The sequence below is a fragment of the Gossypium arboreum genome, chromosome 7 (genome assembly GCF_025698485.1).
Source record: "Gossypium arboreum isolate Shixiya-1 chromosome 7, ASM2569848v2, whole genome shotgun sequence".
NCBI lineage: Eukaryota > Viridiplantae > Streptophyta > Magnoliopsida > Malvales > Malvaceae > Gossypium > Gossypium arboreum.
This window is the reverse complement of record NC_069076.1, coordinates 75,334,323-75,406,411: the sequence shown is the minus strand read 5'-3', so window position 1 is coordinate 75,406,411 and position 72,089 is coordinate 75,334,323. Positions and strand designations below refer to the sequence as shown.

The window sequence follows — 72,089 nt, the reverse complement described above, 5'->3', positions numbered from 1 at the left end:
TAACCATCGACGTTGTCTCAAATTCAAATCTTTCTGAGTCACCAAGTATTGCAGGCTCTTGTGATCAAAATAAACATGACATTTCTCACCGAACAAATAATGGCTCCATATCTTTAATGCAAACATAATAGCTGCCAATTCTAAATGTGTGTCGGATAATTTCTTTCATGTAGCTTCAACTGTCTCAAGGCATAAGTTATAACTTTGGCTTCCTACATTAAAATACAACCCAAACCATTCAAATATGCATCACTATAAATAATAAATTCTTTACCCGATTCTGGCTGAACTAGCACTGAAGCTTCGGTCAAAAGGGCTTTCAATTGATCAAAGCTTTTCTGGCACTTCTCTAACCACTCAAACTTAACATCTTTCCGAAATAGCTTTGTCATCAGAGCTGCAATCATAGAGAAACCTTTCATGAATCGTCTATAATAACCAGCATGTCTCAGAAAGCTTCGAACTTCAGAAATATTCTTCGAAGGTTTCCAATCAAGTATGGCTGAAATTTTGCTCGGATCAACCCGTATAATTGATACTGATACCACATGACCCAGAAAACTGACTTCACTTAACCAGAACTCACATTTATTGAATTTCGCATACAATTACTTATCTCGCAAGGTCAGCAACACAAGTCTCAAATGTTCGGCATGTTCAGCTTCATTACGAGAGTAGATCAAAATGTCATCTATAAACACAACCACAAACCGGTCCAGATACGGTCTGAAGGTTCGATTCATCAAATCTATAAAAATAGCAGGTGCATTAGTGAGTCTGAAAGGCATAACCAAAAACTCATAGTGTCTGTACCTCGTTTGAAAGCAGTCTTTGGCACATCAGAGTCTTTTACTCGCAACTGATAGTAGCATGATCTCAAATCTATCTTCGAAAATACTGTAGCTCCTTTCAGCTAATCAAACAGATCGTCAATTCGTGGCAACGGATACTTATTCTTTATAGTCACCTTATTGACCTGTCTATAATTCATGCTTAATTGTATGAATTTGGATTTTTATGAGATAAGGACTAAATTGTAAAGAAATTAAAATATTAGTGGTAAAAGTGTAAAGTTACTATAATGTGCATTTTGGGGCTAAATTGAATAGATTGATGATTAAATGAGTTAAATTTGATATTATATAGATTAAAAAAAGCGAAATTCGGATTTAGATCGTGAGAAAAACAAGGTGTTGGATTAATTGATCAATTTCATCATTTTTGCATTTGAGGTAAGTTCGTATGTAATAAGCATTATTATAATTGTGTTTTAAATGCTTTAATATTGAATAAATTGTGAATACAACCTTGCGAACATATTCAACAAAGATTCAGTAAAAGTGAAATCCCGATTAAAGCTTAAGAATAGATTAGGATTCAAATGACATGTCATTGGGGGTTATGTGATTTGGGTGTTGGTTCGTACATTCTACTAGTGGTTGAGTTATCCGGCATGTGTCACGGATTCTCGTCAGCTTGTGTGAGTAGCATCGCGTAGCTTTGTCATAACTGTCAGCTTGTGTAAGCAGACCCGTTGATAGCTCGACATTGAGCATTATAACTGATGTGAGATTGAGATAGCTTTGGCTATGTATTTAGCACTTAGGTTACGAGATTCCCGAGTATCCGATAGTATTCCAAATGGTTCAATGGGTACATTAGAGATACGGATGACTATGAGATTGTTACGAGATGGTACAGGTATGTACATGAACCGTAGTATCATTGAATTGAAGAAATTGTGAAAATTCATATCTAACCTTATGAATGAATTATGTGATAGGTTTGTGTATCAATATAAATTATATCATGATATGTTAAATTGCTTAAATTGTGTATGTATGGTAAGAAGAGTTTATTATTAAATGAGCTTACTAAGCTTTATAACTTACTCTATTTATTTTTTCGTATTTTATAGAGATATCGAAGCTAGCTCGGATTTGGGAATTGTCGGAGACCTCATCACACTATCAAGGTATCACTTTGGTACTTTTGAATCTATGTATTTTGGTTATATGGCATGTATAAGAGCTTTGGTCATTTTGGTATATGTCAGTAATGAATTTAGCCATTTGAGTTGGCTTATAAATGTTAAGTATTTGGTTTTGTATATAACAGTGAAAGTTGTCTTATTTTGGCATATTTGGTGATATATATATGTGCATATGGCTATTGTTATGTGTTTGATAATGGACATGTGATGCTTGTTGATAATTTTCAATTAGGAATATTAAATGGTTGATATTTGAATTTGGTATGTTTGTGAATTTTAGGTAAAATGCATATTCGAAAGTGACCATATTAATGATTTAAGAATGTGAATTTTTGGTATGAGATTAAATGGTATATTGTGGTATTTTTGTGCCTTGTAGTAGTTGTTATTGAAATTGTATGAATTATGCTTAGTTGAGGTTGGTTGAATGCTTATTTATGCTATATTATGTGCCAATTGGTTTGGTGTAGGTGTGTGCTATTTGGGTGAGCAAAATGGCTTGGTAAATAGCCTATTTTTGTCCACACGGACAGAGACACAGGCGTGTTCTCAGCCGTGTGTGACACATGGTCAGGTGACACGGCCGTGTGTTCCCTGGTGTTTAATTAGAAGTCAAGTCAGTATGCTCCACACGGCCCAGCACACGGGCGTGTGACTTGGCCGTATGGCATAAGTTAGTATACCCTACAGGTTTGGCATAGCCTAGCACACGGCCTGGCACACGGGCGTGTGTGGCCATTTTGAAAGGTACACGTGCTAGTCACACGGGCGTGTAGTTGGCCGTGTGACCTAAGTTAGGGAGTTACACGGGGTCAGACACGGGCTGGGACACGACAATGTGATTCCATTTCAAATGTCCACACAGCCTATGGCACAGGCATGTCTTTGGTCGTGTGAGACACACGGTCGAGCCACACATGTGTGTGTCCTCTGTATTTTGAAAAAATTTTAAGTTTTCTAAAAGATTCTTAAGTTATCGGTTTAGTCCCGAACTACTTCTAAAGCATGTTTTGGGCCTCGTAGGCTCGTATTAGGGACTTGATGAATGATTATGAATGACTTGTATTTGAATTTGATAATTGTATTAGAAATGTATGTTTGAGTGTATAATAAGTTCGGTAATGCTCTGTAACCCTATTCCAGCGTTGAATAGGGTGAGAGGTGTTACATTTACTGGCATCAGAGCTATGGTTTAGTTGATTCTAAAACTAACGTATCGTATGTGAGAGTCTAGCTATACATGCCATATATAACCTGTGATAGTGTGATATCTTCTGATGGTTTAAATCGTGTTTTCATACAGTAAATGAATCCCAATCAAGTTGTAGCTAATGATGTTGAATGTAATGCGCCATCCTCCATTCACGGAGTAGCGCAATCAGAGTTGAGACTCGAATCGGGTAGTCAGGGAGGAGAGGCTAAGGAAGCCTTCCTCCAAATGATGAATGAGTGGTTCACTAGGTTTTTCCGAACTAATCTTGCTAATCAGCAACCTCCACCCCCACCTATTCCCCAACTGATTCCCATAGCTCCTCAAGGTGTGGAATCTTTACGATTAAATAAGACACCTGTTGATAAATTTCAAAAATACGGGGCTGAAGAGTTCAGACCTACAGTTGATGATGATCCTGAGAGAGCCGAGTTTTGGCTTGAGAATACGATCAGAGTATTTGATGAATTATCTTGTACGCCAACTAAAGGTGTAAAATGCGAGGTATCACTTCTGAGAGACACTGTGTATCAGTGATGGGATACTCTAGTATCTGTGGTTCCGAAAGAAAGGGACACATGGGAATTCTTTCAAGCCGAGTTAGAAAGAAATACATTAGCCAGCGGTTTCTCAACCAAAAGCACAAAGAGTTTCTAGAGCTAAAACAGGGTCGAATGTCTGTGACCGAGTATGAAAGAGATTTTGTAAGACTCAGAAAGTATGCTCGAGAATATGTTTCACCTGAGGCAATTATGTGTAAAAGATTTGAAGACGAGTTGAACGAAGACATCAGACTGCTAGTTGAGATTTTGGAATTGAAAGAGTTTGTGGTGCTAGTTGACCGAGCTTGCAAAGCCGATAAACTTGGAAAAGAAAGGAGAAAAGCTAATTTCAAGGCTAGAGATTCGAGAAAGAGGTTGATGTGTAAACCATATCAATCTTCGTCAAAGAAATTACGAGATTCGTATACCTTTTTGAATGCCTCAATTGGGTATCCAAATAGAGATCATGGGAAGCAATACTCGAGTCCTAAAGCTTAAGGTACTTCGGTGTCAAGTGTTGGTAGTGTGAGAAACAATAAACCCGAGTGTCAACAGTGTGGACGACAAAATTTTAGGGACTGTTGGATGAATAATAAAGCTTGTTTCAAATGTGGTTCGTTGGATCACTTTATTCGAGATTGCCCTGAGTTAGCCGAGAAAGATAAATATCAGAATGCAGACCGAGTAACACAGCTTCTAGAGGTAGACCACCTAGAAACGCGAGAAATATGGCCAGTAGTAAAGGAACGACAAAGGACTCTACTGTGAGATCTGAGGCTAGAGCACTAGCCAGAGCTTACGTTATTCACATACGCGAAGATGCGTCATCACCAGATGTTATCACCGTGACACTAATGTAATTGCCTTAATTGATCCTAGATCGGCTCATTCATATGTCTGTATGAAATTAGTGTCTAGTAAGAGTTTGCCTTTTGAGTCTACAGAATTTGTGATTAAAGTATCGAACCCTTTAGGCAAGTATGTCCTAATTGATAAAGTTTGCAAGAATTGTCCTTTGATGACTTGGGGTTACTATTTTTCCACTAATTTGATGTTTTTACAGTTCGATGAATTCGAAGTGATTCTGGGTATGGATTGATTGACTCAGCATGATGCCGTTGTGAATTGTAGACGAAAGACTATTGAATTGAAATATCAGAATAATGAAATCCTTCAAATTGAATCTAGTGAGTCGAGTGGATTACCTGTTGTGATATCATTGATGCTAGCTCAAAAATATGTGCGAAAAGGTTGTGATGCTTGCCTTGCGTGTGTACTGGATAAAAAGTGTCTAAATCAAAGATTGAACCAGTGTCAGTAGTTTGTAGATATCCGGATGTGTTTTCAGAGGAGTTGCCTGGATTGCCATCGATCAGAGAAGTAGAGTTTGCTATTGAATTAGTGCCAGGAACATCACCGATATCAATAGCTCCGTATAGAATGGCTCCGACAGAATTGAAAGAATTGAAGTCTCAGTTGCAAGATTTAACAGATAGAGGTTTTGCACGACCTAGTTTTTTGCCTTGGGGTGCACCAGTGTTGTTTGTAAAGAAGAAAGATGGATCGATGAAATTGTGTATTGATTATCGTTAGCTCAACAAGGTTAAGATTAAGAATAACTATCTTTTACCGAGAATTGATGATTTTTTTGATCCATTGAAAGGAGCAATAGTATTCTCAAAAATTGATTTGAGATCTGGCTATTATCAGTTGCAAGTTAAAGATTCAGATATGCAGAAAACTACGTTCAGAATAAGGTATGAGCATTATGAATTTCTTATTATGCCTTTTGGATTAACTAATGCTCCTGCAGTTTTTATGGATTTGATGAGTCGAATCTTTAGACCGTATTTGGATAGATTTGTTGTTGTATTTATTGACGACATTCTGATTTATTCTCGAGATGAATCTGAGCACGCTAAACATTTGAGAATTATGCTACAAACATTGGGAGACAAGCAACTATTCGCTAAATTCAGCAAATGCGAGTTTTGGCTCTGAGAGGTTGGATTTTTGGGACATATTTTTTTGGCGGAAATCATATGAGTTGATCCGAGCAAGATTTCAGCAGTCGCTAATTGGAAACCACCAAGAAATGTATCTGAAGTCAAAAGCTTTTTAGGGTTAGTGGTTATTATCGGTGTTTTGTTAAAGGATTCTCGATGATTGCTACACCGATAACTAGATTGCTACAGAAAGATGTGAAGTTCGAGTGGCCCGAGAAATGTCAACAGAGTTTTGAATAGTTGAAAGCATTGTTAACTAAAGCACTAGTTCTAGTTCAACTTGAGTCGGGTAAAGAGTTTGTGATTTTTAGTGATGCATCATTGAACTGTTTGGGTTGTGTTTTGATGCAAGAGGTAAAAGTGATAGCTTATGCTTCCAGACAGTTGAAACCGCATGAAAAGAATTATCCAACGCACGATTTAGAGTTGGTCGATATTGTATCTACATTGAAAATTTGGCGACATCATTTATACGGTGAAAAGTTCCACATTTTTACCGATCACAAGAGCTTGAAGTATATAATGACTCAAAAAGATTTAAATTTATGACAAAGAGGATGGCTCTAGCTGTTGAAAGACTATAAATTAATAATTTATTATCATCCAGGGAAAGCGAATGTAGTTGCGGATGCTTTGAGTGGAAAATCTTTATTTGTTTTAAGAGCGATGAATACTTAATTAATATTGTTTGATGATGGTTCAATTTTAGCTGAGTTAAAAGCTAAACTGTTGGTTCTTCAGCAAATTTCCAAAGCTCAGAAATGTGACGATGAATTACTAGCTAAAAGAGTACAATGTGTGTCGACTACTGATTCAGAGTATTAGATCGGATCCGATGATTGTTTGATGTTTCGACATAGAATTTGTGTACCAAAGAATCCCGAATTTATTTAGAAAATTCTACACGAAGCACACAGTGGTTGTTTATTTGTTTACCCAGGAAGTACAAAAATGTATAATGATTTGAAAGAATTGTACTGGTGGTCGGGCATGAAATGAGACATTTCAGAGTTTGTGTCGAGATGCTTGATTTGTAAACAGGTTAAAGCCGAACATCAAGTGCCTTCGGGACTACTACAACCGGTGATGATACCAGAGTGGAAATGGAATAGAGTTACGATGGATTTCATATTGGGATTACCCCTGTCTCCGAAAAAAAAGATGCTATTTGGGTTGTCGTTGATCGACTGACGAAATCTGCACATTTCATTCTTGTATGTTCAGATTTTTCACTTGATAGACTAGCTGAGTTGTACATCTCTGAGATCGTTAGATTGCACGGAGTTCCAGTTTCTATTGTTTCAGATAGAGATCCGAGGTTCACATCATGATTTTAGATGAAATTGCAAGAAGACTTGGGTATGCGATTGTACTTTAGTACTGTATTTCATCATCAAACAGACGGTCAGTCTGAGAGAATAATTCAGATTCTCGAAGATATGCTTCATTACTGTGTTTTTGAATTTGAAGGCAACTAGGAGAAATATTTATCGTTGGTTGAATTCGCGTATAACAATAGTTTTCAGTCGAGTATAAAGATGGCACCGTATAAAGTATTGTATGGTCATAAGTGTCAAACTCCGTTGTATTGGACCGAGCTTAGTGAGAAAAAGATTCAAGGGGGTTGATTTGGTTAGAGAGGCCGAAGATAAAGTGAAAGTAATTTGTGACAGTTTGAAAGCAGCTTCAAATCGACATAAATCGTATGTGGATTTGAAATGTAAAGACATTAATTTCAAATCGGAAACAGAGTATTTTTGAAAGTGTCTCTGTGGAAGAAGATTCTTTGATTTGGTCGCAAAGGTAAATTGAGTCCGCGATTTATTGGGCCATATGAAATTATCGAAAGAAAAGGGCTAGTGGCATATCAATTAGCTTTGTCGTTAGAGTTAGAAAAGATTCACAATTTATTTCATGTGTCGATGTTAAGACGGTTTCGATCAAATCCATCGCATGCAATTTCTCTGACAGAGATTGAAATTCAATCTGATATGAAGTATAACAAAGAACCGATCAGAATTCTAGCTCGACAGGTTAAAGAGTTGAGAAATAAAAGTATAACTTTGGTGAAGGTTTTGTGGCAACGTCACGGTGTTGAAGGGGCTACGTGGTAACCCGATGAAGCTAAGAGAAAATAGTACCCTAACCTCTTTTCTGGTAAGATTTTCGAGGACGAAAATTCCTTGGGGGAAGAGTTGTAACAACCGTTTTTAGTCAAATCAAAACAGTGGTTTCGGGACCACAAATTCAAATTCAAAATAATTTTTTTATTATTATCTTGAGTTCAACAGCATGATAGTATGATTGTGTAAAAATTTTATTAAGAAATTTTATCGATTGAATGCTTAATTTGATAAAAATGACTAAATTGCTAAAGTGTAAAAGTTGAGTTCTATTAGTTAAAGGTGTCTAATAGCTATGAAACCTTAAAGTAGAGGTCCTTATGTTGTAATTAGACCAATGGTTGCTTAAGTGGATATTTATGGACATTATTTATGTATGTTTTAATGTTTAAGTAAAGGGTAAATAAGTAATTGTTAAAATAAGTCAAAATTAAAGAAAGAAAAAGAAAGCTATCATCTTTCTTCTTCAGTTCTTCAACTGAATTTAGAAGACAAGCCATAGCTAGGGTTCGGCCAAGCTACTCCTACTTGCATGTAAGTGGTTTTTGTCCCGTTTTAATAGATTTCTATGTTTTTGAGATCGTTGCAGCTTAATCTAGCAAGCCCAGAGACTATTTTGCAAAATGTTTAAAGGTTTAGGGTTTTGCCATTGATGAATGTATGTGTATTTTGATGTTTGATGATATTAGATAAACAACATTTGTAAAGTGATTTTTGACAAAATTGTCATTTTGGGATTAAATTAATAAATGTTGAAATTTTCTGGTTAAATTGTGAAATAAATGAAAAATATGGGTTGATATGGTAATTAGAGAAATTCAGCTAGCATGGTTAGGGACATAATTGTATGAATTTGTATTTTTATGAGAAATGGACTAAATTGTAAAGGAATTAAAATATTAGGGGAAAAAGTGTAAAGTTGCTATAATGTGCATTTTTGGGCTAAAGTGAATAAATTGATGATTAAATGAGTTAAATTGATATTATATAGACTAAGAAAAGCAAAATTCGGATTTATATCGGGGAAAAATAAGGTGTTGGATCAATTGATCAATTTCTTCGTTTTTGCATTCGAGGTATGTTCGTATGTAAAAAAGCATTATTATAATCGTGTTTTAAATACTTTAATATTGAATAAATTGTGAATATGACCTTTCGGACATATTCGATGACGATTCGGCAAAAGTGAAATCCCGATTGAAGCTTAGGAATAGATTAGGATATGAATGACATGTCATTAGGGGTTATGTGATTTGGGTGCTTGTCCGTACGTCCTACTGGTGGCTGAGTTATTCGGGATGTGTTGCAGATTCTCGTCAGCTTGTGTGAGCAGCACCGTGTAGCTTCGTCATGACCGTCAGCTTGTGTGAGTAGACTCGTTGATAGCTCGAGATTGAGCATTATATGTGATATGAGATCGAGATAGCTTCGGCTATGTATTTGGCACTTAGGGTGTGAGATTCCTAAGTATCCGATAGTATTCCAAATGGTTCAATGGGTACATTAGAGATACGGATGCATATGAGATTGTTACGAGATGGTACAGGTATGTACATGAACCGTACTAGCATTGAATCAAAGAAATTGTGAAAATTCATATCTAACCTTGTGAATGAATTATGTGATAGGTTTGTGTATCAATATGAATTATATCATGATATGTTAAATTGCTTAAATTGTGTAATTATTGTAAGATGAGTTTATTATTATACGAGCTTACTAAGCTTTATAGCTTACTCTATTTATTTTTTCGTGTTTTATAGAGATATCGAAGCTAGCTCAGATTTGGGAACTGTCGGAGACCTCATCACACTATCAAGCTATCACTTTGGTTCTTATGAATCTATGTATTTTGGTTATATGGCATGTATAGGAGCTTTGGTCATTTTGGTATATGTTAGTAATGGATTTAGCCATTTGAGTTGGCTTATAAATGTTAAGTATTTGGTTTTGTATATTGCCATGAGAGTTGGCTTATTTTGGCATATTTGGTGATATATATATGTGCATATGGCTGTTGTTATGTGTTTGATGATGGACATGTGATTCTTGTTGATAATTGTCAATTAGGGATATTAAATGGTTAAGATTTGAATTTGGTATGTTTGTGAATTTTAGGTAAAATAATACATATTTGAAAGTGACAATATTGATGATTCAAGAATGTGAATTTTTGGTATGAGATTGAATGGTATATTGTGGTATTTTTGTGCCTTGTAGTAGTTGTTATTGAAATGGTATGAATTATGCTTGGTTGAGGTTGGTTGAATGCCTATTTATGCTATATTATGTGCCAATTAGTTTGGTGTAGGTAGGTGCTATTTGGGTGAGCAAAATGGCTTCGTAAATAGCCTATTTTTGTCCACACAAGCAGAGACACGGGCGTGTGACTTGGCTGTGTGTTATAAGCCAGTATATCCTATAGGTTTGGCACGGCCTAGCACACAGGAGTGTGTGACCATTTAGAAAGGTACACAGGCGTGTGGTTTGGCTATGTGACCCAAGTCAAAGAGTTACACGTGGTCGGACACGGGCTGGGACACGGCCATGTGATTCTATTTCGAATGTCCACACGGCCTGGCCACACGAGCGTGTGTCCATTGTATTTTGAAAAATTTTATAAGTTTTCTAAAAGATTCTTAAGTTACCAGTTTAGTCTTGAACCACTTCTAAAACAAGTTTTGGGCCTCGTAGGCTCGTATTAGGGACTTGATGAATGATTATGAATGAATTGTAGTTGAATTTGATAATTGTATGAGAAATGTATGTTCGATTGTATAATAAGTCCGGTAATGCCCGTAACCCTATTCTAGTGTTGAATACGTGTGAGGGGTGTTACAGAAATACTATAGCAAATAAATATAACATTAAACAGAATTGGCCGCAAGTATACGGGTAAAATTGTAATATAGTAAATAATGTTACAACGAAACAATTCATGAAGCATTCCAAGGATCGTACCCAAGTGAGGTTGAATTAAACTTAAAATAACTTTCTATACTAACAGAGGTAAATTGTACTTATTTAAAATTATATTTCGAAAAACCAAATTAATATGAATTAATTAAATTAACCTAATATTATCTAAAATAAAAAAACCATTTAACAATCAAAATAAATTCCCATAAAAAAAAAACAAGGATTAACTCACTCCAGTGCTCCTGATTAACTTTAGAACTCGAGTTTTATTGAGTTAGCTATTAATTAACCAGTTATTACCTCTCGACGTCTAACTAATTAACTAATCAACCAATATACGCTTACCTCTAGGCCTTACTTTCCTGACCAAGATATATTACGGTTTACTCGGTAAACTTATCTCTCGATCTCATTTATCCTAAATTACTTCCTACGGGTGTCACTTCCTAGAGTTTAATCGCACATAATTTAAACCAACTAACTTGGATTTAAACCCTAATTCATCTGTTAATTAATCAGAAATCCGTTTGTTAATATCCATAAGGAAATTAGCTACTCATGGTGTAGAGCCCCGAATTTGGGCCTAGAAGTATTGGGCCTTATGTATGGGTCCGTAAGGAAGTTGTATATAAGCATTTAATTGTACAAGGAAATGACACAATTAAATGTCTGCTTTGGTGGTAAATGGCCCTGAGAAGTGTTGGAGAAATCTTGGGTTCAAACTTGGGCTTTAGCAAAAATTTTGGTTTTAAGTGAATAAAACCATGGGTGCTTGGATGAAGGCCTTTTAAATTATTGTGGTAAATAATGACACAAGGAAGCATGTGGTCTAGTGGTTGTGGTGTCATTAAGGTTGCAAGGGAGCCTGGGTTCAAGTCTTGTCTCTTGCAATTTATTTTGGTTTTTCTTTTAAAAGAACTTGGATTTTGTCCTATAGACCTTAAAATTAATTGAGGCTGAAATGGTGACACAAAGAGCCTTATGGTGTAGTGGCAAGGTGGCCTGTTGTGTAACTGTGAGGTCTAAGGTTCAAGTTTTAGGATGCGCAATAGAGTATTTATTTTGCTGTTTGAGCTGTGTAGGAGGTGGAGTTGGATTGGAACTCTGTAGTTGAAGTGGTCATAAAAATAAGGAATTTTCCTAATGTGCCAAGGTTAGTGATTGTGGACTTCGGCGCGTTCTCAAAGATAGGTGTGTATTTCGCACTACTTTAGCTGTAGAACGGCAAATGCCGGAATGCCGAAATGCCAGTCACACGGCGATGGCAATCACACGAGCATGCGAGTGCACGTGTGGGAGCTTTGACGTGATGGTTGAGGCCATCATGAGTGCTCTTGTGGGCTTAGGTTGCTTTGGGCCGGGATGGGCCATGTGGGCCCAATGGGCCCATGGGCCCAAGTGGATAAATTGTATGATTGTGTAGTAAATATTAGATTGGACTATGTGATTCTCATATCTGTAGGCTAGTATTACTGAAATGCCCCTGTAGGGTAGAATTACTGAAATACCTTTGGTTTACAAAATTACTGAATACCCTCAATTAGTAAAATTACCGAAATACCCCTAATTTTTGAAATTATTGAAATACCCTCGACTTGTAAAATTATCGAAATACCCTCGACTTGTAAAATTATAGAAATACCCCAAATACCCCTGATTTGAAAAATTACTGAAATACCCTTGATTTGGAAAATTACAAAAATACCCTTGATTTACAAAATTACAGAAATACTTTTGACTTTCAAAAATTATAGAAATACCATTGGTTTGCAAAATTACTGAAATACCTTTGGTTTGTGGATTTACCAAAACACCTTTGTAGGGTGAAATGACTAAAATACCCCTAATAGGTAAAAAGACCGTTCTGCCCCTCTAAGCTATATGACTCACTGCTAATACAATTTGATTGATTTGACTATGTTTTGACTGAGAATGTATGACTGTGATTGGACTGTTGTGACTGTGATTTATATGATTTTGTATGCCGTGTGTATATTTGCTGCGTTCATATAATATTATGTTGCACATGGGTGGAGATTATGAAACGGAGGAAGAAATTAAGGATCGCATGGTTGCTTGACAACTGTGGATCCACCGATTGAGGATCGCATGGTTGCTTGACGATCATGGATCCACAGATTAAGGATCGCATGGTTGCTTGATGACTATGGATCCACCGGTGGCTTTTAAGCCCAATATATGATTATTGACGACTCTGTGTCAATCATATTTACTTGAGGCTGTGTGCCGACTATATTACTGTCGCTGATGGCTATGTGCCTAACATGATACAGCTACCGATGGCTTAAAGCCAATTATCCTGATTATTGCTTTATGCCAACCTACATATGGCTCTGTGCCAACCTGATTATGGCTGTGTGCCAAACGTATTTGCCTAAGGCTATGTGCCAATATATGATTATTGACGACTTTGTGTCGATCACATTTACATAGGGCTATGTGCCGATTATGTTACTCTAGTTGAGGGCTATGTGCCTAACATAATGCAGTTATCGATGGCTTTATGCCATTGTGCCATTCTACTTACGGCTTCCAGCCATCCTGTTATCTAGCATCGTTGTTGCAATGTTTACGGCTATGTGCTGTCCTGTCTACAGCGTTGAGATGTCCTGTTGACTTAGTGTCGCAATCGGTGCTAAGCTTGGTATGTTGGCTGGGTGGGTCGATTTTATCCCCACATGGTGTGCTGGTTGGTACGGGTGGTGTGTTGGTTGGATTGGGCTGGTAGTCTGTCTGCATATCTGCATATGATACTGATTCTGTAATGGGCTTCGGCCCAGACTGATTCTGAATTCTGTCTATTTACTAACTGTTTTTCAAAATATCACGTTTCCAAAAAACTTTAAACTAACCATCCGCAGCAAATAAAGTTTTAAAGGTAATACTGTTTTACAAGAGAATGACTTTTAATAAACAAACGGAAACTGAGGTTTTTACAAGTTTTAAAATGGCCAAAGGTTTTAAATAGTAAGAAGGGTTTTCAATGATAACATGGTTTTCGAAAAACACTTCAATGTGACACGCCAGATTTCGGCCATAGCGTCTAGGCCGGATTTGGGGTGTTACACATGGATCTATATGCAATAATCCTTAAACTCATATTTAACATACAAAGTAGTAAATTAAATAAAATAGGGGAATAAAAAAATAAATTCATTTCAATATCGATTTGTGCGCGAAAGTAGGATTTCCTTTAACAGATGTGAAGATCACTCCGATTGCAAATGGAATCCAAAAAGAAATAATAAAAAACTATTAAAGTAAAAGCTTGGATCAAAATTGAATCCAAGTTAAAAAAGACCAATTTGAAATAAAATGAAAACTAAAATAAAACCTTAAAACTAAGTGCCTTACTTGACCAAGCCTCTTAAAATGAGGCTCAACATGCCTATTTATAGAGTTTATGATTTGACCTAATTAGGGTTGCTTAACAGCCCAAAAATTTGATTACAATTCATTGTGTGGACTAAAATAACCATAATTAAAATTACTAATCGCCACCTAGTGTCCCGACACCACAGGATTAGTGTCGCAACACTGTCTTTTTTTTGGGGGGATATTTTGGCTTGAAGTTCGATGTTGCGACACCATTCCTTGGTGTCGCGACGCTATAGTCGTCCTTCGTCTTTTTAGCCCCAAAAAAGTGTCTTATACACTAAATAGAGTCATTAAATTATCCCTAGGCCCATAGTGACCCATTAGGTCATGACATAACTTAGTATTGTGTAAAAACACTTACTTTGCATAATTTAAACTTAAGATACTAAAAATAGAAAACTAAATAAAAACATATTAATAAGCTCATTAAGTGTCGAAAAGACCTTAATTTGCCATAACGAATTGTGGCAGATCAACTAGTTATTGAGGTAAGATTATGATTTGTTTTATGAAGTGATTTGTGTTGACGATATTGAATGATATTGAATATCGAGAATTTGGATTGAATTGAATATAGTATAAAAGAGTGTGATATTATTGATATATGATATATGATATTAAAATGATGTGAATTATGCCATATGATATTAGATATATATATACACGAATTGATGATGGAATTTGGTGAATTGAGTTGAAATGAATATGGAATGAAACTTTGATAGGTTGAGAATTGAATTAGATGTGAAAAAATAGTAATTGAGTATAAAACGAGCTTGATAATGTCAAGAAATTACGAATTGATGAAATGAATTGTGATTATGATATTGAATGTATATAATAATGTGAAATTGGATATTGGTACCCTATTAACTGTTTAGGCTGAGTCCGATATAGTTGGCATGTCATAGGATTAGATTTTTGTATGGGTTTATACTTCAATTTTACTGATGAGGCATGCAGCGCATTATTACTTCGGTCATCTGATAAGGTGTAGAGCACATTTTACTTCGATACCTGCTACTGCACCTCAAACCACTACACCCATATCGGAGCAAGATTGTGAGATTAATCAACTAATTGATGATCTCACAAAAACAAATGATGATGAAGAAAAGGTGCCAATCAATCAGCTTAAACGGAACTAGTGTTATAAGCACTCTACTAGGAAATCCACCCGTCTCAACTAAAGTAAAACAAATCCTTTCCAAGCTTTTGTTTTTCCTTTTCATTTGTATATTTTTTTTTCATTTTTACATGCATTAGTAATTTTTTTCATTGCATTTTCTACATATCTATTTGTTTTCGCATAAGTGAAATTTTGTGTCTAACATGCATTGAGGACTATGCATCCCTTAGGTTTGGGGGCGTGTTGCACATATTGCATGCATGAGATATTTTGTTTGAACATTAGATCTTTTTGTCACTCATTTTTTCATGATATACAAATGCTAAATGAATGTTAAACCATACGAAGTATATTGTTATCCATGATGTTCGATGACGATAATAACTCTTCAAATTGTGAAAATTGTGATAGTTGATTAGGTATGTTTAGCTTAGGATAGTCGTGTGAAAATTGATACCTAAAAGTAGAATGACCTAAGTATAATCACAATTAGTCTATAGTAGGTTTCTTTTAATACACTTTGAAGTCTTGAAACTAAGATCAATAAATTAGCATTGTGTAATAATAAATACCACGACAAAGCTGAGGGTAAATGAATAAATAAAATAAAATTTAAAAAATACACTATAAAGCACTCCAATGTTCGAAATTGTTGAGTAGGCCAGTAATACTCTGTTTGCTCCATTGTATTATTGACCAGAAAAGCAAGATCAAATAAGAGTGAGTAAAACAAAAACAAAAAACAAAAAAAAATATTTTGGGGGCACTCTACTGTAGTAGTAGGCTGAGTGAATTACGTTCAAATTGTGGCGTGATGTAATACTTGGCAATCTAGTGTATGCTGGATTAAGATTGTCAAGTAAAGAAATCATGTGACAAGATGAATTCCTTAGAAAAAAATTAATAATGCAATGACAGAATAAGTATGAGAAGAAAAACTGAGTTTAGTGGAAAGATAAACTATGTACATTAGGAGGTGCTTGCTATAGTCATAATTGCATGAATGTTTAGGAACTTGTATTTTTGGTAACATTTTCTGCACTTCGTATGCTAAACAAACCTATAGAATTTGAATTTTTTTATTATTATATAGAAGACTGTTGAGAATGGAGATATAAAATATGTTTCGTTTGGTTTAGCAGTACAAGAGTGTAACACCCCAAAAATATAAGTTTTGTTTTGCAGGTTGTTGTTATCTGACTTGGTTTAGTTGGGTGGCTAAGCTTAGTGTGTCAGGTTTCGTGTTTGAATCTCCTTATTTATAGAAAATATTTTAATTTATTCTATTTCATTCTTTAGCAAGCTGGTGGAGGAGCTTGGATTAAGTTTAAACCCTAGAATTAAATCTGGTTAGTTGGGGGATAGGATTTAAATACTTATGAAAATAAAATAGTTATTTTACCCTTTAATTTTTCTTTTCTTTTAATTTTTTTAATTTTCTCTCTCCCTTAATTATTCCCATGTTCAATTTGTGGGTTAGTTTATTTTTTATTTTCCATTTTTCCCCTCCCTCTATTCTGTAAGTTCGTTCTTCCCTTTTTCCACACTTTGGTTCTCTCTTTGATTATTCTTGGTTGCAAGCACTGTTCTCTTGCATTCTTGTCAATATTGGTTTGATTCCATTGTTAAGTTGTGGGCCTAAATTGTAGAGGTAAGATTTCTATGATCTATTGTGGAATTGATGTGAGCAATTGGGAAATTTTGGAATTATCTATGCTAAACAGGAAACTCATAAAAGTTTAAACCAGGGAGTTCATAGAGCTTATCAGGTAACTCTGAAGAGTTATTACCAGGGAGCACCGGATAAGGTAACAGAGAGTTCAAGCGAGCCATGTCAGGAAGCCCATAAGAGCTTATATTAAGACGCTCACGTAGAGCTACATTTGTGTCCACATTATATTAGGACGCTAACGTAGAGTTGCGGTAGTGTGCAACATATGCAGAATCACTACCAATCAGGATGCTCACAGGAACTATGTAACAGGATGCTTGAGAAGGCTTTTAGCAGGTTGCTCATCTGAGCTATAATTTTCGCAACATATGCAGGACTATAATCAGTACAAAAAATACTGTATCCATCGCATTTCATTATTCGAACGGAACTTATTATTTATCAAGCAATTTTGGGCATGTCATTATTTTCATACATTAATCATTTATACAACTTTGATAAGTACAACATTCAACTCAAACATATAAATATACATGATTAAGTTACACGAACTTACCTCAACACTTGTTTGTATATGAAAATCTACTAATCCGAAACTTTTTCTTTTCCTCGATCTAGCTTCGAATTTGAGTTGTCCGAATCTATATAAAAGAATTTAATCATCAATTTATCATATTTCATATTTAATTACATTCAATTCACATCCTAGGCAAAATTACCATTTTACCCATATACTTTTTATAAATTCCAATTTCGTCCCTAGGCTCGGAAAATGAAATTCATGCAATTTAATCCTTATTCCTAGCCCAACCAAAATTTTCATATAATATTTAGAGCACTCGTATTTTGTAAAATTTAGAATTTTTCCACAACTTTTACATCTTTGCAATTTAATCCCTAAATCATAATTTCATCAAAATTCTCTTTGTAAAAGCTGTTTATCTATCAATAACCTTTCATTTTATACCATAAATTTCAAAATTTCAGCATATTCATCAATGAAAAAATTTCTATACTTTGATATCTTTGCAAATTAATTCCCAAAATAGATAAATTAGACTATCCCGACCTCAAAATATAAAAATTACTAAAAACGAGACAAGAAAACATACCTAATTAAGCCATGAAAGTTTGTTTTCTCTTTCCTAGGGTTTCCATGCATTTTTGGGGAAGAAGATGATATAAATTAAGATGATATTTCTGTTTAATTATTTATAATCTTTTAATTATTTTGATTTCCAATTTAGTCATTAACCTTTTCTAATTTTTCATGGATGAATCACCAAAATAACTACTGCTTTTATTTAATGGTCTAATTACCATATAAGGATCTCTTATTTTGAATTCCATATCTATTTGATCCTTATAGCTACGAGAATTCAACTTATTCATTTTATACAATTTGATACTTTCCATAATTAAACACAAAATCGGTAAAAATTTCTTATCAAAATTTTCATATAACATTCCTATCATAATGCAGACCATAAAATAATATTAAAATAAATTTTCTTTCTGGATCAGATTTATGGTCCTGAAACCATTGTTTCGATTTCATTGAAAATGGGCTGACACGAAATGGAGAGGAGGAAGCTCAAGACAATAATACCCCAAAAGATAATTTTGGGTTGGCTTGGATTTGTACCAAATGGCTTGTAATGTGGATGTTGCGTCGGTTGAAAATAAGGCAACATCATTGGACCCGACCAAAGGGGTTGGTTCATATATATCGACAGCAGAACAAAAGTCGAATCAAAATGTCAAGAACCAGCTAGAATTTCTTCTATGGTGGCGACACGGATCGTCTTGATTTTTAAAGAACTTCTATTACCTGCTTTAAAATTCGTAGTTTTATTATTATTTTATTCACTTATTTTATTTTTATTAATATTATTTTTGTTTAGTTTTTTTTTCCACAGTAAGGTAGATATCATGAAATGATAGACCCGAAAAAATTGAATAAGCAGAAAATTGGGATTGATGTCGCGACATCGCACATTAATGTTGTGACATCCTAGACAGAACGCACCTTACAACATTAAAAGCCCAAGTTCATCCGAACATTCTTAGATATTTTATCATCCATTATCAACACTTTTTCTTTTTATTCTCTTTATATTATATTTCATATTTCTTTTCGTGGAATTTTTTTTAGGTACCTTTTTGTTTGCTTGGAGCAGACAAATCTCGAGATTATCATAACAACAAGAATTCGACTTATTCAGGGAAGTTCTCTTGTTTGCACTTTAATTATTTTTCATTAAAGGGCAATGTACGTTCTAAAGTGTGGGGGGAAGTGCATAAGATTAGTTTGTGTGTTTTTGTTTATGTGTTTACTTTTCTTTAGTTGATTATTTATTTTTATTTAAAAAAACTAAAATATTATTCTTTTTTTGCTTGGTGCTTGGATTATATTAACACTGTGAATAGCAGTTGAAAATAATAAAGCTTGTAATGATTTTTGTCAAGCATGAAATCTTTTATTGATATGAGATAATTTGATTATTTTTAAGGGAAATTGATTAGGTTACCTAGTTAAATTGCATAATAGACTAGAAGTACTCATGTAAGAATGTTTGATGATGCCATATGAGATGTAAATTTTGTAGATAGTTGTAGAGACATGAATGCTTGGATTGATTATTACTCATTCGGTTTAGTTTGAAGTATGAAAGAAATTGTGTATGGTGGGATACTTGGGGATGACCTAAGATTTTGTTTGAATAGCCAGTTTGTAACACCCTAAATAATTTATTTCTGTTTCTGTAAAATTTAACACAAATATTTGTCTACTTTAGTGGTTAAGTGTTTTGGGTATGTGTGAGGGGTCTTAGGTTCAAGTCTCACCCTTGCTAAATTTTGTGATTTTTGGAATCAAGCCTTATCCTAGTTCAATGGGCTTATGTTAAATTATCTATAAATCCATATTAGAATGAGCCTGTTGGCTCGATTGGTAAATGTGTTAGTGTGTTGGAGGTACTGTATTTGAATCTCTGTATTAGCAAGGGTATTATTTTTGTTCGGTTATCTGATAAAATTTCGGTTGAACTAAAATTTTGAGGAAGTTGTGAGTTAATGAAGTAATGGGAGAAAAAGGGAGGATTTGAGGATAATTTTATTTAGACTTTTATTTTCAAAATTCTCTCTTTCCAGAAAACTGATGTTCTTTTCCTCCTCCTGTGTCGTTTTTCCCTTTTCCTTTTCAAACAGAATATTTTCACTTTTCTTTACTCGTTTTGACAAAATTGAGCTTCCTTGTCGCGGGATTTTGGATCGTTGCGTTTATTCGTTTGGTAAGTTAGTAGTTTGTTTTGCTGAGGAGGGAGTCTCTATTTAACCTGTTAGGCTTTGTCAAATTTTCTGTTAATGTTGTACTCGTGTTTTAGCAGCAGCGAATCGAGAAGATTGTGACTCTCCTCTTGTGGAATCATAGGCAAAGACGTTCGGGGTGTTGGGGTAAGAAATGAACTCTTTTTTTGAATTGTTGTCGGTTCGTAGTTATGGTTCAAATCGTGAATTAAGTCTAATTTTGAGCATGAGTGTTGATTTTTAGGTTCTAGAGGGTTCATGTTTGCAGTAGCGTCAAAACGATACTAGGTGTTTACCCGAAACACAGAAAATGAGATTTCAAAAAAATCTAAAAAACTGCACTGTTGACGCCACACGGGCGTATGGTTGTCCGTGTGGATGGCCGTGTGCGAGACATAGCCGTGTAATCGACGAAGGCTTGGGTGTGCACAGAACACGACCGTCTGGTGGCTGGTGTGTCTCTGTGTGAGCCACATAGGCTAGACTAAGTGGGTCGTGTGAGCCACACGAGCATTTCACATGGGTGTGTAAATTTTGAGCTAGGTCGTGTGGGCCACAGGGTATGTGGGCCCATAATTTTGAAATTTTCCCTAGGGTGGTACGGGTCGTACCAATCGACTGTGGGCCTACCGTAAGGTATGTAAGGGCTAATCAAACCCCAAAATTGTAGCTCTGATAGTCTAATATTCTGTTCTGAGTATGATAATACTATGCATGTTTGATTATTCTGATATGTGTACGTAAGCATGTTGAGCATGTCTAGTATGATATTCTATATCTATTTCTATATATGATTGTAGGGTGGGATTTGTAAATGAAGATGAAGTATTTTGTTTGGCGTAAATGCTTATATTTTGGCAGTTTGGCTGCATATATTCTGATATGTGTCTTAATGGCACAATGTGGTGTGTAGGGATGGGTGAGTGTTTTTAACCCTACATTGATGTGATGGGATGGCCAGAGGTGGTGTATAGAAGATGAGGGTAGGATTTTGTATATCTGAATCTGAGTCTGTTATCTGAGACTGTTATCTAAATTTGAATCTGTATCTAACTGCGTACATGATTGCAACACCCCAAACCTAACCTAGACGTTATGGCTGAATCTGGTGACGTCATAGGGAATGGGTTTTGAAAACCGTGAAGACTTGGTAAACCATCATTATTTAATATTTACTAAAATCGCATTTTAGTCAGTTTCTTTACCAAACTTAGTACTGCGAAAGCCTTAATCATTTATAGTTTGTAAACGCAATCATGTTTTGAGGAAAATCGTTGTTTGCATAAAACCGTCGTTTTAATAAAACAATTTTACCAAAACAATCAAATTGAAAATCAATCCAAAAATAAATAGTTTAAAAAAGAAATAGTCCAGAGAGTCCCTAAAAGTTACAACTCCCAAATAAGTCCAAATTCAAAATAAACCAAAAATACTAAGTTTAACTGTTTTATGATATAGTGGTCACCGCCGCACTGATCTGTCTAAGTCTATGTATTACCTGACAGAGCAGACAAAAAATGTGAGTTTAACCAACAGAATTAGACTTGAAATACAAACAAAATCAAATATTCAATCTCATACAGATACAGATTCGGGCTCAGGCCCATTTCATATACAAATACAGTAAATAGAATCAAATAATCAGAATCCTACCATCATCCTCTACACACCATCTCCGACCATCCCAACACACCATGTGGGGTTTAAAACACCCACCCATCCCTATACACCACGTTGTGCCCATATGACACATATGAGATATAGTGCAACCAAACTGCCAGAAAAATAGGCGATGATCACCGTACAGTACACTTCCTTTGTAAATACAAAACCTACCCCACAATCATATACAGAACAGATGCATAATACATAGACAAATTAACAGATTGAATCATGCTTTTATATATACAGATATCAGATATGAAACTGACATAGTAATCAGACATGCATAATCATACCTAGAATAATGTTTCAAACTATCATGTCACATAGCTTTAGGGTATAGTTAGCCCTTATCGAACCTACAATAGGCCCACAGTCGATTGGGATGACCCATGCGGCCCTAGGAGAAATTTTAGAAATTTGGGCCCACATGCCCGTGTAGCCCACACGGCCACACTTAAGCCACCACACGGTCGTGTCTTGAGCACAGCTATGCCTTCGTTGACCATAGGGTCGTGTCTCGCACACGGCCATCCACACGCTTGTGTGGCGTCGACAGTGCAGTTTTTCTGCTTTTACCATAGCCTCGTTTTCTATATTTTGGGTACACACCTGGTATCGTTTTGATGCAAAAACACTCCCAATAGATCAACACCTAAAATTGATACCACAAACCTTCCAAAATCAATTTTAATTCATAATAAACAAAACCCACGAAACCGATAGCATTTCAAACAAGCATTCCTCACTTACCCCAGAACTCCGAGCACTTTGGACTACAATTCTGCAAGAGAAGAGTCCTGATATTCTTGATTCGCTGCTGCCAAGACATGAGTACATCATTAACAGAAAATTGGAAAAAACCAAACAAGATAAATAAAGACTCCGTCCTCGGCAACACATGCTACCAACTTACCAAACAAATAAACAAAAACCCGCGACAAGGAAGCACGATCTGTCAAAACGAGTAAAGAAAAGAGAAAATATTTCGTTTAAAAAGGAAAAAGGGAAAACAGTAGAGGAGAAGGAAAATAACGTTAGGATTTAGGGATTTTGGAGGTGAGAGAAAAATAAAATAAAATAAAATAAATTAAAACTAAGATAAATTAAAAGATTTCAAAATCTCCCCTCAATCCCACTAAATCCACTACTAACTGATAACTGCTCACTCACACAAACTTTTATCTCCATCCAAACTCCTATTGCCAACCAAAGTAAAAATTAATTCCTACATTCACATAGGGATTCGAACTCAGGACCGCTGACACTCCAACACTCCTACCACTCGAACCAGCAGGCTCATTCTGATGTGAAATTATAGGCAATTTAATATAAGCCCACTGAACCAATTTAATATAAGCTTTATCCAAAAAAAAGAACAAAATTTGCTAAAGGTAAAGCTTGAACTTGGGACCTCTCACAAATACCCAGAACACTTAACCACAGAAGCAAATACACGGTTGTCTAAAAATTTTACAAAAGCCAGAATAAGAAAATTATGGCGTTACAATAATTCTATATGTTTCCATGCTTAATTCTGATGGGTTACACATTGAGTTTTCGTAAACTCACATCTGTTGTCCATTTTGTCAGGTAATCCACAAACTTAGGTGAATCGGTGCGGTAGAGACTCAACGGTGACCACACGTCCGTAAATTGTTTAAACTTAGAAATTTATGGTTTTAGTCTTGATTTTTGGTTTTCATTTGAGAATATGTAATTTCCGGGACTCTCTGGAATTTATGGTTTTAAACTATTGATTTTTGGTTTGTTGATATTCTACATGCTTGATAAAATTTTTTTATGGAAATGACGATTTTTAAGCAAAAAAAAGTTTCCTAAAAACACGAGACGGTTTTTTTTTAAAAATTTATCGATTTTTGTTAGACTTCCACTGAAAAATAAGTTTTGGCAAATAAACTAATTAATCAATGTTTTCGAAAATAGATATGAAGTACATGATTTCAATAACTGAAATGGTTTTACATAATTAAACCCATTCTCTGTGACATCTCTGGATTAGGCCATAACGTCTAGGCCGAGTTTGACGTATTACAAATACATTCAATATGTATCTACCAATTCAATCCATTTCAATCAATCACTACAGCAAAATAGACTTTTAGCGACGCTTTTTTTAGCCTTTAACGGCGCTTTTAAGCGCCACTAAAACCTTTTGCGATGCTTTTGAAAGTGCCGAAAACAACGCCACTATAGGCGACGCCACAAAAATTAGTGGCGTTTATTAAAAAAAAGCGTCGCTAAAGGTCATGGCTTTTAGCGGCGTTTTTCCCACAAACGCCGCTAATTTTGGCAGATTTGCAATACATTTTTTCCACCAATATTCAGCCTTTCCTGCATTAGAATCCAACCAAATGCAACAAATATAGCATAAAATGCAGCCAAAAATAGCAAATTTATCATAAAAATACAACCAAAAATATTAATTCTAAATAATACTTCAAATTTAACAAAAGATATATAATTTAATTAATAAAGTATGATTTAAAATATGCTTACAATAATGTTAAACGTGACAAAGTTAAAAATATTCTTACAACGAGAAAACTAATGTCTAAGATGGCGGCTTTTGCGACTGTTGAAACATCTGCATCATCTGTTGAAGCTGTAACTGGAGGTAATCGTACTTTTTGCTCTGCTCTGCTGCCATCGCTGCTACCTCTGCCTCCCTCGCTGCTGCCGCTGCCTCCCTCACTGCTGCGCAGTATCCCTCTCTGCTGCCTCCGCTCTAAGTTGTTGCTGGAGTTCATCATATTTTCGTTGAAACTCGGTAATTTGCTCAACCGTGTTCGCTTGCATCTGAGCTATCTGATCTCTTAACCTCTGAACTTCAGCTTTAGCTTGACTTCTGGAAGGCATGTATTGCTGGGAGCCGGATCCAAAATATTGGGTCGGGATAACACTAGATCCTTGAAATCGAACCCGACCGTTCCTTTCAGGACCCAAAACTTCAGTGATAATTTTGTTATCAATGTTCTCAAGATTAACAGAACTATCAGTCGAAGTAGTCGCTTCATATTCCGCCTTCTTCTCCTTTAGTTTCTCCTAAAAAATCAATTAAAGAGTTAGAAACGAAATATATAATAAAAATGAATGCAACATAACTTAACATTACTTAAAACTACTAATGATTAATTGAATTAAACAATTATAATTAAACATTATAAATATTTAGAATAAATCAAATATTATTAAGTAAATATACCATAATTTCTCCAGCTTCAGATGTCATAGGAGATCCATCTTTCTTCCTATGCGTAATCTCAAAAAGTTGAAGGCGTCCAACTTTTTGTCCAGATTTGACTTCCTACAATATAGTAGTAAAAATATTATTTAATATTAGAAAGTTATTAATATTTGAAAGAATTAATAAAATTATAATACCTCGGCCTCAGCTACAGAAGCAAAACTTCTCGACCCTGCCGTGTGCGTGAATTTTTGTTTTTGCCTGCTGCTTATTCCAACTCGCTTACGGTCCTACATAATGAAATTATTATTATGTATAGAGTAAACACTATATATAAAAGTTTGGAAATACGTAATACCTCTCCTTTCTTTGAATTCCAGAATCTAACCGCATCTTCCCATTAGTACCTCAACATTCCCGGTGGGACATTTCTCAATTTTTCCTCGAGGCTTATGTCTTTCTTAAAATATTGTTTTTTTAAAGTGCTTTTATTGTCTCTCCATTTTTTACCCAATGTCTTCTTGATATAATCATCGGAGACTTCTAAAGCAAACCTCTCCTAAAAAAACACAAGTTTAGAATGTAAATATGAATGAAACTTAAACCAAAGTATTATAAATTACATTCACATTTTGTTGCCTTAATATTAGCGAGAGCCTGATTTTTGTTGCTATCAGGCATGTGATGCCATGATTCGTAGTTGATGGACAACATATTGGCATTTCGTGCTAAAATGCCCAAATAGCCTGCTAAAAGTCGAGCTTCAGATCCAACAGGCTGGCCATAAGTATTTCTACTTACTTTGACACGTTCAACAGGATCTAAGTTGTATAAATCACTAAGCAGCGTACGTCCTCGAACTCTGCGCGTCCCACCATTTTTAGTTGAAAAATGATATACTATTATTATATTAAAATTTACAAATAAATCAATAATAAAAGTCAACACATGTAAAATAAACTTAACATTACTTTGAAATTCTTCAGGATCGTCAAGTGTCTCCGCCACATTCGAAGATCCAACAACTGTCTGCTGTTCACTATTTCCTTCTTCCAAATTTGGAGTATTCTGGACAATACTTAAATCATGTAATCTTCTTCTCACGCTTTTTCCTGCAATACACATAAAATAGTTAAAGTTTTAGTAACAAATTACAACAATAATAGTACATATAAAATAGTCAAATTATATAACATGACCAAGATTAAAATTATAATATTACATATAAGATTATGTAAGTTATGAAATTTGATCTTTAAATTATGTAAGTTATGTATTATGTAAGTTATGAAATTTGATCTTTAAATTATGTAACTCATGTATTATGTAAGTTATGTAAATTATGTAAGTTATAAAATTTGATCTTTAAATTATGTAAGTTATGTATTATGTAAGTTATGTATTAAATATTATTTAAAAACTTATCCCGAGATGGGATTTGGATAATATTGCAACTAAAGTATAAACTATTCAATCAAGAATGACGAACCTAAATTGAAACTTTGTTTAACTAATTACATTGAACTTGCAAATGAGGAAATGGATGAAACCCAACCTTATTACAAGTTTTTTTTTGGAAAAAGGAATAGTAATTTGATTTTTATATTAAAATAAATTTAAATAATGGTCAATATTATTATATTGATAAAAACATATTTATAAGTCTTAAAAACATTTAAAAATATTAAGTATTAAAATCAAACATTATTAATATAAAAATTAATCAATATGATGCATTACTCATTATTAGAAATATATACAAGGCATGGGATATAATTTGATGAGTAATGAAAGTAACTTTTCATTTTAAAAGTTTTTAAATCATTTTTTGAAAAAAAGAATAGTAATTTGATATTTATATTAGAATAAATTTAAATAATGATAAATATTATTATATTGATAAAAAGATATTGATACGTTTAAAAATATTTAAAAATATTAAATATTAAAATCAAACATTATTAATACCAAAAATTAATTAGTATTAAATATATACTTTTAGTCAAGAAGACGATATTTAATCATATAATAAATTAATATTTTTAGTCAATATATTGAAAAATCCTGTTAATATTTAAATAGAAAAATTACATTGAAATTGTGCAACTAATTGATTGAAAAAAATTGCACAAGTTCAAAATGTACAATAATAAACTTGAAAATTTATAAACTAAGATGAACATTTATTAAGAGTTATATAAAAATTATAAAAATTGTATATAATTTTTCAACGATAAAGTATAATATAATTATAACATAAAATTTGATACAACCATAATGGTTAACCAATCAATCACCATTTTCTAAAAAATAGAAGAAACATGTGCTTGATAAGATAAAGTACAATTTTTTTAACAGATAAAGTATAATATAATTATACTATATAAACAACAACTTCAGAAGTCTCACATTTACGATTATAATTGCATTTTTGTATGGTGTTCAAGTATTGAAACAAGCATTGCTAGAAGAGGCAAGCATTGGAGGAAGTGCACGTATGCTGCTGCAGTATCTAAGAAGAAAGGAGAAAGTTATGGTCATCGCAATCACCACAATGGAGGATCCAAAGCCTTACCTAAGTCAATGTGGATTGAAGCTAAGTGTAACGCCCCAATTTTCGGGAATTTTGTGAATGTTGGCATAGGTTTAATTATGTTAGTGGGCCTCTAGAAGGCCCAAGCTTAAGATAGAACCCGGTAATTTTAGTTAATTTTTGTTCCATAAGAAAAAGGGAGTGAAATTATGAAATAGGACCTATGTGAAAATGTTTGAAAATGCTATAGGCTAAATTGAAGTGGCCAAATAAATAGGAGGATTTGCATGACAAACCACCCATTTTACATGAAGTGGCCAGCCATCATGTTGTTGTAGACAAAATGTACACTTGATATCCATAATTTATGGTACAAATTGATAATAGGTTAGGTAAATGTTCCACGAGTTTCTGGTTATGCCATTTGGACTAACGAACGCTCCTGCAGCGTTTATGGATTTGATGAATCATGTGTTCCAACCATTTTTAGATCAATTTGTAGTTGTCTTTATTGACGATATCCTGGTATATTCTAAAACTAAAACGAAACATGATGAGCATCTCCGTATAGTGCTGTAAGTATTAAGGGAGAAGGAACTCTTTATGAAGTTCAGCAGGTGTGAATTTTGGTTGAGGGAGGTAACTTTCTTAGGACATGTGGTCTCTGCTGAGGGGATTAAAGTGGACCCTCGAAAAATTGAAGCGATTTTAGAATGGAAGCCGCCTAGGTCAGTGTCGGAAATACGGAGTTTTCTAGGATTGGCAGGATACTACAGAAGGTTTGTGGAAGGTTTTTTTGTGATGGCAGCACCTTTGACAAAACTCATAAGGAAAGGAGTACTGTTTGTATGGACTAAGAAACAGCAGGAAGCTTTTGAGAAGTTGAAGAAAGTTCTGACTGAAGCACTTGTGTTAATTCAGCCAGAGTCTGGGAATGATTTTACTGTGTACAGTGACGCATCACACGTGGGTTTAGGCTACGTGTTAATGCAAGAGGGTAAGGTGGTTGCATATGCATCACGATAGCTTAAGCCTCATGAGGGAAACTATTTGACTCATGATTTAGAGTTGGCAGCAGTGATAATTGCACTTAAGATTTGGAGACATTACTTGTGCGGAGAAAGGTGTATTATATACACTGACCATAAGAGTCTCATGTATTTGTTGACTCAGAAGGAGCTGAACCTTAGGCAAAGGAGATGGATTGAGTTGCTTAAGGATTATGACTGTTCGATCGAGTATCACCCAGGCAAGGCTAATGTGGTAGCCGATGCTCTAAGTCGAGAATCAGATTCGATCCGAGAGCAATGTTTGCTCGTCTGAGTCTGTATGATGATGGAAGTCTTTTGGCTGAGTTGCAAGTGAGGCCAACCTGGGTGGATCAGATTAAGGAAAAACAGTTGAACGATGAGTCTTTGGTCGCTCGTTTTCAACAAGTTAAGGAAGGGGAAACTTCTGAGTTTGGGAGCCAGAAGAGACGATGCAACAGCAATACCCTCATCTGTTTGGATTAGGTAAATTTTGAGGACGAAATTTCTTTAAGGAGGGTAGAGTTGTAACGCCCCAATTTTCGGGAATTCTGTGAATGTTGGCATAGGTTTAATTATGTTAGTGGGCCTCTAGAAGGCCCAAGCTTAAGATAGAACCCGGTAATTTTAGTTAATTTTTGTTCCATAAGAAAAAGGGAGTGAAATTATGAAATAGGACCTATGTGAAAATGTTTGAAAATGCTATAGGCTAAATTGAAGTGGCCAAATAAATAGGAGTGCAAAATAGGAGGATTTGCATGACAAACCACCCATTTTACATGAAGTGGCTAGCCATCATGTTGTTGTAGGCAAAATGTACACTTGATATCCATAATTTAACAAATTGATAATAGGTTAGGTAAATGTTCCATGATAATAGGTTAGGTAAATGTTCCATGATAATGAGTTAGGTAAATGTTCCATGATAATGGGTTAGGTAAATGTTTCATGATAAGAATTTCATGTCTTTTGTATTAAAGAATTAAATGGATGAAATATGAAGTTTTATTAAAAGAAAAAGGGGTGAAAAGAACAAAGTTTTGTCCATCTTTGTTCATCATAGCTGAAAGTTAGAGAAGAGAAAGGAGAGGAGAAAGCTCTTGAGTATTCGGTCATTAGGAGGAGGAAAATTGAAGGTAAGTTATTGGTACCTTGCTTCTATTTTGAGGTTCATGAGTTCTTCTTGATTCTACCTTAACTCTTGAACCATATTTTGATTTTTAGTTGTGTTGTGAGCATTTAGTCATGAATTAAAACGAAGGAAATGGTTGTTGTTTCATGTTCTTTTGATGAAAAATGGAAGATAGGTGAAGTTGAGCCAAACAAATGAGCATGCATGTGCCTTAGATGTTAAAGGGAAATATCAGCTAACATGTTGTGCTTTAAAATGATGAAATGGAGATTATACTTAAGTAAAATCATAGATATGTGATGATTGATTGGTGATATACATGTTTAAATAACATGCATGCAAGGTATGTGTGAAAGAGTGATTTGGTAATAAATCTGCTTGGGAAAGCAGCAGTAACGTGACTTTGAAAAATCACCATAAATTGTGGGAGATGAATTAGAAGCTGAATAAATTATGTAATTAAATCGTATTGAGTCTAGTTTCTAATGAAATAAACAAGAACATATTTTGAATTCTGTACAATGAGAAATTTGATTCGTAATGAAGAGTGGTCAGATTAGTCAAACAGTGAAACATGGGAAACTTTAAGAAAAATCTGGTATTGATTGGCCATACCAAAAATTCTGAAAATTTTATGGATAGAAGATATATGAGTCTATTTTTAGGGAAAATTAACGGCACTTGATTTGGAGTTTCGTAGCTCCAGTTATAAATAATTTAGTGACTGTTGCTCAGGAAGACAGCTTGCAGTGAAATTATGATTATGTGGTAAACATTGACAAAAATTTGTTAATGAGTTGCTTATTGATTCTTATAAATTTACTATGATCTGTAGGTGTGGTTGGCGAATATTTTAAGGGTTAATCGTAGTTTGTATTTGAATAGTTAGATTAACGTGTTAGTAATCCAATTGTAGGCGGTTCGTGTGTGGATCTAAATCGACATATCGTCGCAAACAAGTGTGTAATCGACACCTCTCATAGACTAGATTGGCAAAAGCGAAATGCGAAAAGTCGGTATTTTGGGAATTTGCGAAAAGCGAATGCTCGTAAAATAGTTGGGTTTGTATATTTGGTAATCTAAAGTAATAAACTGCAGATGACGCGATTTCGTACATTTTGATAATTTGGGCTTAATGGGCCAAAGATCAGTTCATGGGCCACCGCCCAATTGATAAGTATCTTGCGGTAAGTGTTCGATAGTACGTAAATAGTTAGGATATGCATGAAAACCCTGAAAGTAGCTAAATTACTATAATACCCCTATGTATGGAAAATTACTGTTATACCCCTAGGTGCAAAATTACCGTTATACCCGTAGGGTTAATTTTGACTGAAAAGCATAGCGATTTGATTCTGTATGATGGATGCCATGATTATATATTTGTTGCATGGGGACATGGGTTATATTATGGAGGAAGCGTTCTGGTGGCTATGCCACAAATATCTGATCTGGTGGCTCGCCACATATATTCGATTCGGTGGCTCGCCACGATTATTCATATCTGGTGACTCTGTCACATTATTCGCTCTGCGACCATGCTGCAAATTACGTGGTGTGTAGCGGTTGGGTGGGTCGAGTTGTCTCCCACACGGTGTAAGGTTGGTACGGGGTGTATACGGTTGGATATGGTTGGGTTTCGCATAAACATGTAATATACATTACGTTACGTTATGGGCCTATGGGCTTTATTCAATTGCATTCGGCTAAGGCCAACTTATTCATTTCGTGGGTTGGTGATTTAGACTATGGTTGGGTTATTTTACACCGAGTTTCCCCAAACTCACCCTTTTATTTTCATCCACGCAGTAATCCCCAACCATAGTGGGCTTGGTCGTGAGGGAATTCGGAGTGGCCACCCGCTCGAAAGTTTGGTTTTCTTCCGTGAACTGGACATCCTATTATTTACGTTGAGATTTGGGTTTTAAATGTAATAAGGCCGCTTATTTATTTTTGATGGTTTTAGTATGTATTACTAAGATAGGTATTACTTATTTTAACTGTTGAAATTGGATAGCTTTAGGCACGTTTTCAAAAAAAAAACAACAACAATTGATTTCAAAATAACAAGACAACAAGCAAAGCTTCCAATGAAAGTATTTTCCAAAATTAATCACTTTTCCTAAAATGACTTAATCAAATCGGTTTCCTAGAAATATCCATGACGTTAAGGTGTGGCAATGGCGGTATGCATGTCTAGGATTGGATCCGAAGGAGCTTGGTACTTAGCGATCGATGGACTCACCACCTCTTTTCCGGTTTCCTACGGTGCACACTTCCATTCACTTTAACCCTTAATGAATTAATCTTTTGAACATCAAGTACGATTTTCGAACTTAGAATGAAATTTTTTTTAACGTTTTTGATGTGGCATTCCGGATCCGGTCATAACTTCGGGCGGGTTTGGGGTGCTACATTTAGTGGTATCAGAGCCTAGGTTGCAACAACTCGGCTGTGGAATGGGTTTACAAAAACAAAGATTTTCGAAAGCGAAAATTTTATAAAGATTGCGAAAAACGCGATTTTTAAAATTTAGATATTTAGAAGGTGACATTCCGAATCTCCGGCTCAAGTCTGTAAGTATTCGAATTTTTCTGAATATTTTCCTAAATTATCTGTCATCTTTGAAACCCTACTAGGACACTCTAGATAGGATGATCTGAAACCATAGGAAAATCGATAAGAGATTGAAAGCGTAGCTAGACTTGATTCTACAAAAACAAACTCGAACTCATCATTCGATTCATAAAACATCGTAATAAACTTTGGAATATTAATTGATGCATAAAAATTTGTAATCAAGATAATACGATATGAGTACAAGAGGCCGTGGACGGAGCCGAGGAAGTGCTTGAGCGAGATCTTCATCTTCGAGACATATACCGGCGGTGGATGCACCGGTACCACCGGCAACAGAGGCAGAGTCTCATGACCGCGGTGCTGAGGATGATGCCCTGTCACAGGCAATGCTTCGTGTTCTGGAAAGGATTGCCGGAGCAAGTTTGGGCAACGAAATTTAGGGATCTATTTCTGAATGACTTCGGGACTAACGGAACGGAAATCTTTAAGGGCGTGTCTGGTATAGCCCCGAATGTGGCGGAATATTGGTTGGAGGCCACAGAACGGATTATGGACGACTTGGACTGCTCTGAGGAGATTGTGAGTGGGGTATCTGTACTAAGTCCCTTGGGTCACTCGGTTAGGGTAGACAAACTGTATAGGAATGTACCCTTAGAAACTCAAGGCAAGGTTTTTTCCTGGAGATCTAATGGAGTTACCGTTCGGAGAGTGTGACCTCATTCTGGGAATGGATTGGCTTGTTAAGCATAAGGCGACTCTGGATTGTGCTGCTAAACGAATGGTGTTAAGAACTACAAAGGATGAGGAGGTTATGGTGATAGGTGAGAGAAGGGATTATTTGTCCAATGTGGTGTCGGCATTAAGAGTGGAAAAGTGGATTCGGAAAAGTTGTGAGGCCTAATTGGTATTTGTAAGTCAGTTGGAAGAGGAGGGACTGACAGTGGATAAGGTTAGGACCGTAAAGGAGTTCCAAGATGTTTTTCCGAAGGAGCTTCCAAGATTGCGTCCGAATAGATAAGTTGAGTTTGGAATAGACTTGTTGCCGGGAACGGTGCCCGTGTCCATCGCACCGTATAGGATGGCACCGAAGGGGTTAGTGGAGTTAAAGGCTCAAATTCAAGAGTTGTTGGATAGGGGCTTCATTAGGCCAAGCGTGTCTCCATGGGGAGCACCGGTGCTATTCGTGTAAAAGGAGGATGGTACGATGCGGATGTGCATTGATTATCTCCAGTTGAACAAACTGATGATTAAGAATAAATATCCACTGCCAAGGATTGATGATCTATTCGACCAGCTTAGAGGAGCTTCTGTATTTTCTAAGATCAACCTCTGATCTGGATATCATCAGTTAAGGGTCAAGGAGGCAGATATCCAAAAGACGACATTCAGGACTCGGTATGGTCATTACGAGTTTTTGGTTATGCCATTTGGACTAACGAACGCTCCTGCAGCATTTATGGATCTGATGAATCATGTGTTCCAACCATTTTTAGATCAATTTGTAGTCGTCTTTATTGACGATATCCTGGTATATTCTAAAACTAAAACGAAACATGATGAGCATCTCCGTATAGTGCTGTAAGTATTAAGGGAGAAGGAACTCTTTATGAAGTTCAGCAGGTGTGAATTTTGGTTGAGGGAGGTAACTTTCTTAGGACATGTGGTCTCTGCTGAGGGGATTAAAGTGGACCCTCGAAAAATTGAAGCGATTTTAGAATGGAAGCCGCCTAGGTCAGTGTCGGAAATACGGAGTTTTCTAGGATTGGCAGGATACTACAGAAGGTTTGTGGAAGGTTTTTTTGTGATGGCAGCACCTTTGACAAAACTCATAAGGAAAGGAGTACTGTTTGTATGGACTAAGAAACAGCAGGAAGCTTTTGAGAAGTTGAAGAAAGTTCTGACTGAAGCACTTGTGTTAATTCAGCCAGAGTCTAGGAATGATTTTACTGTGTACAGTGACGCATCACACGTGGGTTTGAGCTACGTGTTAATGCAAGAGGGTAAGGTGGTTGCATATGCATCACGATAGCTTAAGCCTCATGAGGGAAACTATTTGACTCATGATTTAGAGTTGGCAGCAGTGATAATTGCACTTAAGATTTGGAGACATTACTTGTGCGGAGAAAGGTGTATTATATACACTGACCATAAGAGTCTCATGTATTTGTTGACTCAGAAGGAGCTGAACCTTAGGCAAAGGAGATGGATTGAGTTGCTTAAGGATTATGACTGTTCGATCGAGTATCACCGTGCAAGGCTAATGTGGTAGCCGATGCTCTAAGTCGAGAATCAGATTCGATCCGAGAGCAATGTTTGCTCGTCTCGAGTCTGTATGATGATGGAAGTCTTTTGGTGAGTTGCAAGTGAGGCCAACACTGGTGGATCAGATTAAGGAAAAACAGTTGAACGATGAGTCTTTGGTCGCTCGTTTTCAACAAGTTAAGGAAGGGGAAACTTCTGAGTTTGGGAGCCAGAAGAGACGATGCAACAGCAATACCCTCATCTGTTTGGATTAGGTAAATTTTGAGGACGAAATTTCTTTAAGGAGGGTAGAGTTGTAACGCCCCAATTTTCGGGAATTCTGTGAATGTTGGCATAGGTTTAATTATGTTAGTGGGCCTCTAGAAGGCCCAAGCTTAAGATAGAACCCGGTAATTTTAGTTAATTTTTGTTCCATAAGAAAAAGGGAGTGAAATTATGAAATAGGACCTATGTGAAAATGTTTGAAAATGCTATAGGCTAAATTGAAGTGGCCAAATAAATAGGAGTGCAAAATAGGAGGATTTGCATGACAAACCACCCATTTTACATGAAGTGGCTAGCCATCATGTTGTTGTAGGCAAAATGTACACTTGATATCCATAATTTAACAAATTGATAATAGGTTAGGTAAATGTTCCATGATAATAGGTTAGGTAAATGTTCCATGATAATGAGTTAGGTAAATGTTCCATGATAATGGGTTAGGTAAATGTTTCATGATAAGAATTTCATGTCATTTGTATTAAAGAATTAAATGGATGAAATATGAAGTTTTATTAAAAGAAAAAGGGGTGAAAAGAACAAAGTTTTGTCCATCTTTGTTCATCATAGCTGAAAGTTAGAGAAGAGAAAGGAGAGGAGAAAGCTCTTGAGTATTCGGTCATTAGGAGGAGGAAAATTGAAGGTAAGTTATTGGTACCTTGCTTCTATTTTGAGGTTCATGAGTTCTTCTTGATTCTACCTTAACTCTTGAACCATATTTTGATTTTTAGTTGTGTTGTGAGCATTTAGTCATGAATTAAAACGAAGGAAATGGTTGTTGTTTCATGTTCTTTTGATGAAAAATGGAAGATAGGTGAAGTTGAGCTAAACAAATGAGCATGCATGTGCCTTAGATGTTAAAGGGAAATATCAGCTAACATGTTGTGCTTTAAAATGATGAAATGGAGATTATACTTAAGTAAAATCATAGATATGTGATGATTGATTGGTGATATACATGTTTAAATAACATGCATGCAAGGTATGTGTGAAAGAGTGATTTGGTAATAAATCTGCTTGGGACAGCAGCAGTAACGTGACTTTGAAAAATCACCATAAATTGTGGGAGATGAATTAGAAGCTGAATAAATTATGTAATTAAATCGTATTGAGTCTAGTTTCTAATGAAATAAACAAGAACATATTTTGAATTCTGTACAATGAGAAATTTGATTCGTAATGAAGAGTGGTCAGATTAGTCAAACAGTGAAACATGGGAAACTTTAAGAAAAATCTGGTATTGATTGGCCATACCAAAAATTCTGAAAATTTTATGGATAGAAGATATATGAGTCTATTTTCAGGGAAAATTAACGGCACTTGATTTGGAGTTTCGTAGCTCCAGTTATAAATAATTTAGTGACTGTTGCTCAGGAAGACAGCTTGCAGTGAAATTATGATTATGTGGTAAACAATGACAAAAATTTGTTAATGAGTTGCTTATTGATTTCTTATAAGTTTACTATGATCTGTAGGTGTGGTTGGCCGAATATTTTAAGGGGTTAATACGTAGTTTGTATTTGAATAGTTAGATTAACGTGTTAGTAATCCAATTGTAGGCGGTTCGTGTGTGGATCTCGTCAGCATATCGTCGCAAACAGGTGTGTAACTGACACCCTCTCATAGACTAGATTGGCAAAAGCCGAAATGCAGAAAAGTCGGTATTTTGGGAATTTGCGAGTGTGCGAATGCTCGTAAAATAGTTGGGTTTGTATATTTGGTAATCTAAAGTAATAAACTGCAGTACGCGCGATTTCGTACATTTTGATAATTTGGGCTTAATGGGCCAAAGATCAGGTTCATGGGCCACCGGGCCCAATTCGGTAAGTATGCGCGATAAGTGTTCTGATAGTACGTAAATAGTTAGGATATGCATAAAAACCCTAAAAGTAGCTAAATTACTATAATACCCCTATGTATGGAAAATTACTGTTATACCCCTAGGTGCAAAATTACCGTTATACCCGTAGGGTTAATTTTGACTGAAAAGCATAGCGATCTGATTCTGTATGATGGATGCCATGATTATATATTTGTTGCATGGGGACATGGGTTATATTATGGAGGAAGCGTTCTGGTGGCTATGCCACAAATATCTGATCTGGTGGCTCTGCCACATATATCTGTTCTGGTGGCTCTGCCACGATTATCTGTATCTGGTGACTCTGTCACATTATCTGTTCTGGCAGCCATGCTGCAAATTCTGTGGTGTGTAGCGGTTGGGTGGGTCGAGTTGTCTCCCCACACGGTGTAAGGTTGGTACGGGGGTGTATACGGTTGGATATGGTTGGGTTTCTACATAAACATGTAATATCATTACGCTACATTATGGGCCTATGGGCTTTATTCGAAATACATTCGGGCTAAGGCCAACTTATTCATTTACGTGGGTTGAGCTGATTTAGACTATGGTTGGATTATTTTACACACGAGTTTCCCAAACTCACCCTTTTATTTTCATCCACGCAGTAATCCCCAACCATAGTGGGCTTGGAGTCGTAAGGGAATTGAGTGGCCACCCGTTCTGAAAGTTTGGTTTTCTTCTCGTGAACTGGACATCCTATTATTTACGTTGAGATTTGGGTTTTTAAATGTAATAAGGCCGCTTATTTATTTTTGATGGTTTTAGTATGTATTACTAAGATAGGTATTACTTATTTTAACTGTTGAAATTGGATAGCTTTAGGGCACGTTTTCAAAAAAAAAAAACAACAACAATTGATTTCAAAATAACAAGACAACAAGCAAAGCTTCCGCAATGAAAGTATTTTCCAAAATTAATCACTTTTCCTAAAAATGACTTAATCAAATCGGTTTCTTAGAAATATCCATGACGTTAAGGTGTGGCAATGGCGGTATGCATGTCTAGGATTGGATCCAGAAGGAGCTTGGTACTTAGCGATCGATGGACTCACCACCTCTTTTCCGGTTTCCTACCTGGTGCACAGCTTCCATTCACTTTAACCCTTAATGAATTAATCTTTTGAACATCAAGTACGATTTTCTGAACTTAGAATGAAATTTTTTTTTTTAACGTTTTTGATGTGGCATTCCGGATCCGGTCATAACTTCTGGGCCGGGTTTGGGGTGCTACATTTAGTGGTATCAGAGCCTAGGTTGCAACAACTCGGCTGTGGAATAGGTTTACAAAAACAAAGATTTTCGAAATCGAAAATTTTATAAAGATTGCGAAAAACGCGATTTTCAAAATTTAGATATTTAGAAGGTGACATTCCGAATCTCCGGCTCAAGTCTGTAAGTATTCTGAATTTTTCTGAATATTTTCCTGAATTATCTGCATCATGAAACCCTACTAGGACACTCTAGATAGGATGATACTGAAACCATAGGAAAATCTGATAAGAGATTGAAACTGTAGCTAGACTTCGATTCTACAAAAACAAACTCTGAACTACTGTCTGATTCATAAAACATCTGTAATAAACACTGGAATATTAATTGATGCATAAAAATTTGTAATCAAGATAATACGATATGAGTACAAGAGGCCGTGGACGGAGCCGAGGAAGTGCTTGAGCGAGATCTTCATCTTCGAGACATATACCGACGGTGGATGCACCGGTACCACCGGCAACAGAGGCAAAGTCTCAAGACCGCGGTGCTGAGGATGATGCCCTGTCACAGGCAATGCTTCGTGTTCTGGAAAGGATTGCCGGAGCAAGTTTGGGCAACGAAATTTAGGGATCTATTTCTGAATGACTTCGGGACTAACGGAACGGAAATCTTTAAGGGCGTGTCTGGTATAGCCCCGAATGTGGCGGAATATTGGTTGGAGGCCACGAGAACGGATTATGGACGACTTGGACCGCTCTCGAGGAGATTGTGAGTGGGGTATCTGTACTAAGTCCCTTGGGTCACTCGGTTAGGGTAGACAAACTGTATAGGAATGTACCCTTAGAAACTCAAGGCAAGGTTTTTTCCTGGAGATCTAATGGAGTTACCGTTCGGAGAGTTTGACCTCATTCTGGGAATGGATTGGCTTGTTAAGCATAAGGCGACTCTGGATTGTGCTGCTAAACGAATGGTGTTAAGAACTACAAAGGATGAGGAGGTTATGGTGATAGGTGAGAGAAGGGATTATTTGTCCAATGTGGTGTCGGCATTAAGAGTGGAAAAGTGGATTCAGAAAAGTTGTGAGGCCTAATTGGTATTTGTAAGTCAGTCGGAAGAGGAGGGACTGACAGTGGATAAGGTTAGGACCGTAAAGGAGTTCCAAAATGTTTTTCCGAAGGAGCTTCCAAGATTGCGTCCGAATCGATAAGTTGAGTTTGGAATAGACTTGTTGCCGGGAACGGCGCCCGTGTCCATCGCACCGTATAGGATGGCACCGAAGGAGTTAGTGGAGTTAAAGGCTCAAATTCAAGAGTTGTTGGATAGGGGCTTCATTAGGCCAAGCGTGTCTCCATGGGGAGCACCGGTGCTATTTGTGAAAAAGAAGGATGGTACGATGCGGATGTGCATTGATTATCTCCAGTTGAACAAACTGATGATTAAGAATAAATATCCACTGCCAAGGATTGATGATCTATTCGACCAGCCTAGAGGAGCTTCTGTATTTTCTAAGATCAACCTCCGATCTGGATATCATCAGTTAAGGGTCAAGGAGGCAGATATCCAAAAGACGACATTCAGGACTCGGTATGGTCATTACGAGTTTCTGGTTATGCCATTTGGACTAACGAACGCTCCTGCAGCGTTTATGGATCTGATGAATCATGTGTTCCAACCATTTTTAGATCAATTTGTAGTCGTCTTTATTGACGATATCCTGGTATATTCTAAGACTAAAACGAAACATGATGAGCATCTCCGTATAGTGCTGTAAGTATTAAGGGAGAAGGAACTCTTTATGAAGTTCAGCAGGTGTGAATTTTGGTTGAGAGAGGTAACTTTCTTAGGACATGTGGTCTCTGCTGAGGGGATTAAAGTGGACCCTCGAAAAATTGAAGCGATTTTAGAATGGAAGCCGCCTAGGTCAGTGTCGGAAATACGGAGTTTTCTAGGATTGGCGGGATACTCTGAAGGTTTGTGGAAGGTTTTTTTGTGATGGCAGCACCTTTGACAAAACTCATAAGGAAAGGAGTACTGTTTGTATGGACTAAGAAACAACAGAAGCTTTTGAGAAGTTGAAGAAAGTTCGATTGAAGCACTTGTGTTAATTCACACGAGTCAGGAATGATTTTATGCAAAGTGGCGCATCACACGTGGGTTTGGGCTACGTGTTAATGCAAGAGGGTAAGGTGGTTGCATATGCATCACGATAGCTTAAGCCTCATGAGGGAAACTATTTGACTCATGATTTAGAGTTGGCAGCAGTGATAATTGCACTTAAGATTTGGAGACATTACTTGTGCGGAGAAAGGTGTATTATATACACCGACCATAAGAGTCTCATGTATTTGTTGACTCGAAGGAGCTGAACCTTAGGCAAAGGAGATGGATTGAGTTGCTTAAGGATTATGACTGATTCGATCGAGTATCACCCGAGCAAGGCTAATGTGGTAGCCGATGCTCTAAGTCGAGAATCAGATTCGATCCGAGAGCAATGTTTGCTCGTTCGAGTCTGTATGATGATGGAAGTCTTTTGGCTGAGTTGCAAGTGAGGCCAACTGGGTGGATCAGATTAAGGAAAAACAGTTGAACGATGAGTCTTTGGTCGCTCGTTTTCAACAAGTTAAGGAAGGAAACTTCGAGTTTGGGAGCGAAGAGACGATGCAACAAGCAATACCCTCATCTGTTTGGATTAGGTAAATTTTGAGGACGAAATTTCTTTAAGGAGGGTAGAGTTGTAACGCCCAATTTTCGTGAATTACGTGAATGTTGGCATAGGTTTAATTATGTTAGTGGGCCTCTAGAAGGCCCAAGCTAAGATAGAACCCGGTAATTTTAGTTAATTTTTGTTCCATAAGACAAAGGGAGTGAAATTATGAAATAGGACCTATGTGAAAATGTTTGAAAATGCTATAGGCTAAATTGAAGTGGCCAAATAAATAGGAGTGCAAAATAGGAGGATTTGCATGACAAACCACCCATTTTACATGAAGTGGCTAGCCATCATGTTGTTGTAGGCAAAATGTACACTTGATATCCATAATTTATGGTACAAATTGATAATAGGTTAGGTAAATGTTCCATGATAATAGGTTAGGTAAATGTTCCATGATAATGGGTTAGGTAAATGTTCCATGATAATGGGTTAGGTAAATGTTTCATGATAAGAATTTCATGTCATTTGTATTAAAGAATTAAATGGATGAAATATGAAGTTTTATTAAAAGAAAAAGGGGTGAAAAGAACAAAGTTTTGTCCATCTTTGTTCATCATAGCTGAAAGTTAGAGAAGAGAAAGGAGAGGAGAAAGCGTTTGAGTATTCGGTCATTAGGAGGAGGAAAATTGAAGGTAAGTTATTGGTACCTTGCTTCTATTTTGAGGTTCATGAGTTCTTCTTGATTCTACCTTAACTCTTGAAGCATATTTTGATTTTAGTTGTGTTGTGAGCATTTAGTCATGAATTAAAATGAAGGAAATGGTTGTTGTTTCATGTTCTTTTGATGAAAAATGGAAGATAGGTGAAGTTGAGCCAAACAAATGAGCATGCATGTGCCTTAGATGTTAATGGGAAAAATCAGCTAACATGTTGTGCTTTAAAATGATGAAATGGAGATTATACTTAAGTAAAATCATAGATATGTGATGATTGATTGGTGATATACATGTTTAAATAACATGCATGCAAGGTATGTGTGAAAGAGTGATTTGGTAATAAATCTGCTTGGGACAGCAGCAGTAATGTGACTTTGGAAAATCACCATAAATTGTGGGAGATGAATTAGAAGCTGAATAAATTATGTAATTAAATCGTATTGAGTCCAGTTTCTAATGAAATAAACAAGAACATATTTTGAATTCTGTACAATGAGAAATTTGATTCGTAATGAAGAGTGGTCAGATTAGTCAAACAGTGAAACATGGGAAACTTTAAGAAAAATCTGGTATTGATTGGCCATACCAAAATTCTGAAAATTTTATGGATAGAAGATATATGAGTCTATTTTAGGGAAAATTAACGGCACTTGATTTGGAGTTTCGTAGCTCCAGTTATAAATAATTTAGTGACTTTAAGCCTCATGAGGGAAACTATTTGACTCATGATTTAGAGTTGGCGCATGATAATTGCACTTAAGATTTGGAGACATTACTTGTGCGGAGAAAGGTGTATTATATACACGACCATAAGAGTCTCATGTATTTGTTGACTCGGAAGGAGCTGAACCTTAGGCAAAGGAGATGGATTGAGTTGCTTAAGGATTATGACTGTTCGATCGAGTATCACCTGTGCAAGGCTAATGTGGTAGCCGATGCTCTAAGTCGAGAATCAGATTCGATCCGAGAGCAATGTTTGCTCGTCTCGAGTCTGTATGATGATGGAAGTCTTTTGGCTGAGTTGCAAGTGAGGCCAACCTGGGTGGATCAGATTAAGGAAAAACAGTTGAACGATGAGTCTTTGGTCGCTCGTTTTCAACAAGTTAAGGAAGGGGAAACTTCTGAGTTTGGGAGCCGAAGAGACGATGCAACAACAATACCCTCATCTGTTTGGATTAGGTAAATTTTGAGGACGAAATTTCTTTAAGGAGGGTAGAGTTATAACGCCCCAATTTTCGTGAATTCGTGAATGTTGGCATAGGTTTAATTATGTTAGTGGGCCTCTAGAAGGCCCAAGCTTAAGATAGAACCCGTAATTTTAGTTAATTTTTGTTCCATAAGACAAAGGGAGTGAAATTATGAAATAGGACCTATGTGAAAATGTTTGAAAATGCTATAGGCTAAATTGAAGTGGCCAAATAAATAGGAGTGCAAAATAGGAGGATTTGCATGACAAACCACCCATTTTACATGAAGTGGCTAGCCATCATGTTGTTGTAGGCAAAATGTACACTTGATATCCATAATTTATGGTACAAATTGATAATAGGTTAGGTAAATGTTCCATGATAATAGGTTAGGTAAATGTTCCATGATAATGGGTTAGGTAAATGTTCCATGATAATGGGTTAGGTAAATGTTTCATGATAAGAATTTCATGTCATTTGTATTAAAGAATTAAATGGATGAAATATGAAGTTTTATTAAAAGAAAAAGGGGTGAAAAGAACAAAGTTTTGTCCATCTTTGTTCATCATAGCTGAAAGTTAGAGAAGAGAAAGGAGAGGAGAAAGCGTTTGAGTATTCGGTCATTAGGAGGAGGAAAATTGAAGGTAAGTTATTGGTACCTTGCTTCTATTTTGAGGTTCATGAGTTCTTCTTGATTCTACCTTAACTCTTGAAGCATATTTTGATTTTTAGTTGTGTTGTGAGCATTTAGTCATGAATTAAAATGAAGGAAATGGTTGTTGTTTCATGTTCTTTTGATGAAAAATGGAAGATAGGTGAAGTTGAGCCAAACAAATGAGCATGCATGTGCCTTAGATGTTAATGGGAAAAATCAGCTAACATGTTGTGCTTTAAAATGATGAAATGGAGATTATACTTAAGTAAAATCATAGATATGTGATGATTGATTGGTGATATACATGTTTAAATAACATGCATGCAAGGTATGTGTGAAAGAGTGATTTGGTAATAAATCTGCTTGGGACAGCAGCAGTAATGTGACTTTGGAAAATCACCATAAATTGTGGGAGATGAATTAGAAGCTGAATAAATTATGTAATTAAATCGTATTGAGTCCAGTTTCTAATGAAATAAACAAGAACATATTTTGAATTCTGTACAATGAGAAATTTGATTCGTAATGAAGAGTGGTCAGATTAGTCAAACAGTGAAACATGGGAAACTTTAAGAAAAATCTGGTATTGATTGGCCATACCAAAAATTCTGAAAATTTTATGGATAGAAGATATATGAGTCTATTTTTAGGGAAAATTAACGGCACTTGATTTGGAGTTTCGTAGCTCCAGTTATAAATAATTTAGTGACTGTTGCTCAGGAAGACAGCTTGCAGTGAAATTATGATTATGTGGTAAACATTGACAAAAATTTGTTAATGAGTTGCTTATTGATTTCTTATAAGTTTACTATGATCTGTAGGTGTGGTTGGCCGAATATTTTAAGGGTTTAATACGTAGTTTGTATTTGAATAGTTAGATTAACGTGTTAGTAATCTAATTGTAGGCGGTTCGTGTGTGGATCTCAAAGCATATCGTCGCAAACAAGTGTGTAATCGACACCCTCTCATAGACTAGATTGGCAAAAGCGAAATGCGAGAAAAGTCGGTATTTTGGGAATTTGCGAGTGTCGAATGCTCGTAAAATAGTTGGGTTTGTATATTTGGTAATCTAAAGTAATAAACCGCAAGATGCTGCGATTTCGTACATTTTGATAATTTGGGCTTAATGGGCCAAAGATCAGTTCATGGGCCAACGGCCCAATTGATAAGTATCTTGCGGTAAGTGTTACGATAGTACGTAAATAGTTAGGATATGCATGAAAACCCTAAAAGTAGCTAAATTACTATAATACCCTATGTATGGAAAATTATTTGTTATACCCCTAGGTGCAAAATTACCGTTATACCCGTAGGGTTAATTTTGATTGAAAAGCATAGCGATTTGATTACGTATGATGGATGCCATGATTATATATTTGTTGCATGGGGACATGGGTTATATTATGGAGGAAGCGTTACGGTAGCTATGCCACAAATATCGATCTGGTGGCTCGCCACATATATCTGATACGGTGGCTCGCCACGATTATTCAGATCTGGTGACTCTGTCACATTATACGCTCGCGACCATGCTGCAAATTACGTGGTGTGTAGCGGTTGGGTGGGTCGAGTTGTCTCCCCACACGGTGTAAGGTTGGTACGGGGTGTATACGGTTGGATATGGTTGGGTTTACGCATAAACATGTAATATCTGCTCGTTCATTATAGGCCTATGGGCTTTATTCAATTACATTGCTCGGCTAAGGCCAACTTATTCATTTACGTGGGTTGAGTGATTTAGACTATGGTTGGGTTATTTTACACATCGAGTTTCCCCAAACTCACCCCTTTTATTTTCATCCACGCAGGTAATCCCCAACCATAGTGGGCTTGGAGCTGTGAGGGAATTCGGAGTGGCCACCCGTTCTGAAAGTTTGGTTTTCTTCTGGTGAACTGGACATCCTATTATTTACGTTGAGATTTGGGTTTTTAAATGTAATAAGGCCGCTTATTTATTTTTGATGGTTTTAGTATGTATTACTAAGATAGGTATTACTTATTTTAACTGTTGAAATTGGATAGCTTTACGGCACGTTTTCAAAAAAAAAAAACAACAACAATTGATTTCAAAATAACAAGACAACAAGCAAAGCTTTCGCAATGAAAGTATTTTCCAAAATTAATCACTTTTCCTAAAAATGACTTAATCAAATCGGTTTCTTAGAAATATCCATGACGTTAAGGTGTGGCAATGGCGGTATGCATGTCTAGGATTGGATCCGAAGGAGCTTGTACTTAGCGATCGATGGACTCACCACCTCTTTTCCGGTTTCCTACGGTGTGTGACTTCCATTCACTTTAACCCTTAATGAATTAATCTTTTGAACATCAAGTACGATTTTCTGGACTTAGAATGGAAAATTTTTTTTAAAGTTTTTGATGTGGCATTCCGGATCCGGTCATAACTTCTGGGCCGGGTTTGGGGTGCTACACTAAGCAAATTGGATGGCAGAAAACTGGAGAAGCAGCAGAGGGATGCCGACAGAGATGTAGAAGAGGGATGCCGATGGAGATGTAGCAGAGAGCTGCCAACGACGATACAGAGGACTACCGAAGGCGATGCAGCAGACGTAAACCCAAAATTCTTGACCAACTGTCAACATTAACAAATATATATGAGTTCTAGATCAAATATATATTATCATTTTAAAGAATATTATTAATATACTATACTTGTTAACTCGAAATTTAAAAATATATATCTAAATATCAAATGTTATTATAAGTGTAACAGCAAAAATCTTGGTAAATAAATGAAACTATAAATATATTTACTGAATACAACTTTGGAGAAAATTTGTTCTTTTTAGGAAATAAAAAGTCCGAGTATTTTTTAAAATTATAAATATATTTACGAATACAAATACAATTACACTTATAAATAATACACATCTAAGTATTAATAACTAAAATTGATTATTAACTCATAATCAAAATACATTCCACCAAAATAAAAAATTTAAATTAACATCAAACATTACATAGAATTAAGCAATCAAGCACTAGAAGACTTTGCTCATCAATCAAGAGATAATTAATTATTATATAACACAACACTCTTTGAAAATAGTTTGTTATGGTTGTTCATTCTTTCAAGCAAAGAGGAAAGCTAGCTTATATTAACAATAAACCATATAGTAATCTTTTATTCATTTTCGAATGGGAAATGGTTGAAGCTATTATTTATTTCTTTTATCCAAATAAACACTAATGGTTTAAACTCTTCTATTTTAGCGTTAGTAAAAAAAGTAAAAATACCACAAGCATTAATGATTAAACCCGTACATATTCTATAAATGCATCACAAAAATTATGGACTCAATAAATAATACAAACTCAAAATGCTTTCACTATTAACATACAATAATATCATGGCTCGTGAATCTGTTGGAGGCTGTGGTCGACCATTATATCCCCCAGATGTGCCCTTAGATCTTTTAAGTTAAATGGTTACATAAAACTGTACATATATATTTTGTTTTTATGTTTATTTTGCTTATCCTATATATAATACTTGAATGCTTATGTTTTTTTTTCCCGATATTGGAATACTAATGTTTACAGTAAAGAAAAATATATTTGTATGTGAATACCATATATATTATCAGAGAAGTTGAAAATAACCTATATACACGAAAATTTGGGGGAAAAAATTCAAAATGATAATGCAAAAACATATTATTAGCATCATATAACAATACCAAGACAAAATTAACATAACTACCGATATACTATTGATTATCCTAAAGCAATGGTTTTTGTGCATTCATTTATCAAGGATTAAAGAATGAGAATGGAAGACTCTATACATATTCTTCTGAAACTGCTTGATTTTAACAGGCTAAATGCTTTCTTTGATAATGAAAACGCTAAGAACTTATCCCCCCCCCAAAAAAAAATACTGAATAAAAATTACAGAGCAATGAAAATCAAGGGGAAAAAACGTGTTTAAAGGAAAGAAAAAGGAATCATGATGAACCAAACTATATTACTTGCCCTTGAATGCTTGATTTCTTGAAACAAGGCGCCTTGCAGTGAGCATATCATCGATTTTAACAGAGCATTGTTAACAGCCCCAAACAGCCCCAAAACCCCGAAAAGAGAGAGAAGCACAACAATCTAAGATTACCAATGTCAGCATGCTAAAGTCTAGGGCTCAAAAGAACAAGTAAATGAGAGTACCTTGATTTGATGGACTCGCCAAAGGTAGCCTTCAATCGGGTTTGATTTCAAAATGAAATCCCCTAATCTTTCTGCTTGCTGCAAAAATAAAACAGAAGTGAAATCGAAGTCGAAATAAAATCGAAAATAAACGGCTTGCTTGCTGCAATGAAATCAAAATGAAAGAAGGAGCTTTGGGTTTGATTAGAAAATTATAATACCTGTCGATCGAAAAGAGAGAGGGAGACAGCAAATGGGTTTGATTTGGGGAAATTTTAGGGTTTAGGGGAAATTATGATTTTGGGGAAAATGAGGGTTTCGGGTTTGCAATGGGGTGAAATGGCTTAGGCTGAGAAAGGCTGAGAAAGAAAAGGGAATTGGGAAAGAAAAGGGAATCGGGGGAGAGAAATAGAAGTACAGGTTGAAAATGGCTAAGAAAGAAAGTGGAATCGGGAAAGAAGGGAATTTGGGGGGAGAGAAATAAAACGGCGTCGTTTCAATCAAAACTAAAATTTAGCCGCGTATTATATCAAAACGGCACCGTTTTATTTAAAATAAATTACTTTTTTACAGCGTTTTTATCATAAACGCCGCTATTGCTTACCTTTTGCGGTGTTCTTATCATAAACGCCGCTAATGTTTGACTTTTTTATAATTTTTATATTGAATTATTATATCTTTTATATTAATTTTAAATATTTTTTTTAAAAATTTAAGTAATATTTAAAATAATTAGATAAAATTTGAATTTTTTATATATTTTTATATATCAAATTGTTTAGATTAAATATTTTAAATATAAAAGCATTAATTGATTACATAAAATTTCATCATTTAACAAATCAAGTTAAATCCTAAATATATATAAAGTTTATCTATATCTCTTAAATAAATTAAACTATAATCATAATTTTAATATCTTAAATTTAATATTATCTCTTTTACGAATATATAAGAAATTATTTAATATATAAATTAAAAATACTAATTAACTAATCTAAACCTAAACCCTTAACTTTTATCCCTAAACCCTAAATCATACAACATAACCCTTAAACCCATAACCCATAACCCTTAACCCCTAACCCCTAACCCCTAACACCTAAACCTTAAACCCCAACCCTTAAACCATAAACTATAAACCATAATCCATAAACCCATAATTCATAATCCATAAACCTTAAAATAGTAACTCTTAAATTTTAAACCCTAAATCATATACCCTAAGCCATAAATCTTAAACTATAATGATAATTAATTCAATATTTTAAAATTAAGACTATCTCTTTTACTATTATATAAGAATTTATTTAATATATAAATTAAAAAACAATAAGTCATATACCCAAAAACTTTAAAATTATTTTAAATAATAGTATTTTAATTTTTTCATTTTTAACAAATATTTTTTATAATAAAATTGCAACACAATTAACTTTATGATTATAACCAAAATAACAATTAATTTTTATATAGACTTTTAAATTAATTTTTATATAAACTTCTAATAAATATCTGAGTCAAATAATATCTTCTCGCATAGGAGTGTTAAATCTTAAAAAGAAAAAGTAATTCTCTTAACATACTTTAACAAATTGAATACTAAACCACTTAATCAGTAAAAGCTAAAATATGAGATAAGTATTTGTACTTTCGTAAAATTAAAATTTAGTCATTATATTTCTATTCTTAAGAATTTAATTCCTCTATGTTTCAAATTTCTAAATTTAAGTTTAATTGTTAAAATTACTTTTTTATTATTATTAAATTCGTTAGGGATTTGGATGTCGAATTTGGGAATGGGTGATAATACTTTAGGGATTTAGGATGAGGAAGAAGGGGGAGATAGAACTGGGGAAAAATGGAGAAAATGTTAACTGTATCAGGTGTGGGTAAAAAATAAGAGAGCTAAACGATGAAGTTTTGAACAAAATAATTTAACATTAGCGGCGTTTATAACCTAGCGCCGCTAAAAAGGCACCTATTGCGACGTTTAGGGTTTTAAGGGTTATAGTTTAGTGTTTAGGGTTTGTTAGGATTTAGGGGTTTACTATTTTAGGGGTTATAAAGTAGTGCTTATGATTTTTTTAGGGTTTAAGATTTTAAGAGTTATATGACTTTTAGCGGCGTTATGCTCTGTCTTTTAGCGGCGTTTTACCAAAAGTGCCACTATTTCTCTGTTTGTAGCGGCGTTTTAACAAAAAAGCCACTATTGCTCAGTTTTTAGCGGCGTTTTTGGTAAAACACCGCTATTGCTCTGTGTTTTACAATTTTTGCGGCATTTTTTGATAAAGCGCTGCTAAAAATGCCGCTAAAGCCCTATTTTCCTGTAGTGAATTATCAAAAAGCCAATTACTCACCTCAACATTTACCATATGCATTAAATTGAATTATAACAATTAACAACTAAGTTCAGATTGTAGAAATACAAACCAGAAATTTTGAGCTATTCGATGTCGATTTTATCTTTCCCCTTTTTAGTCGAAGATTTCGATATGACCTTAGCTACGGAATTAAAAAAATTAAAATTCATCAATACAATAAAATTTCAATTTCATATTGAATATTGAATATTGAATATTTTTTCTCAAATTTTCCTAAATTCCAATTTAGTCCCTAAACCGAGACTAATTTTTTATTCTTCACATTTAATTCTATATTTTCATACAAATTCCACTTTAAACGAAATTTAAATCTCTATTTTCACTTAAATCCCTAAATTTTAAAATTTTCACAATTTAGTCCCTAATACTCAAATTTTACTATTTCTTTTATAGTTTAATCATTTTCCATTTCTAACTTAAAAAAATCTATCAATTTAATCCCTAATACTAAAATTATTCAACATTGACAACACTTAAAAACCCAATAATTGCTAAAATTTCAACATGGGTTGAGTAACCCAAGGTACCGGGATACCAACAATATAAAAATTACAAGAAAAGGAACTAAATTGACTAACCAATTGAAATTTGAACAATTTGGAGCCCTAAGGCTGTGTGTCTCCTTCTTTTCTTCTTTCTTTTTCTTTCTTTCTTTTTCTTTCTTAGTTTGTATGTTCTTTTTTTTTATACCTATTTTGTTTTATTATAATTTAATTATTATTATATAATATATCTACATTTACTTAATTATTAAGATTTTATATTTTAAATTTAATTATTATAATATAGGTATAATTACTACATTGACCCTTTAATTATTCTTTCATATATAATTCAACTTTTACCTTATACACGATTTAGTCCTTAAACTATAATAACTCTTAATTCATGCAAATTCACTTAACTGAAACCTAATTAACTACACAACTAACTTCTTAAATATTTTAATAAATATTTACGAGTCTAATTTATAAGAATAGAGTCCCGAGAATGCACTTTTTGATACCCCTGACTATTGGGTCGTTACAGATCCAGTCAACAATCCCGAACTCGTCAACATTTTTATATTCGATTTTTATTCTAAGTTGGCATGTAACTAGTTGAGTCTAGTTTGGTTTGTTCTTCATTGGATTCTTCTGTTGATTTTGGTTTCATATGATGGATGTTTGGTCCCTATTCAACCTCAGATTTGTTCTTGGAGTTTTTGTAAGCTTGTATAAATCCTCTAAATGGTTGGTTATTATGCTTAAGGTTCGTTTGATTGAACTAAACCTTACAATGATTTAAAGTTGAATAAAATTAATTATAGTCGCTCTGGCAATGAATGTGACAACCTATAACTCAGACCCAGCGATCAGGTCGGGTGTAGGGTGTTACAAATATCAACTTGGAATTTCTTCAACAAGTACTTAATGTTGTTGCAAATACAGAATCCCAATGGAATATAAGAAAATACGGTAGTCATTCCTACCGAAGGGAATACCTAAAACCAGTGGCTAAGGTATGGTTCTACTTTGTTCGATATAGCGTCATGCCTATCTCACATAGTTCTATTATCTCAATGGAACGAATGCTTTTTTTTATGCAATTGTTACAGAGAAGTCAATCAATGTTGGGAAAAATTATTCTCAATGAAATCCAAGATTGTGCTACGAAAAAGGTAGGATGTGCCTACTTTCCATCATTGATTACTTCACTATGTTTGTGAGCCTAAGTTAAATCAAAGGCGAACTTGAAGGGTCGTTATCTTCAAGGTTGCACAACAAAACATGATCTTGAAAGGTTAGTGGAGAATGTTGAACAGTTGAACCAAATTGAGCTGAATGAACTGAACAAACCAGAATCTGATGAGTCGTCAACCCAATCTGAACCAGAAGATGACTTAGTAAATGAAACTGAAGAAGCAGAATCTAAAGGCGAACCAAACAACCCTAAACCGAGAGTGGAACCAAATATTGTTGAACCGGTTGAGCTAAGTGTTAATCATGAGTTGACCATTCCAATGCCCACCTTTTTAAATACTATGAAGAAATCAAAATTTTTAACTATGATAGATATGTGGAAATTTATCCATAACCAACAATAGGCTTATTGGAAGTATGCAAAAGTTAGAGATGATTCCATAAGAAATACTTTTAAAAATATCTCTAATAGTTTCATTCCTGAGTTCCTAGATCATATCTTCGAATCATAGAAAGAAGATGACATAAATACAAGCGAGAACAATAAGGTAAATGAGCAAAACAAGGGTGATGATTTAGATTAATAAAAAGGGGGATTTCTTTTTCTTAGTATTGCTTTTAAGAAATTTATTTATTTTAGGAATATTTTATTTTATGCATAATAAAGTTCAATAATTTGCAATTCATGAATAAACTAAGCCAATACCTTCTATTAATTTTGTTCTCTAGCAAAGAACATAGTAGTGTGGCAATGTGAATGTACATGTCTAAATATTGCACTTTTCAAGAAAGACTTGGTACTTAAGCAGTCTTCATGACTCACCTCTCTTTTTAAGTCCTACTTGGTGTACAATTTTCATCCACTACTTTGTTATTTTGTAATGAGGACGTTGTTTCTTTTTAAATTGGGGGGGAGGGGCAAGAGTCAATCTTGTATGATTTATAAAATTTTTCAATTTTCACATAAATATGTTGAAACAAATTGATGCCAGAAACAATTTTTTTTAATAAGTTAGCCCATATGCGAGTATAATTTCTGATTGTGTTTAATTTTTAGTTATATGCTAGATTAGTTATGATATGCTTGTATTTTCATTAGTTTTATATAGTCTTTCCCATGAAAACTTATTCTCCTTATAAATAGACATCCATGAAGGTTTAAGCCTTTAGAATTGTCTTAGTAACATTTTTGAGGCGAAATCCTAAGAGGCATGAGAATCTAAATATGATTTAGGCACATTTTCTTTGGATCGTTTGTGCCTTTCAAGCTTACCATATAAATTTAACCCTTGAAACCTTAGTTTGAGCAATATAACCTATTTTATTATTATTGACCTACTTAATAAGCTACCATATTATCATCTTTTAAATGTTTACCCTACCTTGCACCACTCTTAACTATACTTGTCTTGATGAGTAAAATTTGGGGAAATTTTCAAAAAGATGTTTTGGCTAGAGAGAGAGAAATCTCTCCTTAAGTGTTGAAATGTATTGTTAAGCATAAGTCTCAAATTAAGTTTGGGGGGTGTTAAAACCCATTAACAGGAAGATTGTAGCCCAAAAAGATCCAAAACAAAGTTAGGGTTAAGATGAATTAGCCTAAAAAGCACTTTTCTTTACCCTTACCTTGAGCCTAACCACGTAGGTTAACCTATTGATTTTGATACTCATGTTGACTACATAATTGAAGAGAAATTACTAAGTGCAATATATGAGGAGAAATAATTTAACCTTAGGATTGTTTGTTTAATTAGATAAGGAAATTTTATTGAATGGTGAATTTTATATATGACTTTGAGATGCATGCAAATTATGACTTATGATAGCATTTTCTTGAACTTAACAAAATATTTTGAAATAATATCTGCATGCAAGCAAGTTATTAGCAAAAAAGAGTTTGAAAGCATAAATTTATTACAGCATTGTTATGTGAAAAGTTGATTCTTTGCAAATATTGTGCAAGATTGCCCTAAATTTTTGCTATGCATGAAACATTACTCGGGACGAGCAATGGATTAAGTTTGGGGGTGTGATACGTTTAAATTATATAGATTTATTTAACACCTTTTTACTTATAATTTATGGAAATCCTGAGCATGTTGGTAGCCAATTGAGTCATTTTTATTCATAATAAGACATTAGACATAATTTGAGTGAAGTTTGCAATTGTATACAATTTAGTATTAATTTTATATATTTTTGCTAATTTATGCTACATGTTAATTTTTATTCAATTTGCTACAATTGGACCACTAAATTAATTCTGTGGGAGTAAATAATATCACACATGAACACAAGTTAATTTCTACTTCATTTGGATGACAAGCTAACCAATTGGACTCACAAATCAGTTCAACCTAACTAGGAAGATGGTTGCTGAAAAGAATGAAGTCTATTTTCAATTAGGTTGTTAAAACAGACCAATAAGGGGGGAGAATGGCCCAAATTTGGAAAAGGCATGAGAGCGGCCCAAATTAGCTTTGGGATAATTAATTCGAAAGTCCCCACATGTCCAAAGAAATCACAAATTAGCCCCTAACTTCCCCCTAGAAATCACAAATTAGCCCATAACTTCCACCTTGATTGTCACCCAAACCATACCACAAATGAAGGAAGAATCAAGAAAAAAAATCAAGAAAAAATCAACCCACTCTCCATAATTCATGGCCGGCCAAGCAAGGGAGCAATTCCAAATATTTCCATGATATTTTTAGCGAACTCCCATGCTACTCCTTTACTACAAATACCACCTTTCATCTATCATTCCAATCATCATTCACTCATCCTTCATTCATTCTTTAATTTTCCATCAACTCACTTTCTTTCTCTCTTCCACGCATAAGTATTCCAATTTCCCTATTTTCTGTAGCTAGCATTTTCCCTTGAGGAAAAACACTTTTGGTAAGACGCCTTGAGGAGAAATTTGAAAAGGAGAAATCATGAGAATTTGAGAAAGCCCCCACGATCGGTCTTCGGAGAATCGTTGAAATCATCAAGAGTTTCTTCTTACCTATTCTTTAATTTTGTTCTTAGTTATTCAACATGTTTGCAAATTGTTTTGATGTTTTTCTGTTGAAAATGATGACTTAATTTTGTTTTAGCTGGAATGAATGCATTAATTTGATGAAGTTCATTTGATTCATGTTTATAATGTTATGTGCCTCAGTTGTTCAGAATTCCAATTAAAATCATTTATGTATTTCATGCATTAAAATATGTTTGAATGCATTAGAATCAGTTGACCAATACTAACTAGATGGTTATTAATGGACAAAATAATTGGAAGGTGCATGCTTAATTTAGATCCTAACCCGATTAAATTTAAGGTTTGTAAAAACTCGAAAGAGCTCTATTACTTTGCATAACTTTTAGGTTTATGTGATTAAATTGTTTCAAACCTAGCTCGTCCCTATTACTTCACATAAATTCTAAGGAATCCTTAGTTAAATATGGACATAGATATATACATGTTTTTCTATGTATAAGATTTTGAAAGTACTTATATTAGATTCCAAGTTAATGAATGATCGAGTTGCCATGGAATTTTTCCGGAACATTGTCAAGCATGATGAAAAATGAATTAAGTCAAGTGTTGCAATTATTCTAGCTTATTCATGTTATCGTTGTTAAACTTGTGAAATTACTGCTAAATCATCACCTTGCATTTCATTTCATTTGTATTTAGGTTAACTTCCATTCAGTAAATTAATTTAATCTAACATCTATCACTCAAAATTATTGTGTGTTTTCTTAAACAACTTGAGAATAGTAATTTTACAATTATCGATTTAAACATAGTCCCTTTGGAGACGTTAATTCTTATACTTACTTATTACTTGATAACGACTGTATAGACTTGCACATACCGTTGTGAACCAGACACACTTGGAAAATTTTAAACTGTGGCATATACTGATTGCTTTGTCATGACATCAAGCTGAATTGCTCGATTCCATGAACTTGTAATCGGTACTGCAACACTGACTCTATTTCGGCCCATCATCTTAAATTTCAAAGTGTTCAAAATAATTTTTTTAAGAAATTTAAATGAAATTAATCCCTAGACTACTCGTAAGTCTATTAAAATACATTAATATACAAAATTTTATCTCAGTTTTTTACCACCTCTGACGTACTAACGTCCAGAGTGTGAATAGTGTAATAAAATATAAAAAAAACAAGGCAGTTTCTACAAGTATACGGGTTGAGCTGTAATATAGTTTTACATTAAAGTAGGTGAGTACTCCGAGGATCGTACCCAAGGGAGGCTAGTGCCAGATCAATTCTAACATAAATACTAAAAGATCTAATTAGTAATTTTAAATTAGTTATAGTACAAAAATATAAAATAAAGGATTTTTAAGGTTTAATAATAAAACAGACAAAATAACATAAAAGAAATAGACTTTAAGAGATAGAAAGGGATAATAAATCAAATCTTGATTATGGATGATTTGCTTGCTTCAGTAATATACATCAACTGTCATTTCGGGTTCTTCATCAATCAACTAGTAGTTTCCCTAGTAGGATCTTTCGATCTTCCACTAACATAATGAGTCATCAAGAACTACTTACCTTTCGACCTCACAGACTAGACTAGCTTAAGATAAAGGTGTTCACGGATAGGCCATACCAATTTTGGGTTAATTCACACCTTGATGACTTCTTGGGGTTGTTAGGCATAAGGTTTGTTCCACGTTCTTCCTATCCAAAACAGCTGATCTATTAGGTAACCTTACTAAATAGTTAACAGATCATGCCTGTAACACCCCTAACCTGTATTCGGTTTCGGAACAGGGTTTTAGAGTATTACCGAAATGTTTAGAATATTTTACAAATAATTTACATAGATTACTAGTTATTCACTGAGATCATTCAAAACGTCCCTTAATTAGACCTTCAAGGTCCAATACGAGCATTAGAATCAAGTCGGGACTTAATTGGAAACTCATAAAATTTTTCATGACATTTCAAAAATTTTCCAAGGTGTAAGGCTCACACGCCCGTGTGGTCTAGGGGCACGCCCGTGTCGCTAGCCCATGTAACTCTCTGACTTTTAAAACATGAAGAAATTGAAGTCACATGGCCAAGTCACACGCTGTGTGCTAGGCCGTGTGGCGAATTTTATTTTCGAAATTTAGGTGCAGTTTTCAGATGGCCATGTAACACACCCGTGTTTAAGGCCGTGTCAACCACCGGCTGAGACACACACCCGTGTCTCTGCCCGTGTGCCCAATTCTGAGCATTCTATTTCTCATTTTTAAGATGCAGGGGACACCGACCGGACCACATGCCCATGGGACAAGCCGTGTGTCACACACGACCAAGACACACACTTATGTGTCTTCCCATGTGGACAAAATAAGGTCATTTCCTAACCTCATTTGTCACCCAAAACTTACCATTTTCCTACACAAAACTCATAAGCTTATATCCACCAATCCAACATCATATTCACATAAAATTTGCCATCAATCATGTGGTATTATCTCATGCATCAAAGGATATAAACTTTCTCTTAACATAATCTTATACGCTAACATAATTCCAACAAACTAACACATAATGAGCTCTTATGTGATTACCAAAATATAACTTCAAAAATAGCCAAACTTAGACCATCACTAGCCACTCCAATGGCTAGATTACAAAACCACAATTACAAGCCATCATTGGCCAAATAAGCTTATACATGCCATTATACCAAAATGAGATTTCTATTTATACCAAAATGAGATAGTGGATAGTGTGATGACTGCTCTGACCAAGTTCCAACCTTCACGAGCTTTGAGCACTATAAAACATGGAAAAATTAAATGGAGTAATCATTTTATGCTTAGTAAGTTCGTATAACAGAAAATAAACTTGCCATTCATATTTATCAATACAAGCATACATAGTCATACTTTCCATAAATTTTTGGATGAGTTTACCTAAAAACACTTAATCAAACAAGTTAATCACATAACCTCATATAAGAATCAAGTAAAAATAGATGAGCTCATCACATTACAAGCTTTCACTAATTTCACCTTTCCATACTTCAAGAGTCTTTTCCGTCGAACTACTGAAATCTCAATGGATGCTTGGGTAATATACACATGTGCAAAAGTACCCATTAGGGTACATAATAAATAGGCACACTCTTGAGCCGTACATTTTATAGTAGGATTACCAGTCCAGGCTAAATCCTATCTGTAGTATATGCTCCAAAGAGCTTAATATGGATTACCCGTCTAGGCTAAATCCAATTTATATCCTAAGCTCAAGAAGACTTACATTAGAATTACCCATCCGGGCTAAATTCTATTTGCAACATATGCACTATGATTCTTAACCCATCGAAATTCAACATTCGACCGGAACATGATAATATGTCCATATTACACAATTTAAGACTATTTTATTACGTATATATCATCTCAAACATATCAACACAATCATACAATTCAATTCAAGCATATTAACATACATTTTTAAGTTACACGAACTTACCTTGAAAATGGCTCGTATTTGAATGTCAACTAATTCGAAACCTTTTGCTTTGCTCGATCTAGTTCTGTAGTTGGTCTTTCCAGATCTATATGGATAAATTTAACTATTAATCTATCACATTTCATTTACATTTGCATTCTATTACAACCTAGAAAAATTACCATTTTGCCCCCATCTTTTTCAAAAATTTTGATTTTGTCTCTAGGCCCGGAAAATGAAATTCATGAAATTTAACCCTCTTTCCAAGCCTAACCGTAATTTATATATTACAATTATAACACATACATTTAAAAAAATTTATAATTTTCCATGGTTTTTATCATTTTTTCATTTTAGTCCCTAAATTAAGTTTTCATCAAAAATTACTTTGTAAAAGTTGTTTATCTATGAATAAATTTTCATTTTCTACCATAAATTTCTAATTTTTAGCATATTCATCCACGACCCAAATTTCATACCTTGATAACTTTTCAAATAAATCCCCTAAATAGAAAGATTAGGCTATTCTGATTCCAAAAATATATAAATTACTAAAAACGGGACTTGATTTCATACCTTATTAAGCTTGAAAAGTTTTCTTCCTCTCTTCTAGGGTTTCTATAGAAAATTGGGGAAGATGATATCAAATTAGATGATTTTTTTTCTTTTTAATTAATTATCATCTAATAATTTTATTGATTTCCAATTTAGTCCCTACCCTTTTCTAATTTTTCCATGGATGAGTCTTTTAAATATCTACTAACTACTCTTCAATGGTCTAATTACCATATAAGGGCCTTAATTTTTGAATTCCATAGCTATTTGATACCTATAGCTACTAAAACTCAACTTTTTCATTCTATGCAATTTAGTCCTTTCCCTAATTAAACACACAATCGGTAAAATTTTCTTACCAAAATTTTCATGTGACCTTCCTATCAAGATGCCAACCATAAAATAAAATAAAATAATTTTTATTTTTAGCTCAGATTTGTGGTCCTGAAACCACTGTTCCGATCTTACCGAAAATGGGCTGTTACAATACCTCCACTCACTAATCCCCCACAGAAGGACTAGTTCCTCATGACTTTCATAGACAATGTAGAATTGATGTAAAGAAAAAACATGCTAATTAAATTGACAAGATAGAGTAAATGAAAGAGTTTGATTGTATTGAGATTAATCACAAATCCATAAAGTTTGAATGCTTCCACAATTCAAATCTCTTGAAATCAAGAAGAACAACTGAAATAAATTTAAAACCTAAGAATGAAAGAAAATACTAAACTAAATTTTACATAGAGAATCTAGGCTAAAGGAATGATGCCCACAATAAGTGACAAATAAGTTGATTTATAACCTTCAAGTGGCAATCATCCTTAACCCTAGTTTAGCTAATGCTTAGGAGCTTTAAGTTTTGATTGCGTAGACCAAAATGCCCCTACTTTGTGTTTAATTTCCATCACAAATTCAATGTTGCGACACATCAGGACCTGTTTCGCAACATAGCAATCAGTATACTCCTCTTCAGCTATCTTCAGGGGTATGTCACGACATCCTCTGTCTATGTCGTGACATCGAAGGCAGTCTTGAACTTTCTCCATTCTGCTCCTTATGTTACGGCATCAAACATCCTGTGTTACGACATAGCAACCAGTTTCAGTTTAATACGCCTTCTAAAAGTCTCTTGCACACTCACAAAGTGCATTAGCTCTCCCTTAGGCCTCATTCAGCCCCTAAGGTCAATAAAAGACTCAATTTGCACATTTTATTGAATATATAAATAAAACTAAGAAGACTTAACTAAAACATCACAAAAATACTTTTATTCAAGCTCATTAAATGGGAAAACTAGTTTAATCTGCTACATCGAATTACAGTAGATCAAACTCCCCCACACTTAAGTTATTGCTTGTCCTCAAGCAACATAAACAAAAATGAAAAAGAAAAATGATGAACCTTAAGCAAATATGATACAATATTGACTTCGGAGCATATGACTTATAAAGAGCATATGACTTAGGCATTTTATGTCTACTAACAACTTTAACATGATGAATAATTAACTTACCACTTTTGATCACAAACATCCAAGTTTAGTATGTTACAAAATATACAAGCATTAAGGGTCTTACTTGTAGGGGTCCATCAACAAATCATACAAGTATTTTGATTTTTTGAGTAGAATACAAATAGTCATTTATACATATGTTTAGTATGATGTCCACTCATGTATAAGGATATTTAGGTCACATAGGACTTTTCAACTTGCAACTTTCTAAGGCTTAGGACACGTATGGAATTCAAAAATAGTAAGCATCAAAAGGGTTACAAACACGAAAATAGTTTGGCACATTGTATTGATCCCTATTCTTCCCCCCTTAGTGACCTTAACCCGCTCACCGTCTTATTTCTCCTTCTCTCACCTTTCTTGTCTTTCTAAGTGTAGGAAATCATAGCATGACATAGTAACTACGGCTAGCCTACGAGTTTTTGTACACTAAGGAACAAGTTTCTCTTTTCCTTTTTGACTTTGTGACTTTCTTTTTCAGCTCATCTCACTTAAGAATGCTTTTCATTTTTCAAGAACTTTTTCTACTCATGTTACTTTTATTTTTCTTTTTTTCTTTTTGGATTTTTTATGTATTCTTCACTTTTCAAGCCTACCTATAGTCTCCATATCACTCTAATCCTTCACATTTCACTCTCTTTTTACGAACTCTACCTTAATGTATCTACTTAACCCTCAATACGTATGGTCAAACGTCTATAATTGTGTAGTGCAGAACCAAAGAAAAAGGGCAACTACAAATTTTAATGTTTTTAGGATTAAGGTTTGTAATGTGGTTTGTTAAGAAGTGTCAATAGGCTCAAAAATCAGTACTAAAGGTGCACATTAATAGGTTGGCTTTTTGGCTCTGGAGGTGTTCCAAACAATGCCTTAGGTTTTCCCTAAGTATCTCAACATGCACAAATTTTGTCAACCAAACAAACTTAAATTCAACCATTTATCATTCATACTAGCATGCTCGTTTCCTTGTATTTTCTATATCATTTGGTACAGTTGATTGCTTAAAGCCTATTTACAGTGTAACATATAGAACTTTAATAGTCTAATAATCAAAAATTTAAAATCACCTATCATCATGCCAAATTTATTTGTAAACACAAGCAACAATGTACACTCTCCTAATCAATCACTTGTATTTCTACAAGCTCAAGCACAAAAAAAAAAAAGAAAAAAAATTAAAGAATATGTAAACATTGAAAACAAAACAAACTTTCTATGTTAACCCCCCTCACACACACTTTAGTTGACATGTTGTCCTCAATGTGTAGCCCTTAAAAAGATAAAGAAAAAAATTACTCGATTGATCGTGGTCGCTCCAGCTCTTATGGTGGGTACTTCCTCCTTTGCTTGTATAAAGTTCAAATTGTTTGTGTCTTCTTCATGTTGGGCTCCTATAAAGAAAACTTAAACACAAAGTGCAACAAAAAAAATCTACTTATTTATCCTACTCCTACAAGGTCTAAATTAGAATCATTAATACAAGTCTTTCTAAATAAAAATAAAAATGTTCAATCATCCCCCTCATCATTCCAATGTAGTGATCACCTCATTTTCATCGAGCTTTTCCTTTTCCTTTGACATGTGTTTGGTGAGAGCTCCCACCCGTTGAAGGCGCATGGCGAGTTAGGCTTCGTATAACAGGCCCCTTTGGTGTAGAAAATTGTGGCTGAAATGTCGCTCCGTTCCAGGGTACTCCTAAGCAGCACCTTCCTCATCAAGATTAGCCCCCTCATTCTGATGAGTCAGAGTCAACTTGAACATATTTAGGGGATAATCCAGAGTGTGTAATCGTTCATCTTTGCAAATTCATGGAGTACTGGGCCTATTTCCTACATCCACCAAATCATCTCGCTAAGCTTCTCCTCCAAGCTCCCGCTGCTTCCTCTTCGAACAATGGTCTTTTCTTTCCTTTTAGGTGATACTAGGACGTCTATCTTTTCTTTCATCCTTTGGTTCCATTCTATTATTTGCTTTCACTGAAGCTTAACATATTTCGTATATAATGTGTCGCCAATTATACTCTTTGTTGGCTTCATGAATTGTCCATTCTCGCTTATTGGAACTTTGGCTTTTCTACATAATGCTATCACTAAATGAAGGAAGTAAAGTTCAGGTTTTTGGCTTTACACACAACATTTCATTTCTCTAACAATCCACTATTCTGTACAAATCTATTTATGCTACAAAATCGCTCGGAAGACATTAACGTTAGAAACATTTAATGCAGGTGCAATCCTGGTACCAATGAATTGCATCCATATTTTGGCAACAGAAAACATGGCTACCTGATTGAAGTTTGTTGGCATCTCAGTGTCTAGTCTATAGTGACAAGTCCCCCTACCTTAAGTCAAATACTTTATGACATCCTCTATATCAGTATTTTGCAATCTATCTAAATCAATTTCATTAATAAAATCTTTTTAATAAAAGGGGATTTCATAAAATTCACAAATATCACTAGGGTAAAGGGATACTTCTTTTCCTCGAACTGTGACAGCAATCACATATACCCCTGTCCCATCTCATACTATCTAATGTTTAAGGGAGGCATAGAACTCATGGGCTATAAGGACCACTTTATTTTCTTTAAGAATGACATAAAATCGCTTCCAATGATGGTATCTAACCAAAGTCCAAATTTATTTGCAAAGAGCCATAGAGGACTCAAACCCTCGCTCTTAAATCAATGGTCATCCTTGTAACTCAAGAAAATATTTTTCTACATTCAAATGATAAAATAGTATGGGGTTAGAAACACGTGGGGTTTCCAAAAAAATTTGTTCTTACATGAAAGCATTTTATAAGAAATATTTCTAGCAAAGATATGAACAGTAGTAAATGGAACAGTAGAAAAGTTTGAGAATACTTAAACCTCAACTTTGTGACTCGTATGTACTTTCTCTTTTATTGTGACCACTCCCTCAAATGTAGCTTCTCTGAATTTGAAATGAAGGATTGGGACCTAGGGTTTTGGTAAAAAATGGGGATTTAGAGTTTAGAGGTTTTGGAAGGGTTAAGTGTTAGAATAGGGTTAGATTATATTAAGGGGTGTTTTATGTTTAAAAAGAGTATTTTTAGGGTTAAAACCCAGGTATGATATGGGTTATTCTATCGAGTAGCATGAATGGGTTGGTTCGACCCTGTAAAAATTTACAGTGATGTCACAACATAGGGGTTCCATGTCACGACATTCCTAGCCGACTACTCATGTCGCGACACTAGGGTTCGATGTCACGATAGACCTTGTAGTTTTGAAATTCTGAGAAACTGTTTTCTATATCATAACCTTGACCTTGTTTCCCAAATTTCCAATCATCAAAATGCTTCAAGCGCTTGTTAGACTTGTCTTTGACCTACCTGTAATACATTAACAAATCAGTTAGCGCAGTATATAATTAATACAGTTAGTAATAATCAAACGATGGGAAGATGTTAGGTATTGCTGTCGGACTCGTCCGCCAGCTCAATCAATATGCACCGGGTGTTCCTTGTGATTTTTTTCTATTAGTAGTAGTCCAATACCCATCATGCCATTCTATTCGTATGCAATTTTCTCTTTCTCTGAATTTAACTTTTCGGCCTGCTTTAACGACTAACAACTCTTTTTGCAAGTCATAACTATTAATGATTTGCAATGCCACATACCCACATAACTGCTTTAATTGGTTTTTAGCATTCGTGCTTTGGAAAAAGGTTGATGATTATGGTTCACACTTGTTGTCTATGGTGTTTCTGTCCCTCTAATTAATCAGGTCTCGCTTTTTAGGAGTACTTTTTAAAGCGATCGGCAGAGGGATTGAGAAACAATATTGTATTACACTACTGGAGTTCTACTTCTATGGGCTTTTAAATTCATCCATTGGCTTGTAAATAATTCTATTAGATGGTTCTTGTAAGAATCGAACACTCCGTAACAACCTTAACTCGATGCTTATACACATCGATTGTTTAATTTGATTGAAACCTGTTATATGATCGTAAGTTCTATCAATATATATTTTCCCACTCTTTTCAACATCTGGCAAGTTCCTGAATTTATAAACTTCTGGGGTGCTTGATTTTGAATTAAGGATGTGAAAAGGATGGTCAACTCAGGCTTATCCTTCGGGATTGTTGGTTTCTCTTCTTTTTGTTCTGTGAGTTTTTGAATCGACGGACATTCTTCTATTAACTCAGTCCTAACTATCATTGTCTCTTTTGGTGTGTTTATATTATACTATTCTTGTATTTCAACTTTTTTAGCATCACCCGAGATTTGTGGGATGATGAATTCCATGTCTATGTGATTCTTTGATTCACTGTCCATTTCCTTCACTAGCTCCATATCTTCTCTTTCTAAAGTTTGGTTTGATTCGTCTGAATATTCTTCTATCTACTGAAGTGGATACTAGTTTAGGGAAGGTCTCCTTTTTCGTAAACATCTATGATGACATTCTCCTCTCTGCTCAATTTCAGACTTAGCACCTCTTAGTACCTTTCTAATGGCATATCATCATGGTCATTATCATCTTGGGGAAGGATTGGGGTTTCACCTCGAAGTTGATATAATTCAAGCATTAGTAATCGTGGATTCTCCTAGATCTCCCAATCTTCATAGACTCCTTCATAAATGTTTTTGTCATAATCGACGTCTTTATTGGATCGTATATAATTAAAATCATTCATGACTTTGTGCTGACTGATTATTTGGTTGATGGTGTTTAGGATTCCTAAAAAAATAAACAAATGTTAGAAGTGTTAATTGAATGTCATAACTATAACCTAAAAATTTCCTAATTATTCTTTTAAATGTAAAAATTAAAATAAATCTAGTGATTTTGCCTCCCCGGCAACGACACCAACAACTTTACTGCCTCCAGACGTACTAACATCCAGAGTGTAAATACTATAATAAAATATAGAAAAACAAGGCAGTTTCCTCAAGTATAGGGGTTGAGTTGTAATATAGTTTTATAACGAAGTAGGTAAGTACACCGAGGATCGTACAGAAGGAAAGCTAGTGCCAAATCAATTCTAACTTAAACACTAAAAGATCTAATTAGTAATTTTAAATTATTTATAATAAAAAAATATAAAATAAAGGATTTTTAGGGTTTTTATAGTAATAAAGACAAAATAACATAAAAAAATAGACTCCAAGAGATAGAAAGGGAGAATAAATCAAATCTTGATTATGGGTGATTAACTCGCTTCGGTAATCTCCATCAACTGTCGTTTCGAGTTCTTTGTCAATCAACTAATTGCTACCTTAGCAAGATCTGCTGATCTTCCACTAACATAATAAGTCTGCAAGAACTACTTACTTCTGACCACACAATCCAAACTGGCTTGGAGTGAAGGTGTTTACGGATAGGCCACACCAATTTTGGGTTAATTCCCAATTTGATGACTTCCCGTGGTTGTCAAACCTAGGCTTTGTTCAACGCTCTTTCTTTCCCAAATAGCTGATCCGTTGAGTAACCCTGCAAAACAGCTAACAGATCATACCTCCACCCAATAATCTCCCATAGAGTGATTAGTTCCTCATAGCTTTTATAGTCAATATAAAATTGATGTAAAGAAAAAGCATACTAATTAAATCGACAAGATAGAGTAAATGAAAGAGCCTGATTGTATTAAGATTAATTGCAAATCCACGAAGTTTGAATGCTTCCACAATTTAGATATCTTAAAATCAGCAAGAATAACTGAAATAAATCTAAAAGCTAAGAATGAAAGAAAATACTAAACTAAATTTTACACAGAGAATCTAGGCTAAAGGAATAGTGCCTACAACAAGTGAAAAATTAGCCTATTTATAGCTTTTAGGTGGCCGTTGTCCTTAACCCTAGGTTAGCTAACGCTCTGAAGCTTTAAGTTTGATTGTGTAGACCACAACTCTCCTGCTTCGTGTTTAATTTCCATCACAAATTCGATTTCACAACACATCAGGACCTATGTCATGACATAGCAATTAGTATACTATCTTTAGGGGTATGTCACGACACCCTCAGTCAGTGTCGTGACATTGAAGGTAGTCTTGAACTTTCCCAATTCTGCCCCCTATGTTGCGACATCGAACATCCTATGTTGCAACATGGTGACTAGTATCGATTTAGTACACCTTCTAAAAGTCTCTTGCACACTCACAAAGTGCGTTAGCTCTCCCTTCAGCCTCATTCGGCCCCTAAGGTCAATAAAAGACACAATTTATATATTTTATTGAATATAAATAAAACTAAGAAAAATTAACTAAAACATCAAAAAATTATTTGTATTCAAGCTCTTTAAATGTGAAAACTAGTTTAATCTGCTATACCAAATTACGATAGATCAGTTTCAAACATATCAAGTATTGCTGCCAGATTCATCCATCAGCGTATAGATGGATGCACCTTTTGTTGTTTTTCTATCCGTATTGGTCCAGCATCAATCATTCCGCTCCATTTTGTTTCATTTATTTTGGTCCTTGAATCTACTCTTTCGACCTACACTTATCACAAAAAATACATTTTTCAGCTCAAGGTAATTAGGGATTTTTATAGATATCTCAAAACATGTTTTCCCTAACTTTTCCCTACTCCTTCATTCTTTTGGTGACAGCATTTAAACACTTTAGTCTCACCATTGAATTTCATGATTAACTTATTACTTTCTAAGTCAATGGTGGACCTTGATGTGGTTAAAAATGGTCTACCTAACATAATAAGTACCTCACGATCTTCTTCAAAGTCCAAGTTTACAAAATCTTCAAAGTCCAAGTTTACAAAATCAACCAGGATGATAAAATTATTCACCTTAACCAACACATCTTCAAGTACTCCTTTCGATTATGCTAAAGACTTGTCAGCTTATTGTAGTGTGATATGTGTATTTTCAAATTCCCCTAACCTGAGTTTCTTATATATAGATAAGGGCATCAAATTTATGCTGGCTCCTAGATCACATAAAGCCTTATCGAAGTGAATATCCCCTATCTCTATAGGAATTGTAAAACTCCTTGGGTCTTTCAGTTTTTGGGGCATTTGTTTAGAAATTATCGCACTACAAAATGCATCTATATTAACTTGTTCTCTTGTTTTAATTTTCCTTCGTCTGGACATGATTTTTTTTAAATACTTAGCGTATTTAGGAACTTTTTCAATTAAAGACAAGTTAACATTAAGCGATTTGAATAAGTTTAGGAAACTTACAACTTTCGCTTCATCTTGGTTCTACTTATATTCTAACTGCGAGGGGAATGGTACATTGGTTGGTGCGAGTTCTTTGTTTAGTTCAACTACCGGTTTAATTACTGGTTCGGCTACCCTCTCTAGTTTAGGTTCAACATCAATGTTTTGAGGAGATTCGTTTTGAAGATTGTTGGCATCCTCCTTGTCCTCCTCTTAAGTTATGTACTTTGGGATACTCAATACTTTGTCCGAGCGAAGCGCAATTGACTTCACATGCTCCTTCCCTTCTTTCTGATGATTTTTCTTGGTGTTACCTATGATCCAGAAGCTAATTTGCCTTTTGATATATCTCATCATGCTCTTCAGTTCGCTAATTTGGTCTTCAAGTTTAGTTAATGTTTTAGTGGTCTGGGTGCACTCAGACTGCAGCTGTTTTACTTTGGTTTGCATTGATTGCATCTCTCCCTAGATTTGATTCAGGAGTTGACAATAGAGTTTAATGTCCAAATGTTGGAATAGTTGAAAGGTTTTCTTTTTTTCTTCTTTAAGGTTGGACAGCCAAAGCATGGTTGTAGAAGAAGATGATACATCTTTCTTCCCGCTAACTAAATAATTATACTAAGATTAAAACTTAATTAACTTGGTTAACCATTATTAATTCATTAAACATTTTTTAATCATAATCTAAAACTAAGTGTCATTCATCATCATTTTCCACTAACATTAAACGAATAATGATTTAATAACCATTTTGGCTCTTTGGACAATTACTATGTAGGCCCTCAAGCATTTCCTAAATTAAAACTCAATAGTGATTGGACATTTATAATTTAGTCTCTGAGCTTTAATTAACTATTTTAATTTATTCCAATATTCACAAAATTATTGATTTCAATATTTAATTTTAACTAAAAGCACAATTATTTTTGGTTGGAGGTTTGATCCTTTGCGCATGCATCTTCCACAATTAATTATCTGCACATCTTTCAGGTAAGTACTCTCTCCACTAGTTGAGGCACTCCCACTCTATGAACCCATGAGTCTCTCCACAAAGTCAAAAGACAAAACCCGAGTTCTAAGACAATACATTCGATTGTTAAGGGTTGCATCGACTGCCTAACGAACGACATTTTGAAGAACTCTGCCGAAGGAATCAGTCCCCTTCAATAATAAAAATGGAACAATTGTAATATGATACTAACATATAATTTCGATAAAAAAATATATAGTTCACTGAATATATAGAATAATAGAAATATATATATATATATATATATAATATAGTAAATAAAGAACTTTAATAGATTTTATTATTATTAAATACTATACGATTCAAGATAGAATTAGGATTAGAAGTCTACATGATTTTGCTACCGCTGGATATTATAATTGGAAGAAATTTTGTCCATATTAAATTTTGGAGAGGAAGCAAGATCCTTAAAAAAAATTTCTTCACTACGAAGCTTTTACTAGATAATTCAACCCATTTTCAGATATACCACTCTAATTAGTTTAAACAATAATATAAATATTTTCTTCATTAACCAAGATTATAAGGATACAACAAGATCGTGTATAAAAGAAAATATGCAATGCATTGGACATAAGTATCCTCTTCAGTATTCTTGACTTGTAAAGAATAGTGGTTAAAGCTCTTGTAGACACTTGTGTAGCACAGATTCAAACTGTGTTATCCTCATCCCCACCCACAATATTATATAAAACAAAGTATCTTCTTCAATAAAATTTTTATAGGTAGTTTTTAATTGTTCTAACTCGTTTTTTATCAACTCTTGATGTGATTAAAGATATTAAAATAAGAGAAAATAACAAATAAAATTTTAGCAATTTAAGAAAAATAAAAAAGTAAAAATAATGGCAAAATAGAAATTAGAATTCAAATACATTAATCATCTATTAGAACTTTAAAATTGTTAAAATATTTACTTCTTTTAAAAAAATTAAAACAATCCTTTAACTCTTCGGTAACTTACCAATATTTTCAATTAATTATTTAATGTATTCTTATTTAATACAATAACCAAAAATGGATTGCAGCTTAATTGGAAAGTAAGCATTAAATAGTCAATTGGTTTAATCAAATAAAATTTATTTTATGTTTGCTTATTTGATTTTTATTGTTTTATCAACAATTTGATATACATTGAAAGTAACCTTTATCTTTTTTTTTATTGGCAGATTTTAAGTTTGATATGCAATCTCATAAAAATAGTACATAATGAACATAATAATATTTTAAAAAGAAAAAAAATAAGCATTAAATTAAAATTAATCAACATAATAAATATGGTCTTCAAGTTATAAATTAATATATATATATATATTATATTAAGAAAAGAAGAAGCAAAATAAACAGAAGTACAATTATGTTTTATGAATATATAAATAAAGACCAAAAATTAAAGTAAAATTTTAAGGGTAAATTACACCAACAGTCACTCAACTTTAGGGTACCTAACAAAATAGTCACTTAGGTTTCATTTCAATCATCTAACTTTCGAAAAATAACAAAATAATCACTAACGTTTAAAAAAGTGACAAAACAGTCACTGACTAACAATTTCCATTACTGTCTTAACAGAACCGCTGATGTGGCAAGTTAACTTGCTGACGTGGCCAGTTAACCTGCCACGAAGAAGTAGAAGCAAAAGAAAAAGAAACAGCAGCAACAGAAGAAGAAGAGAGTGTTGAAGAGAAACTTCTTCTTCTTCATCACTCAACTTCAACAATATTTTCTTTTTCGTCTTATTGTGAGCAACAAAGCCATGGGGAATTGCTTAGTTGTTGAAGAGAAAGTTATAAGAATTATGGAGCCTGATGGCAAAATCCTTGAATATCAAGCCCCCGTCAAAGTTGAACAAGTGTTATCAAACTTCTCCGGTCATGTACTGTCGGATTCATTTTCAGGCTTCCACCATCTTCAACCTGATGCAAAGCTGATTTTAGGGCAGTTGTATTACCTTATACCTCTTCCATCACCATCCAAAAAGGGTAAGAAAAAGAAAACGAGGTTTTCAAATCCAGAAGTGAATGATGACCAAGTAAGGAGTCCCAATGTTGTCAGAATTAAGCTGATAATTAGTAAGCAAGAACTGCAAGAGCTGCTTCAAAATGGAGGAGTTTCAGCTCAGGACATTGCATCTCACAACATACAAAGTAAACAAACCACAAATGGAATCATCACACCTGATGTTGATGATGATAGCTGCAGAGGGTCGAAGCCTGTATTACAAACCATAGCTGAAGTAAACTAGTAACGCAGCATATCATGTAGTAGAAAATATTGTTAGCTAGGATTATCTTACACAAAGAGTAGAAATAATTAAGTATACCAAAACAATATTGCTTGTCACCACAAGATACGATGATGTCTCCTTAATGAAAATGAATTAATAGATAAACTGGTGTTGAATTCATGTCCTTGTGAACATCCATTAATTTTGCTATCATTCAAAAGGAATCTAATGAACCTTAGCTACCTCATACAATCACCTTTGAGAGATCAATGAAGCAAAACAGAGTATCAGTTACTCTAGCACATACTAAGGTCAATGAAGTAATTAACTTCGGCTTGTAAGTGGGTGTAATACAACAGTAACGAGAACAAAAGCTTTTTGTATTTTTTTTTAAATAATGGAAATGCCAATGTATTTTAAAAAATACCAACAAAAGCACAGATCTCTATTTCCTAGTCTGAAACTCAATAGGTAGTGCTTTCGATGCCTCAAATGCATGTTACAAGCGGCATTTTTAGGCATGGTACAAGCGGCTTTTTTAGGGCTTTTTTTTTTCAATTTTTTCATCCAACGTGTCAAGTTAATTGGCCACGTCAGCTAGTTAACTTGCCACATTAGTAGTTCTGTTAAGATAGTAACGGAAACTGTTAGTCAGTGACTGTTTTGTCAATTTTTTATAACGTTAGTGACTGTTTTGTTATTTTTTAAAAGTTAGGTGACTGAAATGAAACCTAGGTGACTATTTTGTTAAGTACCCTAAAGTTGAGTGACTGTTAGTGTAATTTACCCAAATTTTAATATCCACCGAAGAAATGAAGTAATAATTAGAAGGCGATGGTATAAAATAAGAAGCTTTATATAGAACACAGAACCGTACAAATTAGGATTGAAAAGTTGTTTCTCTAAACCCGTGTATTGGACTAATAATTAGGACATTTATCTCTTCAAATGTGACTTGCATCTTATTAGGATTTTATCCTCTTTTTTATAATTCATTAAAAATTAACTCATCTCTCTTTTCAAAATTATTTCTTTGTGACCCATTTACAAAATTAGTGTTTATAGCAACTAAAACTCCAACAAACTAATCTCTAAAACCAAATATTTATAGATTAGAAAATTAAAATAAAAATAATTAAAAATTTAACATTTAATAAAGAAAGCAACTGAAAAGTATTTATAGAGTAAAAAATACCATTTAATAAGGAAAATAACTGAGAATTTAATATTTAATAAGGAAAGCAACTGAAAACAATAATTAATGGGTTAGCTGGCAATTAACTAAATTAAAAATGATAAAGAAAATAACCTTATTCAATAATATTTCATTAGCATGTGATTGTTAAAGTAATTGAGTTAATAATCTAATAATATTAGAAAATAAATCAATGACTTTAAAAATAAAATGAGATCAAAAGTTAAATTTGATACATTGTTTTTTTTAATATTATAACCCTATATTAAATATATATTAGGCCAAATATTTATTAATTTAATAATTATTTGAAAAATTACCATAATCTGTTTAATTTAATAAAAGAAAAGAAGCTAAAACATCTAATATGTAAATGTAACTCTTTTCATGTGTTTTGAAAGAGTTCATGGGTAGAATAACGTTAAAAATGCAATAATAACCTTATTTAATTGGTTTTAAT

At 34.4% G+C, this 72,089-nt stretch overlaps 1 protein-coding gene and 1 long non-coding RNA gene across 2 annotated transcripts; both read left to right on the top strand.

Annotated features, from left to right (window-relative positions):
* The first annotated feature begins 35,452 nt into the window (after positions 1 to 35,452).
* LOC128295543 (uncharacterized) lies at positions 35,453 to 45,341 on the top strand. Its single transcript, XR_008286045.1, has 3 exons — positions 35,453 to 35,611; positions 36,528 to 36,791; positions 45,063 to 45,341. It is a non-coding gene; the product is annotated as an uncharacterized LOC128295543 (long non-coding RNA).
* Positions 45,342 to 69,963: 24,622 nt separating this feature from the next.
* On the top strand, positions 69,964 to 70,452 carry LOC108479633 (uncharacterized). The gene has a single exon (XM_017782350.1). The coding sequence runs from the start codon at positions 69,964 to 69,966 to the stop codon at positions 70,450 to 70,452; it is 489 nt and encodes a 162-aa protein (XP_017637839.1).
* The last annotated feature ends 1,637 nt before the right edge of the window (positions 70,453 to 72,089 follow it).

Coding starts and splice junctions, on each gene's coding strand:
- LOC108479633 (XM_017782350.1), top strand. CDS start 69,964: ATGGGGAATTGCTTAGTTGTTGAAGAGAAAGTTATAAGAATTATGGAG.